Source organism: Podarcis tiliguerta, assembly GCF_965153285.1.
Source record: "Podarcis tiliguerta genome assembly, chromosome: 14".
Taxonomy (NCBI): domain Eukaryota; kingdom Metazoa; phylum Chordata; class Lepidosauria; order Squamata; family Lacertidae; genus Podarcis; species Podarcis tiliguerta.
In genome coordinates, this window is record NC_139547.1 from 18,806,031 (window position 1) to 18,877,807 (window position 71,777).

General features: G+C 46.0%; 1 protein-coding gene and 1 long non-coding RNA gene across 3 annotated transcripts; one reads left to right on the forward strand and one right to left on the reverse strand.

Annotated features, from left to right (window-relative positions):
* Positions 1–18,316: 18,316 nt before the first annotated feature.
* Positions 18,317–48,043, forward strand: MFGE8 (milk fat globule EGF and factor V/VIII domain containing). 2 transcript variants are annotated; one of them, XM_083412145.1, is made up of 10 exons: positions 18,317–18,573; positions 31,668–31,793; positions 32,919–33,044; positions 34,127–34,240; positions 35,973–36,154; positions 36,715–36,870; positions 39,865–40,009; positions 44,150–44,334; positions 45,734–45,889; positions 46,344–48,043. In XM_083412145.1, exons 1-10 carry the CDS (start codon positions 18,501–18,503, stop codon positions 46,485–46,487), a joined length of 1,407 nt encoding a protein of 468 aa, XP_083268271.1. In that variant the 5' UTR covers positions 18,317–18,500; the 3' UTR covers positions 46,488–48,043. The 2 variants fall into 2 exon arrangements, with proteins under 2 accessions (XP_083268271.1, XP_083268270.1); XM_083412144.1 differs by having other exon boundaries at positions 18,329–18,573; positions 44,132–44,334.
* LOC310663894 lies at positions 41,810–44,133 on the reverse strand. Its single transcript, XR_014504642.1, has 2 exons — positions 43,810–44,133; positions 41,810–43,434 (listed from the first exon to the last, which is right to left on the reverse strand). It is a non-coding gene; the product is annotated as an uncharacterized lncRNA (long non-coding RNA).
* Positions 48,044–71,777: the final 23,734 nt, after the last annotated feature.

Below are 71,777 nucleotides of genomic sequence, written 5' to 3' on the forward strand. Positions count from 1 at the left end.
GAGAGGTCAAGCGGCAAGATGATTTAAATGGTAACCAAATGAAGAAAGGCGATGTTGCCTAGTTGAGGCATTATTTATTCATTCAGATCACTCGAATGAGAAAAGCCTGGAAGAAGCACAGCACAAAGGAAATTCTAGAGTGACTTGCCATCCTTATATTTACCATCTGAAAACTTAAATTTGGGGGGCCTTGATAAGCTGTCTATGCACTATATATTTAAAGCATATTTGAAGCACATCTTTTGCCACAAAGAATTTTGGACGCTGCAGTTCGTTAAGCCTTGCTGGGAATAACTTGCTTGCTGGGAAGAACTGCCATGCCAAAAATCATTTAAGGGGTAGAAGGTGCTTTTTCAGATATAGTGTAGCCTCAAGAACTGGCTAGTTAGTGTATTTCTATTTTTTTTTAATCATATTTTATTAGGATTTTCACAGAATAACAGAAAAAACAAAAAGAAAAAATACAAAAATACAAAAAAAAGCAATTAAAAACAAATCAATCTTTCAAAACATATCTTACATTTGCTTGTTTCTCGGACCTCCCCACACCTCCCCTCTTTGTATTCCAAGTCAATCCATTTATTCAGCAAATCCTTTCCCTCTTTACCTTTATCTTAATCTTAATCTTAATGTATTATATCTTTGACTTTCCACCTGTTGACATTCCATTTTTACACATTCTTACATAACATTATTGCTAAAAGCCCCTTAACCTCAATCCAACATCATTCTAACATTCATTAATTTTGCAATATTTCTGTAGATAATCTTTAAATTTCTTCCAATAGTTAGTGTATTTCTAACCAGCTTTTCATCTTAACTGATCTCAGGTGTCAAGGAACTGCCATCAGCTCAGAGGCGAGAGGTGGAAAGGCAGTTGTGTTACAGGGAGTCTTCGAAGATCTTGCCAAGTAGTTCTTCCTCTGGCAAGGAGGGAAGCCACACCTCCAGTGGGGAGGGGGTGCAAGAATCAGAAGATGCTAGGGAGAGCCTCAACACCGAGCCTGAGCAAAGTGGAGGGGAGGCGAGTCCCCCTTTGCCAGCGCAGTAGTCTTCGGCGCAGAGAGGGGAGGAGAACGTTGGGGGTCACACGGCTGTTATGATCAAACCTCTCCATTCTGAAGGAAATCAGCCCTGAGTGCTCACTGGAAGGACAGGTCGTGAAGCTGAGACTCCAATACTTTGGCCACCTCATGAGAAGAGAAGACTCCCTGGAAAGGACCCCGATGTTGGGAAAGATGGAGGGCACAAGGGGACAACAGAGGACGAGATGGTTGGACAGTGTTCTCGAAGCTACCAGCATGAGTTTGACCAAACTGCGGGAGACAGTGGAAGACAGGAGTGCCTGGCGTGCTCTGGTCCATGGGGTCACGAAGAGTCGGACACGACTAAACAACAATATGAGGTGGATAGCTTGGGACAGTGTAGTGGGCTGGGAAGGTTGAGTGCCATGGGGGAAGAGCTCCAGTAGAGATCCTTAAGGAGCATTTGGGCCTCAGATCCTCTACCACAACTGCAGCTCCAGGGCTGCACAGGACCTCTGTTCCCGCATCACTATAAGGCAAGCCTTCTTTTTGCAGCCTTAACCGCTGCTCAGATTGGAGCCTGGAATCAAAACAAAAACAGGACATGCCGGTCAAATGGCATGAGAAGTGGCTGGGCACTTGATGCTGCAGCCTAGCAAACCAACTGCAAATTATCTGGGTTTCCTTAAGCGCCCACAGAAGTGCCAGATGTTCCAAACAAATGCAACAAAAGGGAGCAAATCGAACACTTTGGTTAGAGCACCTGGACTCCAAAGTCTCTTATCAGCCCTAGAGCAAAACTGTCTGAAAGTACTTCAAAAAGGGAACATGGAGTTATTGTTCATTGCTTAATCCACCAGGACAAAAATAGATTTCTCCTATGTAGATGTTTTGGCTGGCCTGTGAAAAAATGGTTAGGAGTCAAGTAGAAGCAAAAATTTCCACTGGTTCTATATCTATCTATACTTGCCAACAAGCCATATTTCTCTCCCAGTCCAATTCCCACCACACACAAAAACCATTTCCTTTTTTCTCCTCCTGGTCACTTGAACAGATCTTGCCTCCGTTATTATCCCTGGGAACAGCGGGATTCCTCTGTTTGCTCCACTACAGTCCCATTTTCTTGGAAGTTGTTGAACAATGTCCTTATTTGGCATCTGCCTGTCATTAAATACAAAACAAAACTCCATTTGCTCCATGCTTAAAAGTGATTTGTTTATCTCAGTCTAGCATCTGTGCCCCCAAGAGAGAGAAGAGAGGGAAAGGACACTTTTCCAATAATAGATGGTCTGTTTTATTAGAGCTCGCCCTGCAATAACTGTTGGAGTGTAAACACCACTCTACAGGGCAGCTGACAAACATTCACCCACATTCTCTGGCTTCCTTTTCTGCACAATCGCTGCTTTATGCTATGCTAGGGAATCGGCAACTGGAGGCCTCAGGATCAAATCCATACCCTGCTGCAATACTCCTTAGCCTTTTCCGTTGTCTACCCAGAAGCAAGAGAAGAGAGGAGGCAGACTGCAGACTATGACAACAGGGCTTGTCTGCTTTCCAGGTAGCTCTGTGAGGGGAATAGGGTTCTCCTACAGAACTCTTAGCGCCCTTAACAAACTACAGGTCCCATAATTCTTTGGGGGAAGCCACAACTGCTTAAAGTGCTAGCTCTAGATTTTTAGGCAGCAGATTATTATTACGCTCTGCTTGGCATTTCACCTTTAACATCGCCCCTTCCCATTTTTAATTAAAAAAAATATATTTTTAAAAAATATTTTTTGCCTTACATGTGCTGAATGGGCATACCTGTCAACTGCCCCAATAAAATTGGGACATCCCGGTTTTGGACTCTGTGAGTATCCAAAAACACCCAATCATAGAGCTCCAGAACTCGTGTTTTGAGGCTCTATGATATCGCACAGGTCATGTGACTTATGTGTGGGGGCGGGGCCATGTCCCAGATTCTAAGATTAAAATGTTGGAGGGTATGAATGGAGCCCTGGACTTTTGTCCTGTGCTGATGGCAACATTGGCCTGGTAACATTCAGGAAGGAGAGGGTTGAATTTTACACACGTCTTTGGCTTAGGGAAAACGTTTCAGGGTTTGCGGTTTTACAAAAATGGCACAAAATGGCTTTGTCTCCTTGCCAGTGGTTATTGCAACAATCTGTATTTCTGGTCCCTTCCCTGCTCGACAAAGATGCAGAACTGTCAACAGCTGCAGCTCCTTCTAGTCCAGGCATCCCCAACCTTTGGCCCTCCAGATGTTTTCGACTACAATTCCCATCATCCCTGATCACTGGTCCTGTTAGCTAGGGATCATGGGAGTTGTAGTCCAAAACATCTGGAGGGCCGCAGGTTGGGGATGCCTGTTCTAGGCTGTTCTCCAACACAACAAAGGAAACTGTACACAAACCCCTGACCAAAGACGACTGGCGTGTGCCTTAAAAACCTAGCTCCTAGGTGGAATCAGCCCAGTTTGACCCACAAAGCTGTTTTCCCTCAACAACACTGCCCTGACCATATTGATTTGTATGCTGTTGGTGGGTTTTTGTCATTGTCTTGTTGGGCTGTGTATGTGATAAAGGGGCGCCATACCGGGGTGAAAGTGTCTTCTTCTATTTGTCCCCGTGTCAGTTTCAGTTTATCGGATAATTTTTCTGAACAGCAAAGAACCTGCACAAGCAACGCTGACACCAAACCCTACATATAGTAAGTAAAATAGAAACATTGCCACCCCACCCCACCCCCACCCATCTTCCCCCCTCCACCTTTCCCCCCCTTTCTTCCTAGTGTCTCAACAAATGAAACTGATTTGTAAAAATGTTACATGGGGGGGAAATACGAGAGAGGGACATTGCACACACTTTTGTAAATCAATAAAATCTATAATAATAATAATAATAATAATAATAATAGCACCCCGACATAACGAGAGGACTCTTCAAGGCCAAATGATGATTTCTTATAATTCCTCTGCGCTTGGCAGGCCAAAGCATTGTGGGGAATTTCAAATACTGTAGCAGACAGCTTCCCAGGCCCAGCTACTGTTACCAGATAGGTCCATGGACTAGGGAAAGCTGAATTAAAGGAGTCATGAGAATCAGCATCAGTGAGGTCCGGGTGAGGTGCTAGGGCTTAGGCATTTGTCCAAGGGTAATTCTGGCTGCTGACGCCAGCCCTGCATAGATCGTCCCACATCATGCCCTGTTTCCTGTTAGACAACTTTTACATTCAGTGCCAAGAATACCTCTGCCCACAACTCTGAATAGGGCATGGATTCCTGCGGGTTCTTTTCTCTGCCAGCACCCACAAGCTGGATGCTAATTCCCCAACCAGGTAGCCAGTTGCCCTCTGGCCCACAGCTTACTGCAGTAGGGCATACATCCTCCCCTCCCCACTGTCTCAGTACATCCTGGTTTTTCTCATGAGAGCACGGCGGCCATTTTAGGTGCTGCGATTTTGCGCCACAATCTTGCCCCTCCCCCATTTTTGGGGGCAGTGATTTTGCGTGGTGTCCCAAAACGTGCATTTTTTGGATACCATGCCCCACCAAAGTGCTTTTTTCAGGGTCATGATCTCGGTCACATGACCTGCACAGTGTCCCAGGAACCCCCCCATCATTCAGTTTGTACAAACCCAACACACATACTCTCTCACACACGACATACGCAACGCCTCTGTTATAAATTCATAGAAAATCAACCATACATCGGATCTGCACTGTTCCACTTTTATTTTACTCCATGAAGGAAGGACTACAAAATGGTGAAGGTTTGATCCAGGGCAGGCATAATCTCTCAAGCGTACCAAACCTGCCCAGTTGGCATGCCAACCTTGATGGTCCTAGACAGAAGACCATCACACTCACAAAGGAGCTGCATATGGGAGTGGATTCAGCACGGACTGGAACAAAGGACAATGATCACCTCTTCCCTCTGGGGGCAGGAAACTGCAAATTCCCCTTTGTCCTCTGGAAAGTACTCATGGGGAGGGGGAAAGGAGGAACCAGCCAGGTGGCAGAATGCTCAGGTTACCTCCACAACTCCTCCCTCAACCCCTCCTTTTTGTGATGTATCAATGATGTAGTGATGTAGTTTTAGGGGTGTAGTTTGGGGGATTAGTAGCTAATAAAAGTTGGGGTCTTCTTTTGTTCTGGGCTTCCATCTTGTTTCACCTGGTGGCAGTTGGGAGTCCTGTCGCGACAGTCTTCAATAAAGACCAAGCCTACTGGCTGCTGTTTTGCTCTGGTATTCCTGGCTGGTGTCCTTGTTTTTTTGTCCAAGGGAGCCCTCAGATTTCTCCGTTAACAGTTTTAACAACAGGAAAATGGCGTCCCGGTTTGGGGCAGTGTCATGTTGGAGGGTATGCTAGGGTGGGGGGAAGAATCACTTCCCCTTTCTTCCCAAGCTGTAATGTTCTCCTTTTCTTCTGTGTTCTTTGCAGGGGAGAGAAATAAGAAAAGGACTTTGTGCTGTACAAAGGTCTCTCTCCTCCATCACCTGCCGAAGTTGGCATTGATAGACATAGGCCTACCCAACTGGCACAGCATCGTCTCTGACTTCTTACTTCCCCTTGCAATTGGCAGGAGAAGCTTCTTTAATCTCTTACACTGTTGGGTCAGGGAGACTCAACTCCTCCCACTGAAGTCCTGGCATTCCTCACGCATGACTCAGCTTCAGTAGCACTGGGAGTGAAGAGTGTGAGGATAATCCACAAGGGAATTGGATTCCGTCAATGAATAAAAGCAGGGGTATCCAGGGTGGGTTGTACTATCTTATCTGTACACACAGACAGAGTCAGAGGCCACATTCACACCATACTATGGCAGTGGCGTAGCGTGGGGGGTGCAGGGGGGCCCGGCCGCACTGGGTGCAACATCTGGGGGGGGGGGCGTGCTCGCACTAACAGCTCTCTGCCCCTACCTGGCTCACTCACTCTCTCTCACTGCAGTGCTGGCTGTGCGAATCCGATCTGAGCCGCCGGATCGCCGCCCACTGTGGAGGGGAGGATGCCAGTCGTGCGGTGCGGTGCGGAGAGAGAGCGAGGGACTATCTGGGGGAGGGACAGTGCAGCAGGGGGCGCAAATTACTTGCCTCTATTCCCCTCCCAGAGCTCCAATTTCCAGCGTTCCTTGGAAACACGGATCGATTGATGAACCACTCTGACAATTGTAGTATCATAGAGCTTTAAATGTACAGTGTAAACATTGGCCCAGGGCTGCTGACACACTGTCAGCATTCGCTCTCACAATAAGTAGTGATGGCCATCAATTTTGGGGGCTTTAAAAGAGGACTGGATCAATTTTTGGAAGATGATAGGCCTATCAGTACCGATCCTCCAAGTGTCCCTATTTTCCAGGGATGTCCCTGATTTAGAAAAGCCGTCATGGTTTCTGATTTGATCCCACAATGTCCCGCTTTTCCTTAGGATGCAGTGGCGTAGCGTGGGTTGTCAGCACCCGGGGCAAGGCAAGTAATTTGCGCCCCCTAACCCAGGGCAAGGCAAGTAATTTGCGCCCCCCCGCTGCACTGTCCCTCCCCCAGATAGTCCCTCGCTCTCTCTCCGCACCGCACCGCACTGCACGCCTGGCACCCTCCCCTCCACAGTGGGCGGCGACCCGGCGGCTCGGATCGGATTCGCACAGCCAGCACTGCAGTGAGAGAGAGTGAGCGAGCCAGGTAGGGGCAGAGAGCTGCGAGTGTGAGCGCCCCCCCCCAGATGTTGCGCCCGGTGCGGCCGGCCCCCCCTGCACCCCCCACGCTACGCCACTGTTAGGATGTCCCTATTTTCATTGGAGAAATGTTGAGGGTATGGAGTTTTCCAACCCCTGAGCCGTTTGAAGGCAATCCTGTATAGGGAAGTTTTTTTAAAAAAAATGTTTAATGTTTTATTATGTTTTTATATACAGTGGTTACCTCGCTGCTGTTTAAAGGCTGTTTAAAGGCTTCTGTCTCCACTTCCACAGTCATGGAGAATCCTGGCAATCCTGTAGTGTGTTCAGGGTGCTGGGAATGGTAGTTGTCGGGAATAGTAGGTCCTTGACAAATGACAATTCCCAGGATTCCTTGGTGGAAGCCAAGACCATGAAAGTGGTAGAAGAGGCCTGGTGTGGTGGATGCTCTCAAGAGGAAGCCTGCCAATTTCATAGGGGTTATGTTCTGGAGATCGCGCCTCTAACCAAAATCTCATAGGCTCAAAACACATGGAGTTCAGGGCTGGGTGGGATTGCCAAAGTTTCGGACACCTGCCTTTCTGCCCCCCATTTTGATTCTTTAGATTTTTGGGCCAAGAACACAAAGCCAAATGCACACAAATTAGATGCTCCAAAGTTCCAGGCTTTCTGTAATTGTCAAGGAATGATGTACACGTGCTATTGCGAACCAGGTGGAACATTGTAAGGAGAGTGAACCAGATCGCACTGCTGATCTCGCAAGAGCCACCTCCTTGCAGGAATAAGGAAGCCAAGGAGAATCAGATGCCCCACAAGAGCATCTTGGATGTGGTGGCTTTCAAAGAGGGTGAGACAATTGCATGGTGCAGAGGGTTATGCAAGGCAATTAGCCATGATGTTTATGCTCAGTTTCCCCAGCTGGAGGAAGAAATGCTTCTGAAAAACACCTCCTGGAAGCCACAGGTGAGGAGAGTGTTCCTATGACCCTCCCAAAGGTGTTTCACAGGGACCCCTTCCTTCCCTCTGCCCCCATACCTGAGGGTCGTCATGTCTCTCTAGGGATTTCGCAGGAACAAGGAAGATGTTGGGGAAAGGCTTCCTTGCGACAAAAGAAAACAGAGGCATCAGCAGGCGTCTGGCTCCCAGCCTTGCTAGCACCAGTCTGTCGCATGAGGGTTGGGGACATGGGAAGGGAACATTCCTATAATATTGGGCACTCAATTGGCATTTCCACCTACCTGAACTGTGAGCCTTTCCCCCTTTGTTCTGGTGTGCCTCTCTCCTAAGGAAGAAGCAAGCTCAGTTAGTCTGATTGGTTGGAGGACTTCCAGATAAATATATGCATCTATTTTATTCGTTAGAGTAACTGAGACTCGGGTGGCGCTGTGGGTAAAAGCCTCAGCGCCTAGGGCTTGCCGATCGAAAGGTCGTGGTTCGAATCCCCGTGGCGGGGTGCGCTCCCGTTGCTCGGTCCCAGCGCCTGCCAACCTAGCAGTTCGAAAGCACCCCTAAGTGCAAGTAGATAAATAGGGACCGCTTACTGGCGGGAAGGTAAACGGCGTTTCCGTGTGCTGCACTGGCTCGCCAGATGCGGCTTTGTCACGCTTGCCACGTGACCCGGAAGTGTCTCCGGACAGCGCTGGCCCCCGGCCTCTTGAGTGAGATGGGCGCACAACCCTAGAGTCTGTCAAGACTGGCCCGTACGGGCAGGGGTACCTTTACCTTTACCTAACTGAGACCACCGGTTGGTGTTGGCTAGAATCTCAGGAAGGATGTTTTCATGGGATGCAGAAATTAGAAGAAATATGGACTAAGAAGGCAAAGAAAGAACCTGAAAGGCATTATATTTCTGTCAACTTTTGGGATTTCATAAGATTTCTCAACCTGGCTCTGGTGTTAATGTTTTGGGGGCAGCATTTCTAAAGAAGAGAAGAAGAAGGTGGCAAGAATAAGCGCAACGTGCCCTTGTTTGAGATCTAGGAGGTCCTGGACAGCTATATGCTTAAATTGAAGCCCAAACATGGAAAACTATTTCCCCAAATATTTAGGTTTGGACTAATAGGCTGGTATTGATTCCTGCAGGTCTGAAGTCATAGCCATGGAGGCAGCTCCTGGGGGGGGGGGTCTGTTCCCCAAGGCAATAGCCAGGGGGAAAGAGAAGTAGCTGTTTCATTGCTGGCATGAAGAAATGGCAATCCCCACCCCCAGCAATGGGAGAGCCACAGAAAGCCACAGCATACCTGCAAATGCTGGGTTTCCGCCTGGTACCGCTGGGCTGCTGCTGCTGCTTGGCTGGAGACTTAAGCCGCTCTCCCAAACCATGGCCGTAGGAAAGAAGAAGGACATTGTATTCTTCTGGAATAAGCATCCACTCCAGGGGATGGGTTCCCATGGGCCCTCCCCCAATTATTTTCTCCCCACCCCAGCCTTGTTTTGCTCAGGTGGGCACCACAACCTCCTGGCACATGTGGGGAATGGATTCCCCATGGAATTAACATACCACAACTTTGATTGCGGTCTCTCCTTCTTTCGCTATCCACAGCTGCCTATGTGGCCTGCTTGTCCTAGGACAGGGGTCAGCAAACTTTTTCAACACTGTCCCTCAGACCTTGTGTATGGCCGGACTATATTTTGGAGAGAGAGAAAATGAATGAATTCCTATGCCCCACAAAATAACCCTGAGATGCATTTTAAATAAAAGGACAGATTCTACTCATGTAAAAACACCAGGCAGGCCCCACAAATAACCCAGAGGTGCATTTGAAATAAAAGGACACATTCCACTCATGTAAAAACACACAGATTCCCAGACCATCCGCGGGCCAGATTTAGAAGGCGAATGGCCCTGGGCCTTAGTTTGTCTACTTTTCTGGGAGGCAGAAAATAAAAGAAAAACAGAGGAGGAGGTTACAAATGGGAAATGTCTGGGGAAACAGTTTGTAAAGCTGCTTCTCAGGTGCTTGGAGGGGGTGGTGCAAGGCATCTGGGCATTCATAGTAGAAGCTAAGCCCTGGCTCTGTGGCTCACCTAAATGGAGGGAATTCTGTTCCCAGGCAGCTGGCAGAGCCCCTCTTGCCTACGTGCCCATGGCGATGTCGACTGGACTACTGATCCTAAGCCCAGCCCAGCTTTAGGTCTCCCACCAGGTGCCGCTCTTCTAGAACCCACTGTTCTCAACTGACTCTCACCTGCCTCCCCCCCATTCAAACTCCCTTTCCAAGCCTCCTCCAACCTTCCGTCTCCACCAGAATTCCACTCTCTCTCTTCCCCCCTACCTCCCTGCTTGACATTCTCTTAGGAATTCTAATAGCATCACCTTAACTGCCATATTGCAAAAACAGAGGAAGAGGTTACAGATGGGAAATGTCTGGGAATCCCAATCTCAGAGACCCTGTTTTATTATATCTCCCAGGAGGACTCAGGATCCACCCTGGACCTCAACCCTTCCCTGTTCCCTCCCTCTGTCAAATTATAGATTGTAAGCCCCTCAGGGCAGGAACCTCTTTATCGAGGGTCACACGCAGTGATGGTGCAAACAAATAATACAAAAATAGGTTGACATTTTAAGGGAATGACCCCATGACTTACAGGTGTGATATGTGCCTTAGAGTTAAGAGCAGGCATAGGCAAACTTGGCTCTCCAAATGTTTTGGGACTACAACTCCCATCATCCCTAGCTAACAGGACCAGTGGTCAGGGATGATGGGAGTTGTAGTCCCAAAAATATCTGGAGGGCCGAGTTCGCCTATGCCTGGTTAAGACGCATCAAAAGGCCATATGGTTCAACCTTATAAGCAACCAGTTCTTCACAACAGAAAGTATCATCTGGGGACCACAGCTGAGGACCTGCCAAGCTGTCAACAGCTGTGGACAAGTCAAGTCAAGCCAAGATGGATGAGGCTAATAATAATAATAATAATAATAATAATAATAATAATAATTCTATGTCACTCCTCTCCTCTGGGCATCGGAGCTCCTCTCACCTTCACAGTTCTTTCTCATCATGACTTGTCTCGGTAAGTCTCTCACCATCATCTGACAGGCATCCCTTCTGCAGGGCAATATAGGGCTTGCTTGCAAAGCAGCACTTTGTGACATCAGCTGGCAAACAGGGGCCAGGCTGCTGGGTTGTCAGGCAGCTGAACTAAGAAAAATAAAACCAGGGGGGTCAAAGTGTGCTGGGATGAGGCCACCGTGAGTCGGGCCAGAGGGTGTTGTTGGGGTGTGTGGTTGTACCTCCCCTTCTTCTGCATCTTGCTCCCCTGCCCGTTCCTTTAGCTGCTTGATGGAATCATAGCATGGTAGAGTTGGAAGGGATTCCAAGGGTCATCCAACCCCCGGCAATGCAAGGATCCTGCCCACAGCCAGCCCTGGCTGGGCTCCAAACTCCAACCATCTTCTTACCAGCCAGATGCACTGATGCCTTGCAATTCTGTGTGGGGTGGGGAAAGTGGAGAGAGAAACCTTTTGCTCTCTGTCTCTCAGGACATTGATATGAGAGCCACACCATGCAGCCCTGTCAATATCGCAAGGGAGCATTCACAGGGAGGGCGGAGGAAGCTGGTTTTCTCCTGCTCCAGAGGCCCTCAGGACCCGAAGCCATGGCTTCAAGCTACAAAAAGGAGATTCCAACTAAAGTTCAGGAAGAACGTTCTGGCAGCAAGAGCTGCTTGACAATGGGAAGGACTCCCACGGAAGGCGGTAGACTCTCGTTTCTGGGAGGTTTTCGATAGTAAAATTCATGATAGATAGTAAAATTCATATTAAATTGCTGTTTCAGGTGTTGTTTTTAAAAGTCTGGAACGGATTAATCCCTTTTGCATTACTTTCTATGGGAAAGTGCACCTTGGTTTTGGAATGCTTTGGTTTTGGAACGGACTTCCGGAACGGATTACGTTTGAGAACCCAGGTACCACTGTATGTTGGAAGCTGCCCAGGGTGGCTGGGGCAACCCAGTAAGATGTGTGGGGTATCAATAGTAAATTTATCATTATGGAATGGGACGTCCCTATTTTCACTGAAGAAATTTTGGAGGGTATGTCATTAGTTATTAGCCATAAAGGCGATGTTCTAACTCTGCTGTTGGAGGCACCATGCCTCTGAATACCAATTGCTGGGAATCCTAAGTAGGGACAGCGCAGTTGTACTCAAGTCCTGTTTCAAGGTTTCCCATGGGCATCTTTTTGGCCGCTGTAATAACAGAATACTGAGCCCGCAAGCTCTTCTTCTGTTACAGTATACTCTGAATTATTTTGCACTTAATTCTACGGGAAGTGAGGGTTGTTAAGTTATGCATGCTGGGTTCATTTTTAGTCCAAGGAAAGGCCAGTGAGGGGAATATGGATCTCCTAACAACTCGCAGCACCTTTAACAAACTATCAGGGATGCTTTAGGGCTCTGTTTCCCAAACTTGGATCGTCAGCTGCTTTTGGACTACAATTCCCATCATCCATAGCCACTGGTCTCTGGCTAGCTAGGGATGATGGGAGCTGTAGTCCAAAAAACAGCTGGAGACCCAAGGTTGGGGGAACACTGCTTTTTCGCCGGAGCATGATTTCTGTTCTCATCCTGGAGCAATGTTCTTAACCCTAGGCACTATTTCTGGGTTAGCGGAGTCTGTAACCTGAAGCGTCCGTAACCTGAAGCGTATGTAACCCGAGGTACCACTGTAGTTGGAAGATCAGGCTGGAATCAATATCAGCCATGATAGTGTATCGCCTCCACATTCAAAGGAAGCCTGCCCCTGAATAAAAGTGAGGCGTGTGCTTTTGTGTTCACATCCATCTTCGGGTTTTCTACAGGCATCTGGCTGGCTGGCCACTGTGAGAACAGGATACCAGGATACTGGATTAGAAGTGGCTTCGGTCTAGTCAAGCATTTTAGGCTCATTTTAGGTTCTTATTTTCATCCCAAGGACCTGATCTCCCAACATTCACAAGGCCGGTTAAAGAGACTCGAGCTGAAAAGCGTACCTTAGGAGTTTCCCTTCTATAGTGGCACGCTCCCTGTGGAATGCCCTCCCACCAGATGTCAAAGAGAACAGCTACCACCAGACTTTTAGAAGACATCTGAAGGCGGCCCTGTTTAGGGAGGCTTTTAATGTTTGATGTAGCACAGTATTTTAATATTTTTTTTGGAAGCCGCCCAGAGTGGCTGGGGAAGCCCAGCCAGATGGGCGGGGTATAAATAATAAATTATTATTATTATTATTATTATTATACATTCGACTTTTGAATGCCATTTTTTGATTGTGCACATAGCCTGTTTCAAAATGTTGGTGTGCAAGCTGTATTTTAGCCTTGTCCTAGGGTGATAAAAAAAAATTGCACACTAGTTTTTGATCACAATCACTCACTGTTTATTGAACAGGGCAGTTGAGGGTAACAACTATACACAACGTCGCATACCCTCCCTGCAAATAATTTGGAATGGATGCTCGATAAACAGCCAAGGATGTATATAACCTCCCCACAAGCTATGTGCAAACAAATTGGGATGAATGCTCAATGAACCAGTGGTCTGGAAGCGACCAGAGAGAGAAAGGAGTGGCAAGGTGAGAGAAAAGGGAGTGGCCTGGCCACGCACAACGGTCTTTGGTTCTGTCCCCATCCACATTGAGTTCTACCCTGTCCACCTTTCGTCTTTGGTGTCCTGCCCCAAAAATATTGCCCCCCAAGGAAATGTAACCTGTTATGTACTGAAGTTCTCACCCTAGGCCAGTAGGGGGATACTGTAGATAGTTATGCAAATAAGGGATCGAAAGTGACGCTCAGTGATTGGATAGTTTTAGAAAGTTACATTGTACTGGAGCTCTATATGGATAGTTTTGTTACAGTTACATTGTACTGGAGCTCTATATAAGCGGGCTGACTGAACCCTTCAGTTCAGTTCAGTTCTGCCCTGGCCTGTGAATAAACAAGAGCTGTTTGAAGAATCGCTGTGTCGTCTGATATGTTCACCCACAACCTAACATAACCCTCATCAGGAGAAAAAAATAAGTTGTCTGGACACTTGGCTGCTTATTTCAGCTTTGTCAGGAGACAAACGCATCACAATCACATATTTGAGGAAATTAAATTAGAAGAGCTTGCCAACATCTGGGAAAAGTCCCTGGCTACTGGTGCTTTACAGTACACACAGCTCTTGGCATGCCTTTTTTTGCCCTTTGATCATGTATGGCTCAATGACTTTTGCTCTGCTTTTTTATTTCCCCAAGGGTATTTCCAAACCCATGAACCGCATCTCTCAAAGCAGTGTTTTGGGCACCCTTAAAAAAATAAAATTAAAATTGGCACGTTTTACTCCCACAGCCTGGAACATGTTTGCATGTTTTAGCTTATTCTGTCAGGTTGACCCACTCTCAGAGGCGAAAAACTAAAAAAATCTAATACAGTGGTACCTTGGGTTACATACACTTCAGGTTACACACTCCGCTAACCCAGAAATAGTGCTTCAGGTTAAGAACTTTGCTTCAGGATGAGAACAGAAATCGTGCTCCGGCGGCGCAGCAGCAGCAGGAGGCCCCATTAGCTAAAGTGGTGCTTCAGGTTAAGAACAGCTTCAGGTTAAGAACGGACCTCCGGAATGAATTAAGTACTTAACCTAAGGCACCACTGTACATGAAATAGTTCTGTAGCTACAGGGGGCTAGCTGGGGGTTTTGCCCCAGATGAAACCTCCAGAGGTTCCTAGACTGCATGCGCATGTACACAAATGTGCATGTGGTGGGGAGTGCCAAACTGGGTCTTTGGCCCAGCTGAAATAAAGCCTAGTTTCGCCCCTGCCTAAGATCTTTACACAATTCATTAGCCTGCTGCATACCATACCAAAAACAGACTAACAAACCCGTCTGTTTCATTTCCGGTTACCTTCTCATGTTATCCAGGATTTGCTGGTGTCTGATATCTACCACCCTGTCAGCCAGCTCTTCCGAGCAGGAGACAGAAGGCCCAAAGAATGACTAGTATTTGCCATGATAAATAGAGATAAAGACAATGGTTCCTTTCCCAATATCCCTTTCGGCTTATGACTCCCACGATGGCATCAGCTGCTAACGCAACACTTATTCTTGAGCGCCTCCGTATCAAAGCCCACCCACCCACCAAAATGGAGCTATAGATAAAACCAAGGACTAACCAGAATTCACAACAGCACACATGACATTGCACACTGGGTTAAGTGATACAGTCCTGGATCAGTTGATAACTATTAGATCTTGGTGGATTCATTGTGTAAGTAGGCCGCTATCAGCTCGTGTGTTTTTCATTTCCTTGATATTGCTATCTGACATTGTTTTGATGATTGGTCTGTTGTATTTATCATGCTTTTGTTGCATATTTCTTTCTATGGATAAGGTGTTCATTGCTTGCGAAACCTTTGAGTGGTACAGTGGTACCTCAGGTTACATACGCTTCAGGTTACAGACTCCGCTAACCCAGAAATAGTGCTTCAGGTTAAGAACTTTGCTTCAGGTTGAGAACAGAAATCATGCCCCGGTGGCGCGGCAGCAGCAGGAGGCCCCATTAGCTAAAGTGGTGTTTCAGGTTAAGAACAGTTTCAGGTTAAGAACGGACCTCCGGAATGAATTAAGTACTTAATCCGAGGTACCACTGTATGTGTCTAATCCCCTTTTAAAGGCATCCAAGTCGGGGCCCATCACTGCATATTGTGGGAGCAAATTCAACAGAATTCTTTCCTTTTGTCTTTTCCGAATCTTCCACCATTTAGCTTGATCCAATGACCCTGGAGGCCCCTTTTTATTTATTTACTTGTTTTTTTAAAAATAATTTTATTGTTTATTTAACATAATTGTTACAAAATATAAGCAAAATATTACAAATACATACGTATATATTTCAAATAAGCACGTATATATGAAAAAGAAACAGAAGAGAAGAAAAGAAGAAAAGAAAAAATAAAGAGAAAAAAAGAAGAAGAAAAGTTGGAAGAATTCCTTCCAAGTTTATTCGATAAATATCTCAATATGAAAATAATAATAAAATTTCATTGATTGACTTCCATTGCTTACAGTGCACTTCCTATATACATTTTCCATTTTATTTATTTGCTATTGAATTTCTAACTTCCCATTTCCTCCTGTTATAGGAAAATTTTGTGGTTCACTTGGAATACCAAAGACACCAGCTAGAAATAGAGGAGCAAAACAGCAGCCAGTAGGCCTGTTCTTTATAGACTCTTGCAACAGGACTTCCACTAACCACATGGTAGAAGCAGGAAGAAGCCCAGAACAAAGGATGACTCTTACTTTTATCAGTTTTACAAAGATACCCACACCATCACAAATACATCACAGCTTGGGAGGGTCTGGTGACAGAAACCTGAGCATCAGGTTTGTCCCTATCCTTCCCTTGACCTCAACCTCACACTCATCAAGTAAGACAAAAGAAGTTCCTGGTTTCCAAGGCCAAGTTAATCACACCTCTTTGTCCTGACCAAGAACCTAATCCATTCCTGGATGGTTTGCCATTGTCTGTGGGATGACTGCCTGTCTGACCCCCATTTGCCAGGATGCCAGTGATTATCTCTTGTGCAAGAGGCTGCTGTGCACGTGATCCCAGGTTTCAGGGATTATGGCTGCCCACATCCCAGCCTCCCCCCCTTCACAATTCGTTCCTTTCCTGAACAGAAGAAAGTTGGAATGGTGCAAATCCATACTGGAGCGATTTTATATGACTTTCTAAAGTTTTCCCAGTGAGTCAGTATGTAGATACATTTATCAGTGAATTGTTACATTTGGTTTTTTTAAAAAACAAATTAATTTATTTAACATAATGATTACAAAATATAAGCAAAATTTTGCAAATACATACATACATACATATTTCAGATAAGCACACACACACATATATAAAGAACAAAAGAGAAAAAAATAGGAAGAGAAAAAAGAAAAAAGGAGGAAAAAATAGAGAGAGAAAAGAAGAAAAGTTGGAATAATTTATTCCAAATTTATTCTGCAAGTATCTCAATATGAAAATATTAATAAAATTCCATTGATTGACTTCCATCGCTTACACTGCACTTCCTATATACATTTCAAGCAAGATTGTATCTGTTGTTCCAGATTGTTACATTTGGTAATGTGCAGCAGAGGTGCTTTGATAGGAAAAACTGTGACGAAGTGTTTTGTGGGGACATTTGCTGAAGTGATTGTGTTGATTTTGGTAGTCGGGCTGTGTGTGCATGGTACCTGCTAGAGGCGCAACCTCCCCACCAGTGGCGTAGCGTGGGGGGTGCAGGGGGGGCCGGCCGCACCGGGCGCAACATCTGGGGGTTAGGGTTGGGGGGCGCAAATCCACGGGTTAGGGGGTGCAAATTATTTGCCTTGCCCCGGGTGCTGACAACCCACGCTACGCCACTGCTCCCCACCTTTACATAAATTCCTGCAGCACTCCAAAAAGCCGGCTTGGGTGTTCCTCTCCCCTTCCTCATTTAATCCCCACAACAACCTTGTCAGTTAGGTGAGCAACTAGCTTTAGGTCACACAGTGAACTTCATGGCCAAGTGGAGATTTGAACCCTCGTCTCCTAGGTCCTAGTCTGACACTCTAAACACTACAGCACAGTGGTATTATAACGAATTATAATTAATGCTAGTATTATAAGGTGCCATGGCAAACCTAAGTAGGGTTGTCACCTGTTATGTATAAATACAGTATTGTCCCATATTTCAATGTAAAATGCTGCATCCTGTATTGAGGCACCTTTGTCCTGTATTTCAAGTCTTCTCTCTCTCTGCCAAGTTAGGGATCCTCTCCAAATTCATGTGTTTGAAAGAGTGTATTTAAGTTCTGGGTAACCAAGCACAGACAGATCTACAAATTCATGTGTGCCTGTAGGTGTGTGACAAATTCCAGAGGGGCCACCCTCTTAGGCTGCAATAGATCATAATGTCTTTCTATTGCAGTTGGAAAGACAATAAGGTCCAGAGCGGAATGGCAGACCAAGTTGTTGGACTATGCAAAGATGGCAAAAATGACCAGGAAAATCAGAAACCAGGAGGTTCAAAACTTTAACAAAGAATGGGGAAAAATTATACTATACTTGAGAGACTACTGTAAGCATTTGAACTCTTTAGCAGGTCTTAAATAACTCACGTAATGTTACATAGACTTTGGACACAATGGAGAACCGAAAAATTAGAGTGACTTATAATATGCAGCTGAAAAGGTTAACTAAAGCACCCATGGAGGGGAGGAGGGAAGTCTCAAGATTCGGAAGAATCTTGTGTAGTTTTTATTATTTGTGATTTGGAATGTGAACAAATTTGTAAAATCAAATAAAAACTATTTAAATAAAAAGCAATCGATCATAATGGTTTGCTTTGAAATCACTGCGCATCAGATGGAAAATAAATAAATTGGGGCCCCCCACCCTACCCTGTCCTGTATTATACCAGAACAAAGGTGGCAACCCTATTTCAAGCACGACTGCGCTTAGCCAAATGTTGGCGTCTAGGCGCCCAGCAGCCCATCCCGGTCCGCTCACCCATCCCTCCAAATGGGCCAAATGGCTTTCCTTTGCGCTGCTGTTGCTCCTGCTCCTTCCGACGCCGCTCGCCATTGGCTCGACAGCCGGAGCACGTGGCGGCGGGGCGTAATTGGCAGGCTGAGCCTTAAGGGAAAGAGGGGGCGGGCTCGCTCTCTGCCTTGGGCTGCACTGAGTCATTCGCCTGTGCGGAGCAGGAACACAAACAGGCGGCAGAACTTGCTGAGCTTCAGCGGAGCAGGACGAGACGGGACGGGAGGCGCGCTCAGCCCAGCCCAGCCCCGCAGGGGAACGACGCACCATGAAGGGACCCAGCTCCTCGCAGCTCCTGCTGGGGCCTCTCCTCGCCTTCTGTCTGCTGGTTGCTGTCAGCGGTGAGTAGGCAGCGCTGATTTTCCCTTCCCTTCTCTCGCTTCCCTGCCTGGTTTTTGGCTACTGGAGGTGGTGGGTGGGGAGCCCTTCTTAAATTGCGCGCGGGGCGCCTCGAAGGCGAAGCTGCCCTGGCTTTAAATCCGTTTGCAGCCCAGCCCCTCTCGATTTGTTCCTTCGCTGCCGACCAAATCCTTGCACGAAACTCGCGTTAAAGCGCCGTGAGATCGCGAAATGCCCATTTGAAAAGATCAGCCGAACGCACAAGCAGGGTATGTTTACGCGTTGGGTTGGAATGCCGTTTGCTTAGGGTTAGGGAAAAGCGCTCTGCACATGCTCGAGAGGCTCTGTGCGCAATGATGGATTCGCCAGGGGCGGCGGGCGGCGCTAAGTCCTGGCTTTATTTTTATGGTTCTTCTCCTCCCTGCCTGTGTTTTGGGGGATTTAGCCTTGGCAAGCTCTAAGAGGAAGACCTGGTTATGAAGTTTAGAGAAGCAGGCCCTGTGTTCAAATTGTGGAGGGAAACGGTGGGGGAAGGGAAAGGGAGCTAGTGAAATCCACAAGCCTCTGACTCGCCCAGTTTTACCCTATCTGTATCGTTCCTCAGTAACATTTTACGAACAATAGCTAGTGGGGTCAACGCAAAGAGTAAGGCTGTGCTCTCTTTCCCCACCCTCTGAACCTTGACTTGATGTGGGGATCATCAGACGTAACATTTTGCAATGTGGGAAAATAGGCACCATATTTTCCCACAGGAACTGGTCTGTGGAAATCAAAGTGAAAGGAGAGCCTAAGGGGGCCTGCTCTAGGCTTTCACAGGGTTGTTTTGGGGATAAGTAACCTATTTTCTTAAAACTTGGTGCTAGAGAGGTATTTTTGTTCTCCTTCTATACCGACCTATTTCCAGGACTTAGGTACGTGTGCATGTTTGGTTTAAGGGACTTCCTCATAAATCTCCCAAGGGTCCTTTTGGGTGCGTGTGGGCAAGATGTCGGTAGGCTTTTGTGGGGATGTGGAAGACACTGGATCAGTGCAGTGACTCATTTCCAAAAGGAGCTTAGGGACATAGGAAGCTGCTTCCATAACCGGTCAGATCATTGCTCTGTCTAGCTCAGTTTTGTCAACACTGGCTGGCAATGGTTCTCTGGACTTTGAGGCAGAAGTCTCTCCCAGCCCTACCTACCTCTGAGCAGTGGCCCCTCACAAGGGTTAATCTTACTTGGAAGCCGCTCTCTGTACGTTTTACCTAGATGTGCACCTCCAGACTGAGGCTCCTATAGCTTTAAAGGCACCATGGTTTGGCTTAACGTTGCATCCAGATTTTGGCCCCATGGTTTGTCTCGCTCCAGACAAACCATGCACTTTAACCAAGGTGTGTTCCTGGCTTACCGCTTTATCTAGAGTAGACAAACCATAAGTCTGGGTTTTAACAATATGCCAAACCATGGCTTCATCCCTTGTAGGGCAGCGGCATTGGGGAGGAGTATTGTCACAGTGATCTTTTATTTATTTATTGGTTATTCATTAAATTTGTATACTGCACTATACCCGCAGGTCTCAGGTTGCAACATAAAATCACAATATGAAAACACGAAATGCACAATAAAAACAAAAGTCCCTTCAGTCAGGGAACCTGCTTGCTTGCACTAAGCCTTGCTTTGGTTTAGCTTTATGTGTAAGTTTTTTTTTTTATAATAATATTTTATTGAGATTTTCACAGAAAGAAAAATAAAAAAAGAAAAATACAAAAGTAAAAAACCATTAAAAACAGTTCAATCCTTCATGACATATCTTGCATTTCCTTGTTTCTCGGACCTCCCCTTTTTGTATTCCAATTCAATTTATTTATTCAGCAAATCCTTTCCCTCTTTACCTTTATCTTAATCTTGATCTTAATATATTATAGCTTTAACTTTCCACCTGGTTAACATTCCATTTTTACATATTCTAGCTTTATGTGTAAGTTTGGGCTAAAGTGATGGTCTGAAAGTAAAAACTACTACTTCTTGCAAAATAATTCAACTCCTTTTCTGCTCACCATGGAGGTATTCTCAGTTGCCTTGAGTATGAAATGTCACCTCTTTCCGAAGTGTGCCCTGGATGACTTTAGGCCAGTCGCTTTCTCATAGCCTAACCTACCTCGCAGGACTGTTGTGAAGATGCTGTGTATTGGAATATAAACAAATAAGTACATAGGGACCCAGGAAGCTGTCTCAGGTGGAGTCAAATCATTGGCCCATCTAGCTCAGTATTGTCTGCTCTGGCTGGCAGCTTCTCCACGGTTTCAGCCATACATAGAGTTGCTGGGGATTGAACCAGCAACCTTCTGCTTGCAAAGCAGATGCACTACCACTGAACTGTGCCTCTTCCCTATTAAGCTCATTGAAAAGGAATTCCAAACAATTGCTTTCAGGATTGGGATGTAAGCATCATATTGTTCTTAAGCCCTATCCATGGTAAATAGGCCTTGAACAGCCAATATAATATAGTACAGCGATGGGGCGAGGGGAGATCTGAGCCCCATCTGCACTATGCATTTTAAAGCATTAAACAGCTGTGATTTCCCCCAAAGAATCCTGGGAACTGTAGTTTGTTATTTTCATTCTCAGAGCTACAAGTCCCAGAGTTCCCTGAGAAGAGGGATTGGTTGTTAAAGCACTCTGGAAATGGTAGTTCTGCTAACTGAATAGGGGATCTTCTAATGACTCTGCACCCTCAACAAACTACACTTCCCAGGGTTCTTTGGGGGAAGCCACGACCAATTAAAGTGGTATGATACAGCTTTAATGTGTAGTGCAGACAAGGCTGTGGATATGATAGTGGCTGGTGATCACCTCATTCGCAAGGAGTCAGATTCCCAATTGCTTATAGTACTAGTAGCAACCAAATGACTCCCGATTAACACTGCTGAAAGGAAACCTGGGATTTTTTGTTTGCAAGGACTGTGAGCTCCATTCGGTTTTGGTACTTGGAGCAAACACTTGGGCTTAGAATTATTTAATTTTATATGCATTTCTTTTGCTCCAGTTTCCCATGGGTGGACCTTGGGTACATAGTAAAAACGACAACAACAAAGCATATTCTCCAAGCCTGAATTTTGCTCACTCCTTTTCTAGTGGATAGGCTGTTGGACTTGGGTCAGGGAGACTTGGGGTTGAATCCTACTTGGCCCTGAACCTCATTAACCGACTGTTGGCCAACAGCCTACAGTCTTAGCCTAGCCTACCTAACAGGGTTGCTGTGAGGACATAACGTGCATGCATGGGAAGGAATCATGTGCAGTATGCCGATCTTGAAAGGAGAGCAGGATAAAAAAACAAGTTAGCAATAGAATGAGGAAGTTGAGGGCATATGTTCCTTGTAACATCTCTTCCCACATTTGGCAATGCTCCTTTGTGTGGTCAGAATCGGGGATTTTTTCTTCCATGGTTTTACCTGGTTCCTAAGGCAACTGCTGGAGGAGAGAACACAGCATATTTATATTTCTGATTGATGGTGACAGTGGGGAGGAGACTGTTTAAATGCTTACTGCAGGGCTGTGATGGGTACGGGCCTGAACCCAACAGTGAGCTAAGCATTATCTGCCTCCTCTCTCCTTAGCACTTTAGGGCAGAGTCAGCACTTCTAAGTCTTTGTTGGAGGAGGGAAAAAACAACAACCCGGAACTCAGGACGGTGGAGGTGCAGAGATGTATGTAGCTGAAAGGGATTAGAATGGATTCTGCATGAATGAAAATCCCAGTGGATTCTGCTGTTGGTGCAGTCTGTCCTCTTGTTTTCTTTCCTTTTTAAAATTCTAACTTCCGCATATGGCAACCTCTGGGCCATCCAGCCCCCTTCGTTGGTGATAAAGGTCCCCCACTCACTCGCCACACCAAAATATAGGGGTGAATAGGGGAGCAGCCTCTGATATTTGGCAGATGGGACACCGGTGGCGCTGTGGGTTAAACCACAGAGCCTAGGACTTGCCCATCAGAAGGTCGGCGGTTCGAATCCCCGCGACCTTGTCCCTGCTCCTGCCAAACTATCAGTTCAAAAGCATGTTAAATTGCAAGTAGATAAATAGGTACCGCTCCAGCAGGAAGGTAAACAGTGTTTCCATGCGCTGCTCTGGTTTGCCAGAAGCGGCTTAGTCCTGCTGGCCACATGACCCGGAAGCTGTACGGCGGCTCCCTCAGCCAATAAAGCGAGATGAGCACCACAACCCCAGAGTTGGTCACGACTGGACCTAATGGTCAGGGGTCCCTTTACCCTTTACTTTACTATCAGGCCCACAGGGTATTTAAAGTATATTGCTTCCCCAAAAGAATCCTTGGAACTGTAGCCTGTCAAGGTTGTTGGGAATTGTAGTTCTGCAAGGGACAAACTGCAGTTCCCAGGGTTCTTTGAAGGAAGATGTGGGCGTAAAATGTTCTTTAAATGTATGGTGTGAATGTGACCTAAGCCACCTTCAATCAGTGATGCCCCTGCAAAAATAATTCTCATTCCTTCTGCCAAGCGATTTAGAGTCAAGAGTACAGAAAATGCTACTCTTCCCAACAAATCAAAACTCTCTAGGAATGATTTAGGCTTTTATTTGGGGGTCATGAAACATAAGGGAGAGGTATGCAACAGGAATTGGGGCTATTCCAGTTCCAGGCAAGATGAATGGAATGAAAATGTTATTTTATTATTAAGGTATTTATATCCCACCTTTTGACTTGGAATTCCATTGTCACAGACAGGAGAGTCACCCTTTAAAACTCAATTTTTCCTTTGCACACTGTCTACTTTCCCCTCTTCTCTAGCCTTAAAGAAATCCTGTTTTTCCCCAGGCACTTCTGATTCTGGGAGACAGACACATTGTTCTCACACATGGGGGCATGATTGTGTTTCTCATCCGATTTCCTTGCCTCCTGACAGTGAGTGAAGTGATAATTGGGAATTGGTTCTGACCCAACAGTCCCGATGCAGACACATAGTATTCTTTTAATCATTAGGCAATCCTTCCCTCTGCAAGCAGACAATAGTTTCTTATCCCAGCCAGAAGATATGTTTCCCCCTTTCCATTGTTTGCTGGTTTGTTTATCAGGGCCAAATGGAATGAGCTGGTTTTTAAACAGTAGCTAATCAAAGGACACAAACATTCTTCACAGCAGTCAGAATGGGGGAAAGGAAAAGAATATAAAGGAGCACCAATGGGTGTGGGAGCAACCTTTTTATTCTGCAGGGACTCCCTAAAGAGGACCCTTGGTTGTTTATAGTCATATCCAACTCTTTGTGACCCCATGGACCAGAGCACACCAGGCACTCCTGTCTTCCACTGCCTCCCGCAGTTTGGTCAAACTCATGTTTGTAGCTTCGAGAACTCTGTCCACCCATCTCGTCCTCTGCCGTCCCCTTCTCCTTGTGCCCTCCATCTTTTCCAGGGAGTCTTCTCTTCTCATGAGGTGGCCAAAGTATTGGAGCCTCAGCTTCAGGATCTGTCCTTCCAGTGAGCACTCAGGGCTGATTTCCTTCAGAATGGATAGGTTTGATCTTCTTGCAGTCCATGGGACTCTCAAGAGTCTCCTCCAGCACCATAATTCAAAAGGAACAGACGACATGTAGGATATGACACTGCCTTGTACCAGATCAGGCTTCTTGTTCATCTAGGCTAGTACAATCTACTCTGTTTTATATTATACTTGTTGCTATTTAAATTTACTAGTCCCTTTATAAATTATTATTACAAAAAGCAAACAAAATTTTAATCAACTGTATTTTTACAAGGCAGGATTAAAACATCCCACTCGCCCAAGGCCTAGCAGAAAAGCCTGGCACCTAAAATATGTAATGATGGTGCCAGGCAAGCATCCTTCAGGAGAGCATTCTGTGAGTGGCGAACCACCACTAAAAAGGCCCTGTTTTCATCCAGATCTCCCATGGAGGGGGCACATGAGATTTTAAGCCATTTGTATCTACACCACTGCCCAGAGACCTCTCGCTCTGGGGCTGCTTAGACATGTCAATAATAAATAAAAGAAATAATAACGCATACTCAGATTGGCAGCAGCTCTGAAGGATTTCTGGTGCGACTCTCTCTCCTATGACAATTGCCTGCTACCTGTCCTTTCTAATTGGAATTGTTTGGGATTGAACCTGAGACTTGTAGAGACTTCAAAAACCATGTTATACCAAGTCAGGTCACTGGCCTGTCTAGCTTCAGATGTTAATGATTAAAAGGGTTGATATACCACTTTCATTTCCTGAAGAACTGCTTAGGCAGTCCACAAACAAATAAAGGCAGACATCAAAATTACAAGTATAAAAGCAACTGCAAAAAGACAGCTTCCTGGAATGAAGATGTTATTTTATTATTAGGGTATTTATATTCCACCTTTTGACTTGGAGTTCCATTGTGACAGAAATTGTAGCAGGAGTTCACAGACCTTTAAAACTACTTTTTCCTTTGCACGCTGTCGACTTTCTCCTCTGCTCTAGCCTCTTCCTTGAAATAGTAAGCGGCTTGCAGAGCTGTGCAGAGACCTAGTTAATGCCTGTCCTATTAGGAACACACCAGGGAAATTAATTGGTTCTGCTATAAATTGAGGGTGAATGCTGCATGTCCCCCCCACCCAGAGAAGCTCAATTCATAACCTTTTCATGAGAGAGAATATGTTTTATGAATGAGAAACCGTTCTTTGTGAATGAAGCTCATGTCAAATTATACATTATTAAACCAAAAGGTGGACAGAACAGCAGTGTTCAGGCTGTATTTTACTCGAGCAGCCGCCTCTGAAGATGTAGCCAGGAATCTCAGAAACTCCTCAATGGGCTGGGAATGTGTCAAGCGCTCTGTAACTGGGTTGGAGGAAGTTGCTCATCAGTAGAAGATGGGAACTGTCAAATGGGGGTCTTTTGCTTATCAGAGAATTTGGGCACGAGTAAGAAGAACAGATCTGGGAGGGAGAAGGAGACAGGGGTAGTTAAAGTGTCTGGACAGGGAAATTAAATGTGTCTGACTATGGATGGCGGTTCGAGACAGGCAATTCACAAAGTACCATGATGGACATGTTTGGAAGCTATGTAATCACACATGCTCCAGTTTTGCTGAACATCCCGCGGATAATCTTCCTGACACTTTCTGAGGTTTTAGAAGTTGCTCCCCACATTGTTTTCCTTGATGCTTGACTTTGTTTTACAGTATTCTGGATTGTTTTATTTGATATTTTAATGTGTTGTGAACTGCTTTGAGATTTTTTTCTTTAAAATATAAAGTGCTGTAGAAATGAAATGAATAAACAACAACAATGAAAACTTCATCCCAGTGGAATGGTGCCTAGACATTCTGTTGGGGTGACCATAACCTAGGTTTAAGGTGCTGCTTGGTGATTAGCATAGATACCTATCTGGGTTTCTAACAGTGGCGTAGCATGGGTTGTCAGCACCCGGGGCAAGGCAAGTAATTTGCACCCCCCTCCCGCTGCACTGTCCCTCCCCCAGATAGTCCCTCGCTCTCTCTCCGCACTGCATGCCTGGCACCCCCCCTCCACAGTGGGCGGCGACCCGGCGGCTCGGATCGGATTCGCACAGCCAGCACTGCAGTGAGAGAGAGTGAGTGGGCCAGGTAGGGGCAGAGAGCTGCGAGTGCGAGCGCGCCCCCCCAGATGTTGCGCCCGGTGCGGCCGGCCCCCCCTGCACCCCCCACGCTACGCCACTGGTTTCTAACACTGGTCCTCCAGGGGTTTTGGATGAAAGCTCCCATCATCCCTGACCATGACAATGCTGGCTAGGGCTGATGGGCATTGGAGTCCAAAGCAGATCAGGGAAGGTAGATCTAGTTGTTGTTAAACTCTTGCTCCCACCAACCTCAGCTGCAGGATTGCTTGAAGCATTGATGCATGAATTTACCCTCCCTTAAAGGTAGCCCCAGAGCAGGCATTAACAGCTCTCCTGCTGTGGCCCTGGCATCTGTCCCAGAATGCCAGGTTCTGAAACCACCTCTACTTGGCTTCTGAAATTTCTGGGACGTTGCCTACCCTCAATACAGCCAAATATTATTTTCCCAGCCTTTTAAGGGTTAGAAACTTGGTGGTGATGGTGAGTTGTTTTTAAATGAAAACTTCGGGTTGTATTCAACTAACTTTTTTAGACCAACTGAAATGAATGCCCATTAAGTATGATGAGTCAATTCCATGGGTAGACAAACTAAGGCCTGGGGGCCAGATCAGACCCAATCGCCTTCTAAATCCGGCTAGCGGACAGTCTGGGAATCAGCATGTTTTTACATGAGCAGAATGTGTGCTTTTGTTTAAAATGCATCTCTGGGTTATTTGTAGGGCATAGGAATTCATTCATTCCCCCCCTTCAAAATATAGTCCAGCCCACCACATGGTTTGAGGGATAGTGGACTGGCCCCCTGCTGAAAAAGCTTGCTGACCCCTGGAACTCTGAGTAAAAGTTAATTCAGTAAAACTCAGAGGTTCACTGAGCAGGAAAAAAAGGGTTCTCTGGAACCTGGATTCTGAATTTTTTTTTCTTACCCTTTTGCAAAACTCTGGCATTCACGCATCCCTGCTGATTGCTAATACATTTCTGTTCAGCCACCTCCTTTCACTGAAGACGCTCAGTGTTGTTCTTGTTTTTGTACAGTGGTACCTTGGGTTACATATGCTTCAGGTTACAGACTCCGCTAACCCAGAAATAGTACCTCAAGTTAAGAACTTTGCTTCAGGATGAGAACAGAAATCGTGCTCCGGCGGCACGGCAGCAGCAGGAGGCCCCAGTAGCTAAAGTGGTGCTTCAGGTTAAGAACAGTTTCAGGTTAAGAACAGACCTCCGGAACGAATTAAGTATTTAACCTGAGGTACCACTGTAGTAACTTGGCCACTCCACTCCACGGGAACCTGGCTCTCAGTTGCATTAATTGTCCAAAAGGCAGGGCAGAGAGACACAGAGGGCAGCTAAGTACTCCTGTCTGTTTGGGAGCAAGTCAGATCGGAAGCGACATCTCAGATTCCTATGGCCATCCCTTCCTCCCTGGCTGTAGCTCGTGGCAGTGCATTGATGGAAGATGAGGTCATCTGGCACCAGCCAGGGCGACAGCACAGGCAGTGCCTGAGCTCTGTTGCTTTTTTTATTTTCCCTTCCCAGACTGGGCTGTGAGAGCTGCCCATGCACCTCTGAACACAGTTTGGAGCCTGGTTTCTTCTTAGCCTGTTGGAGGAGTGGAGTGTTAGGAAGTGAGATTAACCCCAGGGACTTCTGCTATAAAAAGACTTACGAGCAATAATGCTGGGAGGAGTAGCTTAAGCTAATGAAATCTCTCTGCCATGGACGTTAAAGCCCTACCCCAGCAAACAAGGAGCCTGGAGGCTATTTTTGGAGGATCTGCCTTGGGTCCTGTACAGCGGAGATTCAGAAGAGGCAAAATGAAAGGAATTCTTCAAAGAGAAAGTACTTCTTCTCTCCATACATAGTTAAACTGTGGGATTCACTTCTGCAAGATGATGTAAACAAAAATTGCCCTTTTCCCTTATGGGGTATCCAAGAGCCCATATAGAGTCCTTACATAGGTTCCCTATTGGTAGGAGAGAATAACAGAGGCCAGCCAGAGAATATTGAGAAGCAAAGCAGCTAGTAAGCTTGATCTTTATTGATCTGTTGCAACAGGGTGCTCCCCTCACCCGCAGGAGAGAGGAGGAACCCAGAAAAAGGGCGTGCAAGGGCTTTTGAAATTGCCACCCTGTAGATCAAGACCACCCCCAGAAACATCATACATACATCACAGAAGGGGTGTAACCTAAGACCACCCCTCAGATACATCATACCTACATCGCAGAAAAGGCGGTCTAAACAGAAATTTGAATATTGTTTTTCTCCTGTCCTTGTTTATCTCCTGTCTAGCAGGTTACTTGATTGGATTGCCTGGGTAGCCTGGCCAGTCTTTTGTAATGATAAATACTTAGTTCCTGGGCCACGTCACAGGCTCACACCCTATTCATATCTTAAATGTGCCCTTAAGACAGGATTTGTGAGGAAAGAGACAATGGGAGGTTTCCCACTTTGACCGTGCAGAGAAAACATTTGCTCAGTTTAGGAATCAAAATGGTTCCAGGTCGGTCTTCCTGTGCTGATCTATGTACGTGCTTGATTGGTACGCTTATGAACATTACCATATATCTAAGACCATAAAATTCTTATCACAATGATGACTAGAGCTAGGCAATGTAACATCGCCCAAAACCGGTTTAAAGTCCATATTGTGATACCGGTTTCATAATTTTTGACCTGGCAATATGTTGCGAATCATCATGTGCGTGTGTGTGCTGTGCAAAAATCACGATGCATGAAAAACTGTGAAGCGAGCCAGTGCTTCGACATAGCTTCCCTAGGCATCTGTTTGGCCTCTGTGAAAACAGGATGCTGGAATAAGGTACCCCTGCCCATACGGGCCAGTCTTGACAGACTCTAGGGTTGTGCGCCCATCTCACTTAAGAGGCCGAGGGCCAGCGCTGTCCGGAGACACTTCCGGGTCACGTGGCCAGCATGACAAAGCTGCATCTGGCGAGCCAGTGCAGCACACGGAAACGCCGTTTACCTTCCCGCCAGTAAGCGGTCCCTATTTATCTACTTGCACCCGAGGGTGCTTTCGAACTGCTAGGTTGGCAGGCGCTGGGACCGAACGACGGGAGCGCACCCTGCTGCGGGGATTCGAACCGCCGACCTTTCGATCGGCAAGCCCTAGGCGCTGAGGCTTTTACCCACAGCGCCACCCGCGTCCCAGCCAGTGCTTCAACATAGCTTCCCTAGGCATCTGTTTGGCCTCTGTGAAAACAGGATGCTGGAATAGATGGACCTAATTCAGCAGGCTATTCTAATGTACTTAAGTATACACAGAGCACATAGTTAACTATGGTATTTCTGCTACACCAGGTGTGGGAAACATTTGACCTAGTTATTGTTATTGTTGCTGTTATTTTATTGAATTTATATACTACCCCATACCCGGAAGTCTCAGGGCGGTTCAGAGAAAAGATAAACATAAAAACCACAACTTACATAATCAGAATAAAAAGAACAACCCAATAACGCCCCCCCCCAAAGAGCCACTTTTTAAAAGGGCATAGGATGTCAATCAGAGCAATCAAAGGCCTGGATAAAAAAGGAACATTTTTGCCTGGCGCCTAAAGGTGTATAATGAAGCTGCCAGGTGAACTTCATTGGGGAGAGCATTCCACAGATGGGGAGCCACTGTAAAGAAGGCCCGTTTTTGTGTTGCCACCCTCCGAACCTTTCATGGGGGGGGTCACACGAAGGAGGACCTCAGGGACACCGGGTAGGGTCAAATGGGAAGAGGTGGTCCTTGAGGTATTGCAGTCCTGAGCCGTTTAAGGCTTTATAGGTCAAATCAAATTTTATTAAACGGTCACAGACCAGATTAACTCGTACGGCTAGTCAGCGAAGCATAACACCAGAAAAAAAACAAAGGACGATTTCAATGCAGATTAGGCCATAACAGCAATTTAAAATTAGGCAGCATGAATAGAATTAAGTATTTGCCTGCATATTGACATTGGCAAGCTCTTGTTTCCTACGCCTAATAGCGGCTACACAGAATTTGGCAACATTGATCGTAATTTCAGGAACCTTATCCTCTACCAAGGCTCTCACACGTTGGAGTTCTGGTACATTTTTAAGCTTTTGTAGAACTGGGGCAATAAAGGTCAGGCGTAGATCCTCGTAGTAACTACAGTGCAGCAGTACATGCAGACTTGTTTCTACTTCCGATGAGCCACATGGGCAAACACGTGACTCACATGGTTTGCCCTCATATCTGCCTAGCAGCAGGGCAGAGGGCAGGACGTTAAATCTAGCCAGGGTAAAGGAGCGTCTGTACTTAGGTATTTGTAAATCAGCCAAATAATTTGCGGGTGAGAACCCTCTCCCAAAGTCTCTAATTGTGGCATGTTTATCCATTCTGCCCATATGACCTTGCAGCTCTATGTCCCTAATGCGTTGGAGCACTTGACTTCTGGCTCTCTCATATCCTGCCGCTATCAAGATCTGCGGGGAGAATCCCAAGCTTCTTATCTTTTCAAACAGGGAAGCTTTCCAGGTAGAATGAAAGGTGTCTAAGAGTGTTAAAGGAGCCAAACCGGCCGGGGAAAAAATAAGTTTTAACCAGTAGTGTATCTTTAAAATCCACAACCGCGCGTTAGCGGGTGGTTGTCCAACTTCTAAGCGGACAGCTATATTAGATACACACTTTATAGGTCAAAACCAGCACTTTGAATTGGGCACGGAAACTAATTGGTAGCCCGTGCAGTCGGACCAGGGTTCTACTTGTTGCTGAACTCCTATCAGCCCCAGCAAGCATTGCCAGTTGCCAAAGATGATGGGAGTCAGAGGCGCCATCTTCTCAAGACGATTGAGGGGGCCCAACGTGATGCTGCGATGAGCCAAACTCCCTCTGAACATTGAGAGGGCCCTCCCCCCTAAAAAAATGGCCCCCACAGAACTACTTCAGCCCCTAGGTGTTGGCGTGCCTGATGGGAGTTGTAGTTCAGCTGCGTCTGGATGCCCAAAGGTTCCCGGTGCCTGTGAGGATGCTCCCCCCTTTAAATAATCCCTAGAAAAACAGGCAGGATAAAAATGGTTTCTGGGGATTGTTTTTGTTCTATTTCATAGCACATGCTGTACCATTGAGCTGTGGCCCCTCTTCAAATACAGTGGTACCTCGGGTTAAGTACTTAATTCGTTCTGGAGGTCTGTTCTTAACCTGAAACTGTTATTAACCTGAAGCACCACTTATCTAATGGGGCCTCCTGCTGCTGCCGTGCCGCCAGAGCGCGATTTCTGTTCTCATCCTGAAGCAAAGTTCTGAACCTGAAGCACTATTTCTGGGTTAGCGGAGTCTGTAACCTGAAGCGTATGTAACCTGAAGCGTATGTAACCCAAGGTACCACTGTATGTTTTCTGTGACCCCTCCCCCACTCCTGGACACAGTTGGAAATGGGAACCTCATACAAACCAGCATCATGACCCCCGTTGGTATTTATGATTCAGAAGTGGTGGGGAAGGGGGACCTTCACTACAAAGCTGCTGCCTTGCACTGATTCACTCCCTTGGTTTTCCAGGTGACTTCTGTGAAGAGAACAAGTGTCAGAACGGAGGAACTTGCCTGACCGGCATCACCGAATCTCCTTTCTTCTGTATCTGTGCAGAAGGCTTTACTGGGATCGATTGCAATGAAACCGAGAAAGGTAAATGTGGGGTTTATCGTTAGAACTTAAGCAAGCAGAGGATGGTTTATGATGATTATTAATACAAATTTATAGGCTACCATTAAGCCGTCAAAACGATGTGCATAATGAAAATGGAATACAACACAAGCTGTAAAAAGAGTAAAACCAACTCAGGATGAATGCTCAATAGTGAAGTTTCTTGGAGGAGCCCAGAGAGGAAAATGCAGGATAGGTAAAAAAGGTAAAAGGACCCCTGCATGGTGAAGTCCAGTCAAAGGCAACTATGGGGTTGTGGCTTTCAGGCTGAGGGAGCTGGTGTTTGTCCGCAGACAGCTTTCCAGGTCATGGTGGCCAGCATGACTAAACTGCAGAATACCTTATTCTTCGCTCTATAAGACACACCTAGTTTTTAGAGGAGGGAAACAAGAAACAAGAAAGCAATGCAAAGCCTCTTGAGCGAAGAGGCAGGAGTGCTCCCGCTGCGCTCAAGAGCCTTTGCGTGGCTATCCAAGAGGGATTGCTGCGCTCTTGCTCTTCTGGCTTCAGCGATAGCTGCGCAGCCTGCATTCGCTCCATAAGACACACACACATTTCCCCTTTTTAGGAGGGGAAAAGTGCATCTTATAGAGCGAAAAATACGGTAGATAGGGCATTGGATAAGGGACTGATCTGACACAAGTTCTGCAGTGGTCTCAAAATCTCTCCACCTTGGGACCCCAAATGCTTACTGCAACAATGGCGGAGTTAAAATAAGTGCAAGCACATCAGTCCTGCTAATTATGCTATTGTTATTCCATTGCACTTCAGAATATATTTTGCAATGCTAATGACATGCACATCTCATTTGTTGGGAAAGGATATTCACATCCCGATTGCCATTTGCAAACCAGCTGCTCTGACATACATGATTTCTTTAGAACATAAGGAGTGTCTTGCTGGATCAAGCTAGTGGCTCATCTAGTCCAGCGCCCTGTTCTAACAGCGGCCAACCAGATTTCTAATGAAATTGCATGTGTGTTGGGGGCGCTGATAACTCTGGCAGGTGGTGGTTTGTCAACCTTCTCTTGCATAGTTAAATCTAGCAGGGGCTGTGAGATGTTCTTGTTTGCATCTAATTTCTCCTTCTGCACCACTTGTTTTCAGGTGCCTGCCACCCAAACCCCTGCCAGAATGGGGGCGAGTGCCAGGTGGTTCCCAACAGGGGTGACGTCTTCACCGAATACCTTTGCAAGTGCCCTTCGGGCTATGAAGGCAAACACTGCGAAAACAGTGAGTGTGAGATGTGTCTTTGGGAAAGTTGCAGCTGCAAACGGAAGAGCAGCTCGCGCTGGCTTGGAGCAAATGGCCCATCAGTCTGGTACCTTGTTTCCAGCAGTTGTAGCTATGTGCCTCTAGGAACGCCCCCAAGCAGGGCAACAACCACCTCTTGCAATTACATCCATGTTTATAGTAGGCCAGATTTTACATTTATATCTCCCTTTCCCTCTTTATTTCTGCATTCCAAAATCTTATTAATTTCAATTACAATAATAATCCCTTATGCAACAGCTGCAGTATTAATAACTTCTATTTGTGTTGACCAATAAATGATTTATAGACGTACAAGTGAGACACTCAAACTATATCCTTGTTCTTCCTGTGTGTGGCAATTCTGTCCCTTCTCTTTCCCCATTTCACCCTCACAACAACCCTGAGAGGCAATGAAGGGTGAGATGTTGTGACTGTGGCTCAAGCTCACCCAGTTAGCTTCCTGGCAGAGCGGAGATTTGAACCCTGGTCCAGCAAGCCCTAGCCTGACATTCTAACCAGTGCACTATACTTGCTGTTCATACTCCGTACTCTTCTCTGTGAGTCTGTTGTTGATGGCAGATACAGCTTCAGCCGGTAACTGTCACAGCTGTTCAGCAAAGAAAATTGCAATTTATCTGTCTTTTGGCAACTAAAAGTAGCATCGAAGATAGGAAAAGTACAGTGGTACCCTGCCTTATCTTCTGTTTGGCCACAAATGACCTTCAGAGATTTGCAGTCTTAAGACATGGCTGACAAATGCAACAAAGCTTTCTTTTATGGTTTTCTTTTCATTGATAGAGTTTATATCCTGCCCTTCCTCCCCAAGGAGGGCAGGGAGGCAAATAGATATACAAGAGAAAAACACATCAAGCCAATTCTAAAACGGACCAAAACATTCTAGCAGCAATTACAATTTGAAGCATGCTTCCATCCAGCAATCTTGAGGTTGCTAGGAACAGTATTCTTAAGCCATCAAATGCCTGGGTATTTAGTCAAACGGGGATCCTGATTTGGCTGCATTGGGGGCGAGCAACTCAATTCTTCTTTCCTTTTGGCTGTAGACATGAACGAATGCTCTTCGCAGCCCTGTAAGAATGGAGGAACCTGCTTGGATCTCAGTGGGGACTATGCCTGCAAGTGCATGCCGCCCTACCTGGGGAAATCCTGCCAACTCCGTAAGTTCCTGCTCCGTGACGGGTATGGAGGGTGGTAGTGATGAAATGACCAAGATCCGTTTAGAGCACAGCTGGGGAATCATTGGTCCTGCAAATGTTGTTGGGCTAGAACTTGCAACATCCATGACCATTGGCCTTGCTGGTTGGGCTGTTGAGAGTTGGGATCCATCAAGATTGGGGGTGGGGTGGGGTGTCTCCCATTTGTGATCCAGCCCAATAGTCTGCTTCTGAAAACTAGCGGCTGGAAGACCCTGGGGAAGCTTGCAAACAGGTTGATGAACTGAAGTTTATTTGCTTACACTGATATCTGTTCAAAGAGCTCAAGGCAACATGCACTGATTATCTTCCCACCCTTGAGTTTATTCTGTGAGGTAGGTTAGGCTGAGAAGACTCCAAGTGGCTCAGAGAGCTTCATGGCTGGGATGGGATTTGAGCCTGCTCCTAGTCTGTTTTACGCCAGCATCTTGTATTCAGAAATATATAGAAGATTGTGTATACGCAAAATAAAATTCTGCCCATGGATAACCCAGTTTCTGCATTGAGTGTTATCACCTGTATACATGCAGAAATCTTGCAAAATTCTATAAGCCAATAGTGAGCTAAGGTGCCCTCTGCATTGTGAAGCAGTCATGGCTTCCAACTAAGCTCTAATCTCTTGCAGTGCAAATAAAAATAAATAAATATAATTTTTATATATATGTGTGTGTGTGTTTGTGTGTGTGTGTAGACACACACACACACACACACACACACACACACAAACAAACAAACGACCTACCTGTGCAATGCCCCACACTAGCACTATGCAGTAGAATGAAAGACGAATTCTTCTGACTGATTTGCCCTTTCCAGATCAGTGCAGGAACCAAAATGCAGCTATCCTTCGCAGTGTTCACTTCTTCACTTTTCCAACCAAAGCGTATGCGCAAGAATGTGTACCTTGGGGGGAAATGTGTACACAAAAATGCATCTGTATTAGAGAAAATAATGCATGCAAATTCTACATGTAGGGGGGAACGGCTTGCAAAATGCATATGAAGCAAAAGTGTTTTCAGAAATGTATGTGGGAGAAATGCATTTTTGGGGGGAGAGGGGAAGATTGCAAGATTGCAAGTATGTGTGCGAGATTAAATTATATACATTTATTTGTATATAGCTATCCAGCCATCCCAAGGACCAAAGTTTGAACCATATGAAAAGTAACACAAGGCAACATCATAAACAAACTTATAATGCCATGTTTCCCTGGCAGGTTGCAACATGCTTCTTAAAAAGGGAGGGGATGTTCTTCTTGTTTAACAAATGTTAAAATAAAATAACACGGTATGGAATGAATTGAGTGCGTGCAGATCTGAATAAAATTCTATAAAAGCACAGAACAGTCTCTGCGTGAGACTTTGAAGTACCACTTTGCTTCATATAGACTGATAAATACTTCACAGCCAAAAAGTCTGATGCTCTCCTACTCTTTTGATGTGGCAGTTCTCTGTGTGTGGTGGTTGTTGTTTGCAGGGTGCCAACTCTCTCTCGCTGTGTGTATGTTGTTTTGCAGAGTGCAAGAGGCAGGTCCCTGCCCCAAGGAGTTTACAGTCAAAAAGCTGACACAGGGGAAGAAGCTGGGGAGGGAAGTGGAGGCAGGTATTAACAGGGAAGCAATATGCGATGGTTTCAGTTTCTTCTTCTCTCCCTCTTTCCCTGCCCTCCTCCCTGTGGTCTTGGTGACCCCCTCCAGGATGTGCAAATTTGCTCGGCATGGAATCAGGAGCCATTTCGAACACACAGCTTGCCGCCTCTTCAGTGCACTACGGGTTCCTTGGCCTGCAGCGCTGGGGTCCAGAGCTCGCCCGCCTCAACAACAAGGGGATTGTGAATGCCTGGACCTCCAGTAACTATGACAGAAGCCCTTGGATTCAGGTAATGGTGTGCTTGGAAGCAGCGAGTCCAATGTGGGCTTTGAAATGTGGGAGGCCAAAAACTAAGCAAGGAGCATTCGCCCAAACTGGGAGGGCCAGGTGGAAACAGGCCTTTGATAGACTGAGTCGATTATGTAATAATGGTGAATGTGCTGTTACGGTTGAGGCAGCTTGTTTGAATTATAGAAACATTAATGCGACTTCCATTTTATGGTGTAATGTATTTTAATGCAAGTTGCTTTGATACCTTCTTAGGTTACAAGTGACCAATAAGTCTAATAAGCATAGCTTGGATTGTGTTGCTTTCATTGTTTTTAAGGCTGATGTTTTAAGGCTCCTTTGGGAGGGAGGGATATAAATGGATATAAATTAAATAAATAGATATGGGTGGGGGTAAAAAGAGAAATGGGTGCTTCAATGTGCTGTGCTTGTTTTTGTGACTCCCAGCATGCTGTTGGGCAAATAAGCCACACACAAAACATCTGATTAGTGTTGAGTCACACAAACACACACACATACAGAGATGTTTATCCAGTTTCTGCCTGCTTTTCCTCACCCCAGGTCAACCTGATGAGGAAGATGAGGGTCTCCGGCCTTGCCACGCAAGGTGCACGCCGCGTAGGCCGCCTGGAATATGTCCGGGCCTACAAAGTAGCCTACAGCCTCGACGGGCGCGAGTTTGTGTACATTAAGGATGAGGAGCAAGATCATGACAAGGTGAGCAAATGGGGCAGGTGCTGCAGCTGTGCCTGAGGGGTGGAGAAACAAAAAAAAAGTGGATGGTAAGATGGTAACGGTAAAGGACCCCTGGATGGTTAAGTCCAGTCAAAAGTGACTATGGGGTTGCGGCACTCGTCTCGTTTTCAGGCTGAGGGAGCCAGATTTTCGGGTCATGTGGCCAGCATGACTAAACTGCTTCCGGTGCAATGGAACACCGTGATGGAAACCAGAATGCATGGAAATACCGTTTAACTTCCCGTTGCAGTGATACCTATTTATCTACTTGTACGGGTGTCCTTTCGAACTGCTAGGTTGGCAGAAGCTGGGACAGAGCAACAGGAGCTCACTCTGTTGCAGGCATTCAAGCCGCTGACCTTCCGATCGGCAAGCCCAAGAGGCTCAGTGGTTTAGACCACAGTGCCACCTGTACCCCTGAACGATGCTGAAGTGCTTTATAAAATACATTAACTTGTTTTTCTTAACAGCAGCCTCCCAAGGTAGGCCACTAAAACAGTGCCTTTGTTGTTAGGCTTGGCACCATCCCACAGTCGCTTTTTGTAGTTGCTTCAGATGCTGATGCCTGACCCACGACCCACAAAACTGGAAATTTGATTGGTGCAGTGGCTTGAATTTCCCACAGAACTCCTGATGTACAAAGGACACATCAGTTTCCTTGCCCATTTCCCCCCCTCCGACCCATCTTCATTTGCCCCCCCCCCCCCGTATGTGGATTCCAGAAGGTTGTCCATGAGGGGATCTGGCCCTCAGCCTAACCCCCCTCCAAACTCTTGCCCTAGAGAATGATTAAATTTAGCATGTGTATTTTACTTACTTTTAGTAAACTAAAAACAGTGGAGTGACTCCCATGCTAGCCGTACTCCGAGTAGACCCATTGAAATGAATGGACCTAGGTTATTAATGCCCTTTTGATTTCAGAAAGTGCTCTTACCATGACTAGCATCGGATGCATTAGTCTCTATGTTAGGCAAAATTGCACAGAATAAATGGCCTGGGTTCATAAGCTGGACTGTAGGAGGACCTTGCGAGATGGGCAGTGCATTGTACAAATGCCTTGCTTAGAAAAAAATGGGCTTCCTCTCTGCCACCAGCCGTCTTTTCCATTGAAGCGCATCATCTTTTGCTACAAAAAAGGAACAGTTTTGAGGACAGCATACATTTTTAGTTGCAATCGTAGGAGAATCCACTGTGATTGAAACATATCTGAGCTTGTCAAATGGTGTTGCAAAGAATCTTATGAGCGGCAAGAAATTTTCCATGAGGACTTAAAAATTGCCTTTTGCAAACTAAGGTGGAGAACTGAATTTAAGATTTGAGGGGGGGGGGAAACCCTGAGACAAACTGAAATTGGCAGGTGTGCCTTGAGGGCTCTGCTGCCCTGCCCTCCCTGTTTCCTTTAGATTGCTGCAATTCCAGCCTCTCCCAACCATGGAAGAAGAAACATTTTAGCTCTTCTCAGAGAATACTAATGATGCTTAATTCACTGTGCTGAGCCTGGTGGGTCCTTACTTGTCCCCATGCAGGTGTTGAGGAAGCTATGCTGAATATTTGGAAGTCCAGAAGTTCTTTGAGTTTTTCTGCAAGCACCGACAAAGCCCCCCTAAGCGTGATAATCAGAAACACATTGCATAGTAGCCATTCCTCAGACCCACCCTTCCCCACCCCACCTTAAACGTTTTCTCTTGTCCCAGTGGAAGCCTGATAAAGGTACATAAGAGTTGATTTAGCTTCTGCATGAAAGGGGGGGGGGAGTTGGTGTGTGTGTGTGGGTCCCAGCACACGAACAGCCCCCACCTCACCCCAATTAAATAGCTGGTTTAAGCTGTTCTGATTATACTTACAGCAAGTTTGTTTCGTGAGCTAGCAGAACTGTTTGAGTTGGTATCCCACAAGACAACAGAGGTTTAGGACCAGAGTTTTCCTTCTCCTGTATATTGGCTCCCTCTGTTATTCCTGCAAGCTACAAACTCCTCTATAGTAGAAGTAGAAAGAACATAGGGAGCTGCCTTAAACTGAGTCGGACCATTGACACATCTAAAGGTAAAGGTAAAGGACCCCTGGACAGTTAAGTCCAGTCAAAGGCGACTATGGGGTTGCAGTGCTCATCTTGCTTTCAGGACAAAGGAGCCTGTGTTTGTCCACAGACAGCTTTCCAGGTCATGAGGCCAGCATGACTAAACTGCTTCCGGTGCAATGGAACACCGTGATGGAAACCAGAATGCATGGAAATACCGTTTAACTTCCTGTCGCAGTGGTACCTATTTATCTACTTCTGCTGGTGTGCTTTCAAACTGCTAGGTTGGCAGGAGCTGGGGCAGAGCAATGGGAGCTCATCCTGTTGCGGGGATTTGAACCGCTGACCTTACGATTGGCAAGCCCAAGAGGCTCAGTGGTTTGGACCACAGTGTCACCCGCATCCCTTGATACATCTAGCTCTGTATTGTCTGCACCAACTGGCAACACCATCTGTGTGTAAGGCCAATGCCACTGAGCTACAGATTTTCTGTTGCTATTTCAACATTCCTCAATTGAGTTCAGGATAGTTTGCATAGATGCAGGTCACCACACGTTTATAATCACAACAAACTTGCTAGAAGTGAGAGCTGGATTTGATCTCATGATCTCTGTCAAAAAGTGCCAGCATTCTAACCATTCTGCCATGCTGCCTCTTCGAAGTAGCTGCCTAAGAAGATGTCCCCTTTAGAGAGCAGATGTGACTCTAGACCAGGGGTTATCATCAGGTCCCTACCACCCACTAGTGGGCATTTCAGGATTCTAGGTTGGCAGTAGGGGGTTCTACGTCACAAGCGGAATCCTCCTTCCATTGAGCACTGCTGGGTGGTAAGAAAATTTTACCATCAAGAAAGATGCATTAGTGGGCGGTAGCTATGAAAAGGTTGACTATCCCTGCTCTAGACCATCAACTCTGTTCCTAAGGTCTCATCCTTTCACCATTGCCCTCTCTCCTGGCAGGTTTACACTGGCAACTCAGACTATGAAGACATTGTGACCAACCTCTTCAATCCTCCGGTTACAGCCCAGTACCTCCGCATCTACCCTGTGATCTGCCGTAGAGCCTGCACTCTGCGCTTCGAGCTGGTCGGCTGCGAAATGAATGGTAAATGCTTCCCATTGGTCTAAGGCCACTGGCACCGTACGTTTAAAGCACTGCGATGCCACTCATGGCTTTCCCCAAAGGATTTTGGGAACCAGGAGTGGTTTAACAGCCAGTCCTTCTTCCCAGGGAATTATGGGAATCGTAGCTCTGTGAGGGGAATAGGGGTCCCCAAATAAATCAGCACCCACAACAATCCACAGCTCCCAAAATTCTTTGAGGGAAGCTGTGACAGTTTCGAGTAGTCACAGAGTACTTTAAACGCATGGTGCGAATGTGGTCTAAATGTCTTGGTGGTGGTGGACTTTCTTGCATGGACAATCAGAGGGCAGCAGCACCCTGGAGAATTGGACTTCACCGTCCTTGCCTCCATGTTGGAATTCTTTTTCCTTAATCTGGTTTGGGTAAGCCAAAATGTCGATGTAGGTCTAGGGATGGGGGTATAGGTCAATGTTGGTTTCTCTCAGTTTTTCATTTTTCCAGTTCTAAGTTCAGTTCTCCACATTTGCACATCACTTTGTGAACTTCGTTTTTAAAAAAGAAAAGGTACTCGTGAAAATTCATTGGCTTTTCATTGTGAATTTCCCCCAATATGTACATTTTAGCAAAGCCATCTCTTCTAATACAATGCATTTTGGTATGTTATTTTCACTAATATATTTTCATCCTTTAACCTGACATATGTATGTTTTGCCTACGTTACTTGTCTGTGGAGAACTGCATTTCAAAATTTGGAAAAATGCAAACTTTCCAAGGATAGCTGTATGTTTGGTTTGCATGTTGCTTTGGAAAAGGCAAACCAGGTATGCTCACATTAAAATGTGAACCGAATTGAATTTCACCCCCGTCCCCATAGCAGGTCACCCAAATTGCCCCGGGGGAATTCCTCAGGGTTGAAGCAGTTGCCTTTGCTGACCTCTAATTTCCAAAATCTGTTGGCACTTAACTGTGAAAACTGGGACTCTCAGATTGGCCACTTGGGTACTGTGGATAATTGCCAGCTCTGTCTGCTCTGTAAAGAAACGTTTTTAACATTTCTGTGCAGAGGCAGCCCAGATTTTGCACTTTAAAAAGGGCCTGTTTTTGCATGATTTCTTGCTGTTTGCATCATATTTTTAATCTGGCTTTGTTTGGGCCATGGAGAGGGGAACTGAGAATCTTTCTCCAAGCTGCTGGGAAGCTAAGAAAAGACTAGACTTGATACGCAGTCCTCACATCTGAACTTTAAATGTGCATCTGCCTGGCTGGGGTTTGATGCATTGTTCTGTGTCCTCTTTATGGGACAAACTCTCTCTGGGATAGCTCAGTTGGTAGAGCATGAGATTCTTAATCTCAGGGTTGTGGGTTTGAGTCCCGTGTTGAGCAAAAATATTCCTGCGTTGCAGGGGGTTGGACCAGACGATCCTTGTGGTCCTTTCAACCACAAGGATCTCCACCATTGGGCTTTGCTCAAAATAGTCATTTCCAGTTTGATCTTGGAAGCGGCCACTTGGTGAGGACTGGCCTGGTAGGACTAGGCTTTTTTTGGCTTCCCTAACAGTGATGGAGTCTTGGTTGTTGGGTCCTGTTGTCCAGGCCAGGAGGCCTCCCTATTGCAGTGGTGCTGTCAGGGCGGGACTTATGGGCAAACGCCTGGGGTCCCCACAATAGAATGAACAGGTGGGCTCCCCAATCCAGGAGGGTTGGCTTAACTAGGGCTGTCATACGTTCGGGAATTGGACTGTCAAAATGGCGTCTGGGTAGATTTTTACCAAATCGGCAAAATGTCCTGGAAAACCCGGATGTATGAGATTACGCTAGTAGGACTGCAAGAAGTTCTGTAAGGAGGACTATTTGAAATATTGCAAGAAAGACTATGAGGAGAATTATTAGTTAATGATAGTTAAGAGTAATAGAGAAATTAAGAAATGCAGAATAAGTGATAGAGAATGGAAAATCATCAGAGGTGTTGACGGAAGTCTAAAATATTGTATAAGATAAGAAGTTATGTTAAATGAATGTTGGAAATGATATGTAAAAAACCCCAATAAAAATGTATATATATAAGAAAACCCAGATGTATGGCAACTGGAGCGATTTTAAAAGAAAATTCCTTTAAAAATCCCCCAAAGCTCCAAAACTTTTTTTTTGGGGGGGACATGTTCCCAGAGAAAGGTCATTAACTTCGCCCGCCCTCCAACAACTTTGTTTGGATTTTCACTTTTGGGAATATGGCTTAACGCATTTCCAGAATAGATGAAGTAACGCATATTAGCATTTTCAAGTGGCAGGCGGAAGCCCAAAGTCTAAAATGCCTCGACTTGCACCACTGCCCACATCCAGACTTTGGGGCTCTTTCTGTTTCTTCCTCCTCCTCATCCATAATTACAATCGTACCTTGGTTACCGAATGCCTTGGTACTCGTACGTTTTGGCTCGTGAACGATCGAAAACCAGAAGTGCGTGTTCTGGTTTTCAAACGATTTTTGGAAGCCGAACGTCCAGCATGGCTTCCGATTGGCTGCAGGACAGCCAATCAGAAGCCGTGCCTTGGTTTTCGAATGTTTCCGGGAGAACGGGCTCCCGGAAGGCATTCTGTTCGCAAACCAAGTTCGACTGTACAGTGACACCCTCTGGTAGCCAGCTGACTGTGTTTCCTGCTTCTTACTGTCACAGCTCTGATGTAGCATTGTAAATTTGCTCTGTGCTTTGCTGAGCAGTGTCATGAAACCCAGACTGGCCCCTGCCCTGAGGACCTTACAGCTGAAATGTTGGTGGAGGATGACAGGACTCAGTATTGACCACACAGACCGGCAATACCTCTTCTGGGTCTTTCAGAGTCCTTCCTGGACATGCCAGAGATTGAATATGGAACCTTTTGCATACAATGCAGATGTTCTTAACAATGAGCCACAGCTCTTCCCACCCTCCACATTAACTCATGACTTAAAAAATATGTACTTAAAAAAAATCATTTAATCACAAAACGCCAATTAAATATCTTTGCTCTGAGTATGCATCTCAAATATTTTATCCTAGAACAGCATTTGGGTGTGTTGTGATTTGAGAAGCGTATCACAGAATTGAGAAGTGGGAAATCTGAAGGATAATTATTGAGGAATATCCACTGGTGAAATCGGAATGGAATTACACCATTATTGGGTAAAAACCAGGGTGGCTGACCTTTGATGCTCTAGATATTCCTGGACTGCAGCTCCTATCATTCCCTGACCATTGGGGCAACAGGAGGTGTCATCCAGCAACACATGTTAGATGCCCAGCTCTTGCACCCTCAAAGTGACTTGTACATATTTGTGGACATCATTGGGCTTCCATCTTTTGGGTTGGCTTCCTCCTGTCCCCCCTGCCTTTGTGTTTCCATCTGTGCTTTGGTTCCTTGTTTTTAAAACAGTTTCCAGGAAGCTGCAAGACTTGCTTTTAGTGAGATCCCTAATGTTGGAGATGGGACGCGGGTGGCGCTGTGGGTTAAAGCCTCAGTGCCTAGGGCTTGCCGATCGAAAGGTCGGTGGTTCGAATCCCCGCGGCGGGGTGCGCTCCCGCTGTTCGGTCCCAGCGCCTGCCAACCTAGCAGTTCGAAAGCACCCCTGGGTGCAAGTAGACAAATAGGGACCGCTTACTAGCGGGAAGGTAAACGGCGTTTCCATGTGCGGCTCTGGCTCGCCAGAGCAGCGATGTCACGCTGGCCACGTGACCCGGAAGTATCTTCGGACAGCGCTGGCCCTTGGCCTCTTTGAGTGAGAGAGGCACACAACCCTAGAGTCTGTCAAGACTGGCCCGTACGGGCAGGGGTACCTTTACCTTTACCTAATGTTGGAGAAGTTGGTTTGAAGCATCAATCAGCCCTTCACCACTGCTGATGTTCAGAGCACAGGGATGCAGGTTGCAGAATTCTGCCTTAGAACCTTCCCCAGAATCTTCGTAACACATGGGAGTTTCTGTGGCAGGCATGTTTATACGTGGGGGATCTAGGCCAATGGCATGGAAAGTTTTGAAAGCTGCTGCTTTGGGGAAGATGTGTGTGCGTCTTTCTGTCTGTCTGATGGTGCTTAATTTTGTTTTCTTTTGAGCATCTGTTGCTTCCGGTCTCTTCCCTTTCACTGTGTCTGTGTAAACCGTTGTGTTACAGTGTATTTCAACATGGCAGGTTGCTCGGAGCCGCTGGGCATGAAATCCCACTTCATCAGCGACCAGCAGATCACAGCCTCCAGCGTTTACAAGACATGGGGCATCGACGCATTCACTTGGCACCCGCACTATGCCCGCCTTGACAGGACGGGCAAGACCAACGCTTGGGCTGCCCTCCGCAACAAACAGGACGAGTGGCTTCAGGTAAGGCCTTGCCGCTCCTATGCAGGAAGGAGGGGTGGAAGGGCACTGCAAGGGTGAAGACTGTGCACTTGAATGTGTGACATAAGAGGAGCCTGCAGGTGGCTCATCTAGCCCATCCCTCTGCCCTCACAGTGGCCGACCAGATTCCTCAAACAAACCTGGAAGCTGAGAATGAGCACAACAGCATCCTGCTCACCTATGATTCCCAGCACCTTATATTCAGTGCCTGGAAGATGACCATCATGGCTAGTAGCCATTGATAGACTTGTCCTCCGTGAATTTGTCCAATCCTCTTTTAAAGTCATCCATTTGGATGGCGATCATTGCCTCCTGCAGCAGTGAGTTGCACAGTTTAACTATGCCACATGAAGAAGTACTGTCTGAAGAATTACACACACACACAGAGAGAGAGAGAGAGAGAGAGCGCACTTTATTACGGTCCATAGACCCAAAATACACAGCACAGCGATGGTATATACAGTCATACCTCATGTTACGTTTGCTTCATGTTATGTTTTTTTAGGTTGCGTCCCATGGCGACCCGGAAGTACCAAAAAGGGTTACTTCCGGGTTTTGCCACTCGCACATATGCAGAAGCGCTAAATCGCGCTTCACGCATGTGCACAAGTGCCAAATTGTGCCGCGCACATAGCACATAGTTGCTAGATTTGTTTGAATCTCTTGAGTTAAGCAATCCAATCTGGCTTTGTCCAGATTGGGCTCGTTCCTGGTAAATTCTCTTTTTTATCCTTCTGAAAAAGAATAAAGACACAACAGTCTTCTTTAGAAGTAATGATAAGAAGTTTACTCACATTCAGTTCACAGTAGGTTCCCTGAAGGCAGGCTTTACCTTGTAGTTACAGAAGAGAGTTTCTGAATTCATCCCATATGGGAATGAGCCCATGTGCTGCTGGCTAAGAGCCAGCAGACAGCAAAAGCATCAGTATCAGAAGAGAGCAGCAAAAGAGGAAGATGGCTGCGTGACTGGCCCTTTTACAGGGTCTCACAGGGTCATGCCCATCTATCTAGTCACACACAGGGGGAGGATGCTCCAGATCAGATGGGACAGGAAGTCCTCCTGGCTGGAGTAACACCTCCCTGTGTATCCACTCTGGGCAAACAGGAAGTGTTTTATTTGACTGCTACAGTGATGTCACATCCCACACGTGGCACAAAAGGAAGTCTGGATGAGCCCTCAGTTGTATGCAAACTTGCCCCCAGGTTTGGATGCTTTTTCTGCACACCTTCTGAGTCTTAAGAGGAGTTTTCAACCTTGGATGGGTTAACCACTTGTGCATTGGGGTTAAAAGGTTTCCAGGGAAGGTGGCCTCACCTGAGTCTGGGCCCCTCTTTTCTTCATCATCTTCACAAATTAAACATTGTCCTTGTTTCCCTGCAGATCGATCTTGGGGCCGAGAAGAAGGTGACAGGGATCATTACGCAAGGAGCTCGTGACTTTGGGCACATTCAGTATGTTGCCGCCTACAAAGTGGCCTATAGTGACGATGGGAAGTCCTGGACTCTCTACAAGGATAGCAGGACAAACGCCACCAAGGTAGGCTTGGGGAATTTTGCATCCTCTGTGTTTTAGAAACCACTCCCATCCCCACTGAGGAATAGGAGAGAAATTCAATTCAGTTTGCATTTAAGGCCAAATCTTATCAAATCTGCACTCTCCAGGACAAGATGAGAACCAAAAAAAACAGCCACCCTTCAAAATCTGCACTTATCCGAAATTTGCGATGCAGTTCCCCGACATTTTTCAGGGCTTAAAAATGAATACTTTAGTGAAAAGAAACATAGAGTGCAGCATTATATCAGGAGAAATTGCTTGCAACAAAGGGTACATTAGCCAAGTGTGTGTGTGTGTATTAAAAGAGAAGTTCACACTAAAATGCTGAAGAATCAAGAAAGGGTAACCCTTGCTTACAGCCCTGCGAGGTCAGCCGGCCTGCTTCCTTCCCGCTCTTGTGTTTTCTAACCGTTCTTCTTTCTCTTCACCGGCACAGATATTCCAAGGCAACTACGACAACAACTCGCACAAGAAGAATGTGTTTGACGTTCCCTTCTACACCCGCTTTGTGCGCATCCTCCCTGAATCCTGGCACAACCGCATCACCTTGCGAGTGGAGCTTCTGGGCTGTGATGAGTAGCCCCGTCACCCCTGACCATGGAGGCCGTGAAGCAGAGAGCCAGACTGACTTCCCCACCCACTTTGTCTCCTGCCCCCTGCATCCCCGGACCTGTGGCGCTTTTTGTTCCCAAATCCACTACTCCTAGTTCCAGTTGATAAAAAATCCTATGCCCTGTGTTAGGCACTGGGAACACCATTTTTTTGTAGAGCCAGCAGCTATCATGGTCCGGGGGCCTTGTTACCTCCTCGACCCTCTGCTTGTCTTCTATCTCCCCCTCACCTTTTGCTTTCGAAGAACGATTGACAAGCTGGCTCCTTCAGGGATTGGCTTACTTTGTTTGCATCACCACGGCCCCCTCTTGCGGGTCCCTTGCACTGCACTTTAAGAGCCACTGTTGAGTGTCTGGCCTCTTGCTTTTGTAAGCCCTACCCCATGCATGGTCGATTCCCTCCTGGCGCCATCGTCGCACACACAAACCGGTTCAAACAGTCCTTTCCCTCTCTCCAGGGAGCCCTGGAAACTGTGGTTCAAGGTTTGGGGCGACTGTAACGGAAAATGCTTAGCAGCCTCCTGGAGCCACATTTCCCAGAATTCTTTGGAGGAAACGATGTCTGGTCTAAGATGCAAGTTTAATAGCCTAGGTACGATGTAGGTCACAGGCAGTGTTGTATATATACTCCCTTGCATTATCATTATTTTTCAAAACATGATCAGAACTTCGGACCAAAAAACCCCAGGGTTTCAAAGTTCTAAGTTTTTGCAAGATGAAGTTTAGCGTAATTTATTCTGCTTTCACAAGTCACAGAGAAGCCCATAATGCCCCTAATTCTGGGAAACAGAGGCCTCCGCCCCTCTCGTCTCCTCACATGTAACCACACGGTTGCTCACACTTTCCCAAGTTCGTTTTCAAAGCCATGAGGGACTAGCAGCTTGCTTTTCCTCCAGCAATGGAAGTCACTGCATGAAATCCACATAGCCCTTTTCCCAGTTTACCTGTTCCCTTGATAAACTTTTCTCAGGATGCTAAAAGATTGGAGACTGGGTGAACTCACAGATTTGTAAAGTATTACTCAAACTTTGCTGGGGCTGTTTTAGCAGTAGTCTAACCTTTCCCCAACCCTCCAGTTTTTGCATACTGAAAAACACACGACACTGTTGTTGTTGCTGTTGTTTGTTAAACCCACTAGGCCCCTCTCCTTGCGACTAATGCAACAGCTCCCCCTAATTGCTTCTCTGTTTTGGAGACCATGCTTGGCAGAGGCCCTGTGAAGAAGCGGGGCTCTGAGAAGCTATGTCAAGGAAGGAAGGACAGCGTTTTAAAACGAAAACAAATGTGGAATGTCCCTTTTGGAAGGGGTCTGTGTGGTGGCGGTTGGGGGAACACATGGCTTTCGGTAAGACAAACCTAATAAGAGGGGCTTCAAGTAGGGCCACCGTCTGGGATCTGGAAGCAATTAACCCAGAGCACAGGTTTTTTTTAAAGCCATAGGAAATTCTGAGGGTATCCGCTATGGCTTCTCAGCAAGACACAGTTCCTAAGTAAAGACTCTCAGTATTAAAACAAACTTTAAGAACTCTTGCTTTTTGATGTCTCTTTCAAGGCACGGAATCCCAGGCAGAACCAATGGATGGGGGAGAGGGAGGCGGAGTTTGGGGTGAGAGATAATACTGTAAGTTCCTGGCCTACTGTACAGATGAAAGAGATGGACAATGAAAGTTGTCTTCAGGTGGCCAATGCTATTAAGTCAGCAGTGGAGAACCTTGGCCCTGGAAGCCCGAATGGGCCCCTCCAAGCCTTTCTGTCTGGCCCGTGAGACACCCCCACATCAAGCCTCTCACTGGCCCTGTTCTTCCTCCTTAGTATATTTGCCTGGCTGGAAAATGTCCTTGCACTTGGGTGATGCTTCTTCCCTAGTGGGAGGAGGGAGAGGGGTATATGAATGTGTGTAGAAAGTAGCCCAGGTGCTCTAATACAGGCTTCCTCAACTTTGGGCCTCCAGATGTTTTTGGCCTACAACTCCCATGATCCCTAGCTAGCAGGACCAGTGGCCAGGAATGATGGGAACTGTAGTCTCAAAACATCTGGAGGCCCAAGGTTGAGGAAGCCTGCTCTAATACACAACCTAAGGGCTACACACAGCCCTCAAGGTCAATGGACAGGGGGGTCTTCCAGCTTCATACTTCTGGTGCTATACTAGTGCAGCATAACAACATCCAGTGCTTGGAAAGAGTGACAGCCAATCAGAAAGGAGCCCAAATCTGGCAGGTCCCAATGAGCTGAACTGACTCTTCACATGAAGCAGATGCACTGGGTAGCCATTCCTTCGCCGTGGTTAAGGGTTTGGGAATGAGGCCACCGATTAGTATGCATTCTTTGCCCAGCTGACTGCTCAAGCACAAATCCCCATTGCTTATCGTGACTGGTTGAGGAATATATTGACATTGTAAACCAGGGTTCTGAAGCTAGTTGCAGAACCAAGGTCAAGAGGTACCCTGGTGAAGACTTGTCCTAATATAAATGTTAACCCTGGTTAAGGCTGGTGTCAGGGAGGCAGGACTAGGGTGTGCATAATCCTATGGCTTGTCTCTGATGTCTTAAACATGGTTAAGAGGCAGATGGCATTGCATCTGTGCCGGCCTATAAGAGGGAGTCCCATTCATTGTGTTGCACCATGGCAGGCCAGCTATAGATCTTCTCGGCCAGTCATTGCCCCATGTGCTGTTGCCTGCTCACTCTGCAGTGCTCTGTGCTTGGAGCAAACCTGTTCAGAGCGCGTATGGCTGAGGCTAGCCATGCGCCCTGCCTGCAGAGGATGGTCTTCTGTTGGAAGGTCAATCAAAGGACAGTCTTCAATTGGAAAGATGGCCTCTATTTGAGGGGCTGCCCATTTTGAGTTTTAAAGACATCAGGGAGACCATCAGGTGCCTTGAAGTTGCTTACACCCAGACAGCAGATGAAGAAGACTCCCAGCAGCCAGCTCACCTGGTCACCCCCCCCAAAAAAACCCCCATGGAGTCATATATTGCCTTCAAGTTACAATTTTTCTAAATTTGCACTGATATATATATAAATGCACATTTTATGCAAAACTCTGGTCTATTGTGCTCTTGTTGCTTGACAATGCACAAGTAACTACCCGAGTCTGGCCTGTGCAATACAGGTGGTGCTGTGTACTCAAAAAATGCCCCACATCAGCACAAAACAATTACATCTCTGGCCCACACAGGCCCAGTCTGGGTTTGACTCAGGCAATTCCACTGTCTCCACTGAGGAGGAAACATAACCTATTGAGTGGGATGGGAGAGCTCAATGCATCTGGCAAGGCTGTTTATATTATCCCTCCTACTTTCCTCTCCTTTTGACACTTCCATCCCTCCCCCCCCCCACGTGTGTGTGTGTGTGTGTGTGTGTGAGAGAGAGAGAGAGAGAGAGGGAGAGAGAATCACATTTGCACCATACATCTAAAGCATTATGATACCACTTCAGTCCCCTCTTCCTGGGAACTAGAGTTTTCTTTTAAAGGGTGCTGAGGTTTGTTAGGAGACCACCTGTTTCCTTCAGAGAGCCACAGTGCCCAGAGTTCCCTTGGGGAAAAACAGGATTTATGCAGCTCTGTGAACGGCATAGAGGTACCAATGATCAGTTGTATTGTACCTTTGCATGTAGGGTTTCAAGTGAAAATGGGTCACCTGGAGCCATTGTGGTGTCAGGTGATGGACCGGCGAGCAGCCCCGCCCAGCTGTCAAGCTTGACTCATGGAAGGTGGGGGAGGTAAAGATCTGGCTTGCTGGATAAATGCAGGCCCCACCCCTACCCTACTGGCTGCACTTGTTTCCTGATCCACAAATGCTTCCCGGGTGCATCATGCCAGCCTTCCAATGCCGTACTTGGAGGTCTTAGATTACAGCTGCAACTTGTTCCAGCTGCAGATCGCATGGCGGATGGGATGGTGATGTCTGGTGCTGCTGGGAACCAGACTCTTAAGTCAAAGCGTGAGCTAAAGAGAGACATTCCTTTGGGGAGGGTTGGCTAAGCAAGCTCCAAAAAAAGAAAAGCTGCTGCTGTGTTAGAGATGCCCAGAAGGCTTTGATTATCTATGTGCAATGGAGAAAAGGCATGAGCTGGTGATAGGGAGGACTGCATCATAAGAAGAAGATGAGGGATTAATGCAGGATCCTGTCCCAAACAGTAGCCAACCAAACACCTTGGGAAGCCCATAATAAGCAGAGCACTGAGGCAATAAACATTTCCCTGTCTGTATCAACTGGTATTCAGCAGGATATCACTCTCAATATCAGTTTTCTGATACCTGAGGCAGTTTTCTGATACCTGAGGCAATGCATAACCACCATCAGTGGTGGCTGGTGCCTATTGGGACTGGGAGGGTGTAAGGGAGGGAGGCCAACAGTAGGTGGCGCCAGAGACAATGGCAGGGGAAGAAAACTCATTCTGCTTTACTGAGTTCCACAATGGCAAAACCGAGACTAAGGAGGAAGAAGCAGATAGCAAAAGCCACCTCCCAGGACTGGTGGCCTTGGTGGACCAGCCTCCGCTGTTTATCGTGACCAGTAGCCATGGATAGACCATTCACCCATGCATTTACCTAATCTCCCTTTATCTGTGATTTATTTTCTCACATTTATATCCTACCTTTCTTCCATGGTAGCATACAATTCCCAGGTGCAGACCACACTTAGGTCGGTTTAGTTTCAGCAACATGGTGGTCTCATGTGCCTTCACACCACACCCTGGTCATTAAAGCCATTGATTTTATGCCTTTGGCCATTGTTACATCTTGTGGCATTTCCTTTTGGGTTGTCTGAAGCCCTATTTTCCTTTGGGGGGTCATGCTATTTTAAACCAACTACATGACATGTTCACACCATACATTTAAAGTAGTACTGTACCACTTTAAACAGTCATGTGGCTTCTCCCAAAGGATTCTGGGATCTATAGTTTGTTAAGGACACTGAGGGGTACTAGGAGACCCCTATTCCCCCAACAGAGCTAAAATTTCCAGAGTTCCCCTGAATTGTTAAACCACTCCCACAACACAGCTGATCCTAGAAGCCTTGCTGTCAAGCCTCACATATGATGATGGATGTGGGGCAAGGTTTGGGGAAAACAGCCCTATGAGACAAATTGGGACCCTGATTGAAGTCCACCATACCTGTTGCAAGAAATCATGATGATGATGATGATGATGATAGTGTTCAACCTAGGAAGCTAATGGAAATCTGCTGGCATGTTTACTGCCATGAAATTCCACCTATTCTCAACCTGTATGTTTGCATAGATACACCAGGCTTCCCCAACCCAGCCCTAAAGAGTAGGTTAGGATTGGTGCGTGGAAATTGCAAGAAAGCAGGTTTTGGCTAAATATGAGAATAATTATCTTATGATCACCATGGTACCAGCTATGGAGTCCATTACCCTAGAAGGTGATAGACTCTACTCCACTGGTGGAGGCAGTAATGTTGTCACAACAACAATGGTCTTGTGCGGATGCCTGATGATCATCTTCCAAAGCAACTGCTCTATTCCCAACTTGAGAATGGAAAGCGTAATGCCTGTGGACAACAAAAGAGGTTTAAAAACACTCTCAAGGCAAATATATAAAAAATGTATAAACACTGACACCTGGAAAACACTGGCCTGTGAGTGCTCCAATTGGAGAATAGTCTCTACCAAAGATGTCATGGACTTTCAAAAAGCACAAACTCAAAATGAAAGGGAGAAATGAGCTAAGAGGAAGGCACGTTTGGCAAATCCCTACTGGGATCAACTCCCACCTGGAAACCTATGTTCCCATTGTGGAAGGATGTGCAGATCCAGAATTGGCCTCCGCAGTCACTTGCGAACACACTGTTAAGACGTGGAAGACAATCTTACTTGGCCATGAGTGATTGCCAAAGAAGAAAGAAGTTTCCGAATACCAGATGCTGGAAGGCACAGGAGAGAAGAATGCTCTTGTGCCTGGGTCCTGCTTGAGCATTTACCCACAAGCATCTAGTTGGGCACTGTGAGAAGTGGATGCTGGACTTGATGGGCCATTGGTCTAATGCAACAGGTTCTTATGTTCTTAGTGGAGGCATTTAATCAGAGGCAGCAGGGATGCTGTGACTGCCAGACTCCTGCATTGGACAATGACCCCCAGGGTCCTTCCCAACCCCACAATAGCTAAGAGCACCAAGGTACAATGCAAAGCTCAGCCTGTGATTTTTCGCACAATGCAGCTGATGATGAATGGTGGGAATGACTGACAACTTATTGTAGGGATCTTCTGGGTTTTTTCCAACCGTAAGAACAAACAACTCTCTTGGCATATCAGCCAGTGGAGTGCCAGGTTATTGCAGAGCGAATGGCATCTCTGCTTGGGAAGGTCTGTAGCTCTGTAGCAGAGCACATACTTTCCAGGGGGCCCCAGATTCAATCTCCAGCACCTCCAGGTAAGGCTGGGAAAAGATTCCTAGCTGAAATCTTGGACAGCTTCCTAAGTTCCTAAATACAGAGTGTTCTCTATTGAGGAAGCAGCAAAGAGATTTCAACAGTATGCAACAGAATAGTGGAAGTGGGCAGAGGACACATTGTGATCCTACAGATGAGAACAAACGTGTTACAAGGTACCCCCTGGTTTCTTTGTTTGTTTGTTAAGTGACATCATGCTTATTTCTTGGGGGGTTATACAGTGGTATCTTGGTACTCAAACGGCTTGGCTCCTGAGCAAATCGGCTCCCGAATGCCACAAACCCAGAAGTGAGTCTTTCAGTTTGTGAACGTTTCTCGGAAGCTGAATGTCCGACACTGCTTCCGCGGCTTCCGCTTGAGTGCAGGAAGCTCCTGCAGCCAATCAGAAGCCACACCTTGGTTTTCGAACGGTTTTGTTTTTTTGTTTTAAATTTTTTAAATAATAAATTTTATTAGTATTTTCCACACAACAACAACAACACGAAAATTATCAAAAAATAACAAAACACAAAAACCAGCATACAAAAAACCCCAAATCCATATCTTACAAGTTAATAATATAAACACTGAAAAGAAAAACAAACATTGACTTCCACCAATCCAACAGCACCTCCTTTACCTCTCATTGTATCCTCCTGTTTTCCTTATCATCTCTATCCTAGCATCTAGATAGAAATCTCTCTTATCCTTTCACTTCATAAGGTTATTCCAGACTCAGCCGGATTTCTGTCCTCGAACCTTGGCTTTTAAGGTATTCATTTAGGCACTCCCATTCCTTTTCACTTCACTTTTTGGTTTTTGTCATATTATATCTGTCAATTTGGCCAATTCTGAAAGCTTACATTTTCGAACCGTTTCGGGAGTCAAATGGACTCCCGGGACAGATTAAGATTGAGAATCAAGGTACCACTGTACTCTGTTTAGATGCTGTGTGAATGGTTTTATTCACACCTCTTGCACACAACCATGAAATGTCACCTTTGTGTTTGGTAGCATGACTACGGAGACAGTGGTCGCAGTGAACTCTGCCCTTGGAGACTCCTGGCTGGACTGCTCCTCCTCCTCCTCAGTGAGCTTACTGCCTGCCCACTTCTTGCCCATACAAAAACAAGTGACCGGAACAAGGAGCTACAGAAGAATCCATCACTTGCCTTGGGCACTCCTGGGTAGCTGTGCAGACTGGGCCCAGAGCAAGCAGCAAGCAATGTGGGAGCAGGAAGCACCAGGTTAGACTAAGAACAGGTGTAGGGAACTGTTGGACTTCCAGATGCTGCTAATGGCCAGCAACACCCTGAAAGCCAAAGGTTCCCCACCCTTGACATAGAAAGTTACGTTATACTGAGCCAGACTACTGGTCCATCTAGTTCAGTGTTGTCTATGCTGACTGGCAGCATCTCTCCCAACTCTCCCTCTGGTCTATCTGGAGATGCCTGGGTTAAACCTGGGACCTTCTGCTCCTTTGCATTTGTTCATCTAGCCCATCATCATCATTGACTCTTACTAGTGGTGGCTTCCCAGGATCCCGGGTAGAAGTCTTTCCCACTACCTGTTGCCTGAGATCCTTTTAATGGGAGATGCTGGAGATCAAAACTAGGACCTTCTATGTGCAGAACATGTGCAGAACTTAAGAAGAGCCTTCTGGATGAGGTCAGCAGCCCATCTACTCCAGCATCCTGCTCTCACACTGAGATGCCTGTGGGAAACCCGCAAGCAGACCTGCCCACAAGACGACCCACCCCTCCTGCAATTTCCACCAACTGGCATTCAGAAACACTGTTGCCTCCTCCAACCACGGAGGGAGAGCATCTCCATCAGGTGCTCTGCCAGGGGGTCCTCCCTTACCCTACACTGGCTACCAGTATGTTTCTGAGCACCATTCAAAGTGTTGGTGCTGACCTTTAAAGCTCTAAACGGCCTCAGTCCAGTATACCTGAAGGAGCGTCTCCACCCCCATCGTTCTGCTCGGACACTGAGGTTCAGTGCCGAAGGCCTTCTGGCGGTTCCCTCACTGCAAGAAGCCAAGTTACAGGGAATCAGGCAGAGGGCCTTCTAAGTAGTGGCACCTTATGGAACACCCTCCCACCAGATGTCAAAGAGAACAACAACTACCAGACTTTTAGAAGACATCTGAAGGCAGCCCTGTTTAGGGAAGCTTTTAATGCTTGATACATTACTGTATTTTAATATTTTGTTGGAAGCCGCCCAGAGTGGCTGGGGAAGCCCAGCCAGATGGGCGGGATATAAATAAATAAATTATTATTATTATTATTATTATTATTATTATTATTACCCTTCAAATGGTGGTTCCGATCCATGAGAAGGGCAAGACTGAAGTTCTGTGAGAAAGAACATCCCTCTTGGCTGCCCAAAGAGCTATTTAGATGCCTCTCCACTTTGCAGGGAAACTGTCTGCAGGATGATGCCTCTATAGGCAGATTGTATCACCCAGGGTGGGAGAATGTGAGCCTATTTCCAGAGCGGTTGAACAAATGCCCCCTGTTCTCAGGGTTTGTGAGCCATTTCAAAGAGAGAAAAGGGTATCGTTTGAAGAATATTGGGAGTTGGTTCTTCTCTCTCTCTCTCTCTCTCTCTCTCTCTCTCTCTCTCTCTGCTTTTTGTGACCAAGGGGCTCATAAGCTTTTGTGCCTTAGCCATGCCCCACGGATGCTCTCATTTGGCAACCGCTCCCAGCTCATCTGGGCCTGAGCTGCTTCTCTCTCCCCCATGCATGGGAAAGTGTGAGCCCCCAAAGGAAGGGCTCAAACTGCAGCTGTTTAACAATCAAAGGTTTTTAGGTGCCAGTCCCAGAGGGAGGATGGATCAGCTCTTAATTGCCTCCCAGCTTCTAGTAAATTCCTCAGCCCCTGGCCGCTATCCGAGACAGGCACGGATATAATAAAAGTCTGTGCCAAGACAGGGCAACAGCCTTGCCAAATCGGCTAAAACCTTGCCCTGTGATCCCACTCCACATTTATAAATAGGACTGTCAGCTCATTAATTTTATTTTTTATTTTAAAAAGAAAGCTGAATAGCGATCTGGCTTTTGACTGATCAATGAGTGGATTAAAAATTTCATACACTTACTTAATGCAACTCTTGGAGAAAGTTGCTTTTCTCCTGAGGATCCTGAATGATCCATTGAAGTGTGAGATTATTGCAAGTTATAAAACTAAATGATGTTACTGTTAGGATTGGATGAACCAGTCCATTTCCACTCAGGCTCACATTTTTCCAGTGTTGAGTTCCGTTTGCCACGTTTCCACATTGTATTTTAAATATTAATATTACAAAATATATTTATACAAAATATATCCAGTATCCATAAATGTTGCAATTTTTTAAAGGTCATAATGAAAAGTGATTTTAGTGCAAACTTTTTCTCACACTTCCACAAACGATTTCCCCTGATATACACATTTTTGCAAGCAATTTCTTTTTGCAATTGCTGGCATTTTTTGCAAGCAAATTTGCCTACATAATGCATATTTATCTGCTATTTTCATGATTGCATGCACAGTTTCCCCTAATATGCACCCTTTCATACACATTATTTGGTTGGAGAACTGCATAACAAAATTTGGAGACATGCCCATTTAAAATAATGGCTATGTGTTTCAGTTTGCATATTGCTTCACATGAAATTCTGGACCAAAACACATTCCTCAACCACCCTATGCATGTCTGCTCAGGAGTAAGTCCCTTTGCTTCCAGTAGAGTTTACTGCCAGGTAAGCATGCACAGAACCACAGCCACATGATAGAGTAGTGTTTTAGAATCTGAGCAGGGAAGTTACAAATTCAATTCTTTAGCACTGTGTAAATCTCCTTTTTCTGTTTGTGCATTTAACTGGAGATTTGTTTAAACAATAGGAGAAGTTAATGGTACAGTGATGTCCCCCATTCCAGCAATTTCAAACACATCGGCTTCATCCTGCGAGTCTCCAGAGATGCACATAACTCGCTCACGATACCTTGACACTTTGATGTTCTCCAGGCCCCTTGGTTATAAAGGAATGGATTATAGCAAGATTTTCCTGGCACCTCTGCCTTTTGCCACAAGCATCCTTCCGACATTTTTTTCTGGGGAGCAGTTGCTGATAACAGCTCCAGGATGCAGAGGCAGGAAATCGATGGGAGCCCCCCTCACGCTGTAGGTCACGCTGCAGAGACAAACATTGTCTTTAACTCCTGGCTATCAGCATGCTTGTTCTGCTGGGTGCCTGGAAGACAGCTGCTCAGGAAACAGCAGGAGATGGGCATCCTTGTCTCCTGCGACCAGGAAATTCCTGGCTGCAAGCATAGCACCAAAGGGTGGGTTTTTGGGGGGTGGGGTGGGGGAGAAGCTGATCAGTGCTTCAGTTTCCTTTAGAGCAGGCATAGGCAAACTCTGGCCCTCCAGATGTTTGGGACTACAATTCCCATCATCCCTGACCACTGGTCCTGTAAGCTAGGGATGATGGGAATTGTAGTCCCAAACATCTGGAGGGCCAGAGTTTGCCTATGCCTGCTTTAGAGCATCACTACAAGACCATTTCCCCAAAGCAATCAAGGTCATGAAAATATTTATTCCACCAGTCATCTGTGGAGATCAAGGCAGCAGACATGTTCTCCTTTCAGTCCTCCTAACAGCCATGTGTGGTGTGAAATGTGGGCGATATTAAAGTGGCCCCAGGATAGCCACTAGGTTTTGTGGCTAACTAGAGATTTGAACCTACACTGGCTCTCGTGTTTCTGAAAAAGCTACTCTGTGGTTTCGTGGCCATTTCACTAATTGCATGGACAGCTTGGTGGAAACCAGTCAACCCTGGATCCCTGTTAGGATAGGCTGAGAGACTCTGTCCTGTTTTACCTCATGGGCGAGCATAAGCACTTCAGGGATTTTGATTTGTACGTTGTCTTTCATTCGATCTCACCTGTTTGTCTTTGACCTTGTTCTTAAATCACTTTGGGTCTTTTGTGTGTGTGTGAGGGACGTGGGTGGCGCTGTGGGTTAAACCACAGAGTCTAGGGCTTGCCGATCAGAAGGTTGGCGGTTCAAATCCCCGTGACAGGGTGAGCTCCCATTGCTCGGTCCCTGCTCCTGCCAACCTAGCAGTTCAAAAGCATGTCAAAGTGCAAGTAGATAAATAGGTACCACTCCGGCGGAAAGGTAACCGGCGTTTCCGTGCGCTGCTCTGGTTCACCAGAAGCGGCTTAGTCATGCTGGCCACATGACCCGGAAGCTGTAAGCCGGCTCCCTCAGCCAATAAAGCGAGATGAGCACCGCAAACCCAGAGTTGGCCACAACTGGACCTAATGGTCAGGGGTCCCTTTACCTTTACCTTTAAAGTGGCACTAACGGATGCAATGAATAAATATTGAGCACTACTGTGGTGTAGTTGTTAGAGTTATTAGACTAGGATGTGATAGACCAGGGTTCAAATTCACACTCAGTTATGAAGCTCACTGGCTGACTTTGGGCCAGTCACTACCTAACAGTCACAATGATTAAATAACTAAATAAACAAAACAAATTCATTTATCCTCCGCAATCTCCTTGGAAGAATGTGGCATGTAAATGCAAACAGCAGCTAGAGATGGGGTGTTGAGGTATCAAATAGGGGTGCTCACAAAAGTGACCACCCCTGTTTTGACTCCTCACATGCGTGGAGTCAAGGTGAGCAGAGCCCTGGTTTAACCTTGCTGGCCCCAATCCTAGACTGCCTGCCCTCCCCAGGACTTAAAAACCTTATCTGAGGTAGATAGCAGATACCCAGACTGTTTATTCCCACAAGGAACTAGGATGACACATCCCAGAGAATAGCATCATTTTTCTGTCAGGAATGCTGGGATGTTTAGCTCATTCCTACACCGGGAAAGCATCCACCCACCTCCTTTTTCTTTCTTTCTTTCTTTCTTTCTTTCTTTCTTTCTTTCTTTCTTTCTTTCTTTCTTTCTTTCTTAAAAATTTATTGTTATTTGGTTTTACAAATATGAGTTTATAACAGTACCAAATGCATATCCGTATAAAGAGATTTCTATGAATCTCATGACCATCCCTTCCATGTGTCCTAATGTGAACATTTTCAGCTACATATTATTTCCTAATCTATATTTTGTTTTCATCCATATTATCCATAATACCTGTTACATTATGTCAGGGAACTGCCATCGGAGCCAGAAGGAGAGGGAGAGCTCCAGAGGGATTCCGGAGAGTGTCCCGGGAGGGAGAGAAGCAGCACATCTTCTGGGGAAGGAAATCAGCGTAGCACCAGTGGAGGAGGGGGGCAGAAGGGGAATCGGCGAGGTGGCTCCAAGACTCCTCACCGGGGACCAGCGGGGAGAGCACGGGTCCTCCGATGCCCACACCCTCCCTGCGCAGAAGGCTTCCGCGCAGGGAGAGTAGGCAAAGACTAGGCGTCAAAGAAATTTTATGCTGGAAGAAGTTCAAGAAACGCCCACTGACGGATTCTGCCAGCGATTGAGACAGCCACGGGCGAGTGGCTGTCCAGACAGAAAGGGTTCACTCAGGCAACCCACCCAGGTGTGGTGCCGATTTACGCACGAGCAACCCCTAGAACCATTACACATTACAAGTGATATTAAAATCCTGCTAATGTTTTCATCTGCGGTCTCCTAAGTACAGTAAATTATAATTCTCCCCCCATTCTTTTTTTAAAGTTTTTGTCCTCTTGGTTCCTGAGCTTTCCAGTCAGCTTTGCCATTTCGGCATAGTCCATCAGCTTAGTTTGCCATTCTTCTCTGGTAGGGACTCTTTCTTCTTTCCATCTCTGGGCTAGAAGCATCCTTGCTGCTGCTGTCGCATACATAAAAAGTCTTTTCTGCTCTCTTGGAATGCCGGTACCTAAAATCCCTAATAGAAAAGCTTCTGGTTTTTTTTTAAACAAAAGTTATTTTCAACATTTTTTGCAGTTCACCCACCTCACTTTTCTCTCTCTGCAGGTAAAGTTTGTGGGTGCTATGGTGGCAGTGGATGATTTTAAGCACCTGCAAGCATTTTGCAAAGTGCATCGCTTGCCCTCCTCGCTGAGTAGAATCATAGAATCATAGAGTTGGAAGAGACCACAAGGGCCATTGAGTCCAACCCCCTGCCAAGCAGGAAACACCATCAGAGCACTCCTGACATATGGTTGCCAAGCCTCTGCTTAAAGACCTCCAAAGAAGGAGACTCCACCACACTCCTTGGCAGCAAATTCCACTGTCAAACAGCTCTTACTGTCAGGAAGTTCTTCCTAATGTTTAGGTGGAATCTTCTTTCTTGTAGTTTGGATCCATTGCTCCGTGTCCGCTTCTCTGGAGCAGCAGAAAACAACCTTCCTCCCTCCTCTATGTGACATCCTTTTATATATTTGAACATGGCTATCATATCACGTAACTAGAGAGAATCCCTGAATGTGAGGAATTAAGGGCTTCCACATCTAAGGGTGCCGGTCTTTCCAAACATAGGAAGCTGCCTATGTGAGGCCCTTGGCCCATTTGATCTAGCAGGGTCTACAGCAACTCTCCAGGGTTTCAGCTGGAGTCTTTATCAGCAGCCCTACTACACCTTGCAGTACGCAAGACCAATGCTTTCCACAGATGTGAACCCTCAGAGCTCTTCATGTAGAAACCTTGGGCTGGCTTTTAAAGGCTTGGTCAGACTGACCCAGTTCCAGCTGGCAAGTGGACACAGGTCCTGATTGTCTCGGAATTTGTAGCAGGAACAGGAACCAGTGATTAAAGAAACAGAACCTTTCCGTGAAGGACAGCACAATTCAATAGGGTCTGTTGCCTTACATTGTTTACAAGTCTCCCAGTTAAGGAAAGACTTCTTGAAATATAAGATGTTGAGTTGGATGGATTCCTTTAAGTTGGCTTCTCAGCCAGCACTGAATAGAAAAAAAAAAGTTTTCTTCTCAAGAGTGCCTCCAGACAGTCACTGTTTTGTGGGAGACATTCCAGTGCATACTGGAAAATTTATGCTCATGGCTCCCGGTGGAGTATAGGGTCAGGTTCAAGGTGCTGGTTTTGACCTTTAAAGCCCTTTGTGGCTTAGGGCCTTCGTATTTACAGGACTGCCTCTCCTGGTATGCCCAGCAGAGGACCTTAAGGTCCATGAATAACCATAGTTTAGAGGTTCCGGGCCCTAGGGAAGTCAGACTATCCTCCACCAGGGTCAGGGCCTTTTCAGTGAAGGCTCTGACCTGGTGAAATGCTCTGTCCCATGAGACTAGGGCCCTTCAGGATTTAACCTTCCGTCGGGCCTGTAAGACAGAGCTATTCCGCCTGGCCTTTAATTTGAATTCAGCCTGATCTTTTATTTCCCTTCTCTTCCCTCCCCCTCCCCTTTTATGAAGATCACCCGCTCTGAGACCCCACAGCTAATTCTCCCCTGGCCTCCTTGCTGGCCCAAGTAGGACCAATTCAGCCGCTAGCCCTGGGGATTATCTAATTGCTTATTTCCCCTAAATTTTTTATTTTTTATTTTTATTGTTATTCATGTTTTTATACTGTATTTTATGTTGCTTTTACAATTAAGTGTTTTAAATTTGTTGTTAGCCGCACTGAGCCCGGTTTTTGAACTGAGAAGGGCGGGGTATAAATCAAATTTTATTATTATTATTAATTAATGTGGATTCAAGTGCTCTGCCACCATAGTTTAACAAGTCTTCTTAAACACACACATACACATACACGCTCCATAGACTTTCTACAATTGGGAAAGTGATGGAGAAACGGATTGAAAAATGTGGGATAAGTGACTGATTAATGGGCCAATGTAGAAACACCCCGCAAGCAATAACTCATGGACATACATTGAAGCGAAGTGTTGGAAAATCCAGAACAGGTAAAAAAAAGTACATCTCCATGCAGTGCACAGTTAAATTATGGCACTCACTCCCAGAGGAGGCAGCGATTGCCACCAACTGGGATGGCTTCAAAAGATGATGAGGCATATTCATGGAGGACAAGGCGATCCATAGCTACTCGCCATGATGGCTATGCTGCGCCTCTTTGGTGGAAGGCAGTAATGTTTCTGAAAACCAGTTGTTGGGACCTACAAGAGAGAAGAGGGTCTTGGGCTACTCACAGGCATCTGGTCACAGTAGGAACAGGATGCTGGACCAAATGGGTCCTTGGTCTGATCCAGCAGACTCTTCTTATGTTAAACGAAACAGAATGAACCCAGTGTGAATGCTTATTGTTGTATAACCTCGCCACAACCAAATCAGAACGAATCTGCTATATATTTTGGAATGCGTTTTGCCCGTTCGTTCTCTCTAGGTTAGGGATGCCTCTGGAGATATCACCGCTGTTATTATTGAACTTACTGCAACATTTTAATTCTATATTATTGTTTTAATTGTGTGTGGGTAGGGGGAGGAATTTAAAGGTGGGATGTGAAACTATGAAGGAACGAACGTGAATGATGGTGCTCTGTTCCAAAACGCATGTTTTCTTTTTGAAAGGGTCTGTTCTAACCAGAAAGGTTAACAGTTCACAGGAGGGTCAATAGTTCAGAGTGGTAGTAAAGAGGAAAACGAAGCCTAAAGTCAAAAGGAGGAAATGTAGGAAGCTGCCTTGTGCGGAGTCTGGTCATTGGTCTATCTAGATGAATATTGCCTACACTGACTGGCAGTGGTTCTCCAGGATTTGGACAAGGCTCTTTAATAGAGGTACCTGAAGATGCCAAGATTAGAACCTGGGCCCCTTTTCAAAACTGTAAAGAAGTAGAGTCACTAGCAGGGTTTGAGTAAACATTTACAATTAGCAACACAGAAATTAAGATGTAAAAAATGGGGAAATAATAAAGTGCAAGACGAAATGTGAAAATAGGTAGGGTATAAAAATGTGAAGAATGTAATAACATTTAAGTTAAAGACTGCAGATTAAGGTAAAATAAAACAAGCAGGGGAAGTAAACATTCAAAGAACCAGAAAAGGAAGTTGGGGGGGGGAAGGGGGTTGGGAATTTATATGTTATTCTGTTTTTGAGATAATGTTGATTGTGATGATGATTGTGATGATGAGAAAATCTGTAAATAAAAATGATACAAAAACAAACAAACGAAGAACCTGGGACCCTTTTCATGAGCCACAGCACTTCCTCAGAGGAGAAGGAATCGCGGGTTGCGATTTAGCGCTTCTGTGCATGCACGACTGTCAAAACCAGGACATAACCCTTTCCGGTACTTCCGGGTTTCAGCGGTCCGTAACCCCCCAAAAAAACGCAACCTGAAGCCTCTGTAACCCGAGGTATGACTGTATTCTGCTGGAAGCTGCTTAGAGTGGAAACCCAGCCAGATGGGTGGGGTATAAATAATAAATTACACTAGTCAACAACAAATTTGTTGTCTGCGTTTTTTCAGCTGATTTAGGACAAATCTGATGCGCTGAATCCAAAAATCACATTGGCTTTGCTCAATCAGGTCAAGTTTTTGAGCTATGGCCACATGTCATTTTCTACGTTTTTGTTCACATGTATGCATGTGTGGAGCGTTTTAGCAGAAGTTGGTGGGGGTAAAATGCCATGTCGAATAATTGTTTTGATTGGAAATGATTATTTTAATGACAAGAAGTATTCAGGTCCTATAGTTCTGGGTGATTATGTCGAAAAGGGATCAGTTTGAAGTCATAAAACCTAAAATCTTCCATAAATTGGTGTGACAAAGCATAAAGTTGGGGGATCAAAACCCCTGGCTCACTCGAGTACACTGAAGGAGAACTATGAAGGGGTGAAGTATATGCTGGAGAAAATTGGTTATTATCAGCATAAGTGGTTTATTTGTGTTGACCTGAAGATGGTGAACTTTTTGTTGGGACAACAGTCTGGCTTCACCAAGTACCCATGTTTTCTGTGCATGTGGGATAGTAGGGACTGTGCTCAGTATTACACGAAGAAGGACTGGCCTGTGCAGGAGGAATTGGTGCCTTGCAGAAAAAGGAGCGTCAGCAATGACCCTCTGGTGGACAGAGACAAAATACTCTTCCCACCGCTGCACATCAAGCTCGGCTTAATCAAGCAGTTCACCAAGGCTCTGGACAAGGATGGTGACTGCTTCACTTACTTGTGCCAGGCTTTTCCAGGATTGACCATGGAGAAGTTGAAAGCTGGCATCTTTGACGGTCCTCAGATCCATCAGCTCATCAGAGATCCAGAGTTCGGAAACTCAATGAACAAAGTGGAACTGGAAGCATGGAAGGCATTTGTTCTGGTAGTGAAGAACTTTCTTGGCAACAATAAGGCCAGAAACTACGCAGAACTTGTCAACAACATGCTGACTGCTGGGCTGCAACATGAGCGTCAAGATGCACCACCTGTTTTCACATATGGACCGGTTTCCTAAGAACCTGGGTTCAATGAGTGACGAGCAGGGGGAGAGATTCCATCAGGACATGAAAGAGATGGAGACCAGGTATCAGGGTCGCCGGGACGCAGTCATGATGGCTGACTATTGTTGGACTCTGAAGAGAGACCTCCCTGCCACTGAGCATTCCAGGCGTTCCAAGAAACGGAATTCCAAGCCCTGAAGTTTGAAAAATGGTGAAGCAACATGCAATTTACGTGTACTTACCTTTATCAATGCCCACCATTCAGTTTACAGTAATCAATGTTTCTATCAGGTAATCAATATATGTTGTTGGAAAAACATTTTTTCCCCCTCTTAAAAACATATTTAGGATGATATGTGTTGACAAAAATCAGCTGATAATACCACAAAAATGTAATCGATTTTGTCACAAGATCTGATTTTTTTCAAATCAACATAGCACAAAAACCTGACCTGATGGAGAGAAACGGATGCCATTTCCTGATTCAACAGTGCAAAAATACCCTAAATCAGTTGTAGAAATCTAGACAACATTCAAAAAGTAAAAAATTGTTGCCCAGTGTTGTTGTTGTTATTATTATTATTTATTATTGATAAGGGAAAGTTAGAGAGACAAAAGATAGTGTAAGAGAGCCCTGAAACACTGTGGATGAAGAACCGTAATCCAGTGTAAAAAAGAGAGCATGTTCGGTGAGCTGTAGAAGCCAGATGGCTGCAAATGCAGGAAGAAGCTGAACCCTGAAAGGTCTTGAAACTGGTAAGGGAAATTGATCAGGTTGGTCTAAACAAAGCTCAGTGTCAGGGCTGGCACAGCCATTAGGTGGGGTGAGGCTGCTGGGTTGTTGTTGTTGTTGTTGTTATTTATTACCCTCTAATAAAGGTAAAGGACCCCTGACAGTTAAGTCCAGTCGCGAACGACTCTGGAGTTGTGGCGCTCATCTCACTTTACTGGCCAAAGGAGCCGATGGTTGTCCACAGACAGTTTTTCCAGGTCATGTGGCCAGCATGACTGAGCCACTTCTGGTGAAACCAGAGCAGCACACGGAAACACCGTTTACCTTCCTGCTGGAGGCGTACCTATTTCTCTACTTGCACTTTGACGTGTTTTTGAACTGCTAGGTTGGCAGGAGCTGGGACTGAACAATGGGAGCTCACCCCGTCGCGGGGATTCAAACCGCCGACCTTCTGATCAGCAAGCCCTAGGCTCAGTGGTTTAGACCACAGCGCCACCTGCGTCCCTATATTACCCTCTAATACATTATGTCAAAATGGAGTATGTTTGGATTTTAAATGTGTCTGAGGCCGTCACCATCCTATGCCTAATCGCCCAACCACTCTGCCCAGTATAGAGAGGTGGTTGGGCCGGCCATTGTCACATGACCCCTGGAAGGCTGATAGAGGTTCTCCATCCCTGCTCTCCAGCCAATCCCAGCCCTCGTTTGTCTGCGACACCATGTTAGCTCAGCCAATCCCTTGGCAAGAGAGATTTGTGATGCTTGGCAGCAAACAGGCATTGTGATTATGCATCCTCCCTCAGTGGTATTTCCAGGAAAAGGAGAGAAGGCTGCATACACCTCAGCACATTCCTTGGGCCTCCCGGGAGCCATCGCTGCCCCATCGCCACACGCATCACACCAGACAGCTTTTTCCTTTGACCTGGAACAATGGAGCAGGTGACTCAGTGTCTCCGAGGCTCTGGAAACACTGTACCCGTGACAGAAGATACTGCCAGGGCGAGCGGCACTTCTGAAAAACAGCAAGGGGGTTGCAAGGGCAGTGGTGTAGAGGGAGAGGGAGGCCCTGGTCCACAACTCTTCAAAAGCAAAATAAGTTTTGTTGAGGCGCGGCTTGGGAAGGTGAGAAAGCAGCTGAGAAAAGCAGCAGAGTCGTGCTCTGCTGGGTATTAACTGAGAGCTTCCCCTAGATGCAGCCATTCGTTCCTAACCACACTACAGAAGTGCATTGGTTCCCGCAATGAGACACCCATAACTCTGTGCGGTGAAGCAGATACATAGCTGTCAACTTACAGATTTGAAAATAAGGGACCAGCAGCCTCGAAAATAAGGGATCAGCAGCCAAAATAAGAGAATTTCAGAGCACAGGTATGTTCCACTTCTGAACCCCTCCGAGCCAAAGGCAGAAAGCCCAGCCAGCAGCCAAACGAAGCCTCAAGCGGTCGTTCCCAGAGCGCAGCAACCCAGCAAAGGGGATGCAGCAAGGAACAGCACTGTCACCTCTCCGCTGGGAAGCGCTGAGCAAAGGCGAGTCCCCAGGCAACGTGGCCGATTTGATCGGCACAAGGCATGCAAGCTCCACCCCCCCGTCGTTCTTAGACTCCTTATTGGGTGAGCAACACAGCCAAGCAACAAAGTTGGAGCCCCCTCCTCCCTGGCCGGCAGGGAGGGAGGGAGAGGAGCTGCTTCCTTTGAAACCCCAGAAATTTAAGGGACATCATCAATAAGGGACAGCAGCGGGACACAGCGCTGGGATAAGGGACTTCCCGCCAAATAAGGGACGGTTGACAGCTATGAGCAGATATGACCCAAGGCATCCCATATGCCCAAATCCTGCTCCAGGAAACAAGGCTTAAAGTACTATGCATCAGAAGTACAGCGGTACCTTGGGTTACATAAGCTTCAGGTTACATACGCTTCAGGTTACAGACTCCGCTAACCCAGAAATAGTGCTTCAGGTTAAGAACTTTGCTTCAGGATGAGAACAGAAATCATGCTCCGGCGGCGTGGCAGCAGCAGGAGGCCCCATTAGCTAAAGTGGTGCTTCAGGTTAAGAACAGTTTCAGGTTAAGAACGGACCTCAGGAACAAATTACAGTGGTGCCTCGCAAGACGAAATTAATTCGTTCTGCGAGTTTTTTCGTCTTGTGAATTTTTCGTCTTGCAAAGCATGGTTTCTGATAGGAAATACATTGATGGTTTCCCATAGGAATGCATTGACAGTTTTAAGAAAAAGGCTCAAGACGTTTTCGTCTTGCGAAGCAAGCCCATAGGGAAATTCGTCTTGCGAAGCAACTCAAAAAACAAAAAACTCTTTCGTCTTGCGAGTTTTCCGTTTTGCGAGGCATTCGTCTTGCGAGGTACCACTGTAAGTACTTATCCTGAGGTACCACTGTATTATGATTTTTTGGTTTAAAGGCTTTTGCCTGAATTTTAGCCTGAATTAAAGTTAATAAGATCCATAGCTGTCAACTTTTCCCTTTTCTTGCGAGGAATCCTATTCGGAATAAGGGAATTTCCCTTAAAAAAAGGGAACATGTTGACAGCTATGATAAGATGTCAACATGAGATTGCAATCTTATACACACACTTACCTCGGAGTAAGTTCCATTGAATTCAATGGAGCTAGTTTTTGGAGTCAACATGTATAGGATCACACTGGGCTCATTCAAAATTTCCTTTCTGACTCATTTCTAGGCAAAGGTTTGGGACTTCTGTGTCCAAGCGGTTTTCTTTTCTTCTGCCCCTTTCCCCAGGAAAACCCACATTTTATAGCTGAATGGGAGTAAACAGGACTCAGGTTTTCTTTGCCATGGGCCTGGGAATCCCAAACCTGTGCCCAGAAAGCGTGGCACAAAAGGAAGTTTGGATGATTAGGCTGCAATCCTATTGTCACTAATCTGGCTGTAAACCCCACTGAGCACAGTGAAAGTTGCCTCTGAAACTGAATTTGCTATTTGAATCTGACTCCTTAAAATGTATTGATTGTATCTTCTGCTTTGATTTGCAGTGTTAAAACAGAGCCAAAGAAATGAGGGGGAGTGGAACCTTTAATGGAATAATAAGAATTGTGACTATTGCTCAGTCAGCATATGGCATTGTTTAGACTCATCTACAGTGCTGATTGTGACACATTCTTCTATCCATATGTGTGTGTGTAAAATTAGAATCACTGCAATACTCAGTGTAAAGAAGGGGTAGAAATTCAGTTTCACGTATGTTACAGAAAGACAGAAATCCAAAAGATGTATTGTTCAGTAATAAATAATGACGATTTTGATATTAAAACACACTGGGCTGTATCCAAAGTTAGTCCTACTCAGAGTAAACCCATCTGGGTTAATGGACATGGCGGATCTATTAATTTCTACTCTGGGCCTACTCTGAGTAGCAGTGGCGTAGCTTGGGGCTGCAGGGGGGGCGCAACATCGGGGGGGGGCGCTCGCACCTCTCTGCCCCTACCTTGGCTCGCTCACTCACTCTCTCTCACTGCAGTGCTGGCTGTGCGAATCCGATCTGAGCCGCCGGGTCGCCGCCCACTGTGGAGGGGAGGGTGCCAGGCGTGCGGTGCGGTGCGGAGAGAGAGCGAGGGACTATCTGGGGGAGGGACAGTGCAGCGGGGGGGGGGGGGCGCAAATTACTTGCCTTGCCCCGGGTGCTGACAACCCACGCTACGCCACTGCTGAGTAGGACTAACATTGACTACAAGCCTATTTTTCCTGTGATATATTTGTAAATTACATCAACACCTTAAAACACTTTGAGAGTTCCTTTTGATTGAGGAAGCAAGGGATTTCTTCTACAATATTCAGGAAAGGTTTTTGAGTTTCATATGGAATGTTGAGCTGCGGAATGTTACACATCAGCTGGAAAAGAAAAATGGAAAACTGAAGCGGGAGGGGAAGGATGAACGGGCTTGCTTGAGCCCCCTAACAATTAACAGTATGCTGGAGGATGGCCACGCAAGCTGGCAACCTCAACCCTAATATGGAAGCACTCCTCTTATTTTATTCCCCCCCCCCCAATTTTTTTATTCATTTTATAACACAAATAAAAAACACAAACAGAAAAGACAAACAATACAAACAAATTCTTGTCATATCCTTATTTTCCTAAACATTGTTAAGTGGGCTTCCCCAAGTCCCACCTATCTGATTTTCATTTTACTTCATCTTTAGCGGTTTACATTGGAAGCACTCCTCTTAGGGGACAAGGATATACTGCAACATTTAGTTGCAGTTTGCACTTGTAAAGTCTCTTCCAGACTACCAGTTTATTGAGTATTCATCCTGATTTTGCTTGCATGTGGAAGTCGGTCTGTGTCTAATTTTCATTGAACATTTGTTCTGATTTAGAATAATAGACTCATAGAATTGTAGAGTTGGAATGGACCGGGGTGTGTGTGGTCATCTAGTCAAGCCCCCTGCAATGATGAAATCTTTTGTCCAAGGTGGAGCTCGAACCCACAACCCAGAGATTAAGAGTCTCATGCTCTACAAACTGAGCCATCCCACCTTGGCAGTTTTCTTTACGGGAGAGTCATAGGACGAGCGTCCATCCAGATTTGCTTGTGGGCTGTTTATATGCCTCCTTGCAATCATTCCTTCAACCCACACTTTTCAGTCCATCTTCCCGTCACTTTCCTAACTGCAATAAATCCTCTCCCCCCCCCTTTAAAAAATAAATAAAATAAAAAGTGTTTCTTACACTAGGGCAGCAGAGTGCTTTCATTCATTTCAATTGCACAAACCCACATTTCCAGTATCTGCTCGAATCCCTCTTGCAAAATACTGGAGGTGACCTAAAAAACTCCACCTTTTGGCTCTGACAAGAGCATTTAAGGGTGGTTCAGAATAAAAATTACAAATCACACATATTAAAAAAAAGCCTCCCACAAGATAATTAAAAACAGACTTGTCTCTTCAATGGAACCACTTGTCTGTATCTAATATTATATATTTCCTTCCTTTATCTGTGAGACATTTGGGCTGTTTTATACAAGAGTTCTGCCCTTATTCTTAAATAGAGGACGGAGGCCTGGACTCCATCTCCTTCCTTGCTACATATATTACCCTAAACACACCATCCTCCCCACAAATTCTCACCAGAATGCTTTCTAGCAAAGGACATTCCAGGAAGGAGCTGCCATAGCAACCTGGTGGTGCCCAGGCACCCATGAGATCTTAATCATCGCAAGCTCGTTAACAAACCAATTAGCTGATTTATTTTAGGGGGTGTAAAAAACAACAACAAGCACTTTGCATATTGTTGGAAGGAATAAGGAACAATGATGAACATGCCCTCCCCAGGAGACCAGTACTCCCGACTAGGAATGATTTCATGCATGGTGAATGTAGCAATGGGTGTCCCATCAAGGCCTCTCCCTCTTTGCGGTCTCCAGACATCCACCAGCTTGCCAAAGACATCTGCAGCTGAATCCGTCATGGACACACATTTAAAGCACATTTTCCTCCCACCCACACGAGTCCTGGGAACTGCAGTTTTTAAGGATCCTGGGAATTATAGCTGTGTGAGGGGTAAACTACGCTTCCCAGAATTCTGTGGGAATGTTCAGGGAGGCAGGAGAGGATATATTGTTTATTAATATCCTTCCTAACTTGCGCTAGCAAGTTCTGTAACTTAGCAGAGTTTTACATTTCCCTTTTAAATTCACAGCAGGTAGCTGGTTGCAGGCTTGTTTAAGCCTCTCAATATTAGATTCCTGGTAAGTTCCCTTATTTTCCCCTTAAAAGAATATACACACCACAATCTTGTGTAAAGTATATGAAATAAGTTTACTCACATCATCAGTTCACAGTTGGATCCCTGAAGGCAGACTTCGTTACAAAGTATATACATGTGAATCTATCCCATATGGAGATAGTCCCTTTGTCCCTTTGTCCTCTGTTGGCAGAAAGCCAACAGAGCATCTCTAGCTGAAAAGCTCTTCAATGATGCATAAGCTCAAAGAGAGGAAGATGGCTGCGTGCCTTGTCCTTTTTGCTACCTGGACAGGTAAGGTCACACCCACTCTAGTCACATGCAAAAGGAAGGATGCTCCAGCCCAGGAAGAAACAGAAAGTTTTGACTGACTGGACCAAACATCCCCTTGCATGTCCACTTTAGGAAAACAAGGAATGTTGTACTTGACTGCTACTTATGTATCACATCCTACATTTTTCAGGCGGAAATGTGCTATAAATGTGCTATAAATATATGACGTGTACACAGCAAGTGTAAGAACACTGGCCCAGCTCTCCTGGATTTCAGACAGGTTTGTCTACTGCCTACGGTTGCCATACGTCCAGAATTTCACGGACACAATCAACAATTGGCCATCGGAAACAGTGTCTGGGTGGAAATCGGTGAAACGTCCAGGAAAATCTGGATGTATGGCAACCCATGGCGGCAGTGTTGCTTTTGGCGATTTCCCTCAAAATTAGTTCGGGGGGGGGGGAATAGAATGAAACTCAACAACTCCCCCACTCCAAAGAAAAAAGCTCAACAACTTTTCTGTCCAGATTTTCACCTTTTTGAAATATGTCAACCCTACTACTGCCCCTGAGGGACGCGGGTGGCACTGTGGGTTAAACCACAGAGCCTAGGACTTGCTGATCAGAAGGTCGGCGGTTCGAATCCCCGCGATAGGGTTAGCTCCTGTTGTTCGGTCCCAGCTCCTGCCAACCTAGCAGTTTGAAAGGACGTCAAAGTGCAAGTAGATAAATTGGTACCGCTCTGGCGGGAAGGTAAACGGCGTTTCCGTGCGCTGCTCTGGTTCGCCAGAAGCGGCTTAGTC

Bases quoted from the DNA above. Each gene is read 5' to 3' on its own strand.
- MFGE8 (XM_083412144.1), top strand. From the start codon at position 18,501: ATGAAGGGACCCAGCTCCTCGCAGCTCCTGCTGGGGCCTCTCCTCGCC. The intron at 31,794-32,918 runs GTAAATGTGGGG...ACTTGTTTTCAG, and splicing joins TTGCAATGAAACCGAGAAAG to GTGCCTGCCACCCAAACCCC. The intron at 40,010-44,131 runs GTAAATGCTTCC...GTTGTGTTACAG, and splicing joins GGTCGGCTGCGAAATGAATG to TGTATTTCAACATGGCAGGT.